Source organism: Urocitellus parryii, chromosome 5, assembly GCF_045843805.1.
Source record: "Urocitellus parryii isolate mUroPar1 chromosome 5, mUroPar1.hap1, whole genome shotgun sequence".
NCBI lineage: Eukaryota > Metazoa > Chordata > Mammalia > Rodentia > Sciuridae > Urocitellus > Urocitellus parryii.
The window spans coordinates 6,271,517-6,341,827 of NC_135535.1; the positions used below are offsets into that span (position 1 = coordinate 6,271,517).

At 54.5% G+C, this 70,311-nt stretch overlaps 1 protein-coding gene across 1 annotated transcript; it reads left to right on the forward strand.

Annotated features, from left to right (window-relative positions):
* Window positions 1–22,854: 22,854 nt before the first annotated feature.
* On the forward strand, window positions 22,855–44,970 carry A4galt (alpha 1,4-galactosyltransferase (P1PK blood group)). Its single transcript, XM_077798623.1, has 2 exons — window positions 22,855–22,928; window positions 42,415–44,970. The coding sequence occupies exon 2, from the start codon at window positions 43,745–43,747 to the stop codon at window positions 44,891–44,893; it is 1,149 nt and encodes a 382-aa protein (XP_077654749.1). The 5' UTR covers window positions 22,855–22,928; window positions 42,415–43,744; the 3' UTR covers window positions 44,894–44,970.
* Window positions 44,971–70,311: the final 25,341 nt, after the last annotated feature.

The following is a 70,311-nucleotide window of genomic DNA, read 5'->3' on the forward strand; positions in this document are numbered from 1 at the left end:
ACCCTGGCCCCTGTCTTCCCGCAGAGCGCTGGGGTCCTGGCCCCAAAGCCCCACCCCGTCCCCCACGCCTTGCACAGTCCTCTCCTCCCTCCCGGGAAGTGCCCGGGGCCTCCGTTCCTCCTCTGCAAATGGAGACGGCCACCTCAGGAGGCAGCAGCGAGGGCAAAGCCACCTGGTCACCGTGCCCGCTGCAGGCCACCTTCCAGGTCTCAGTTCCCGGAGACTCCGGTGTGCGCTGCACGGGCACAAAGGCTCTGGAAGGGGCCCGTCCCTGAGGGTGCTCAGGGCCCAGAGTATACACAAATGGCCTGAGCCGAGCGCCGCTGACAGAAGAGCAGGAGGGTCACGGTGCCTGGTGGCCACGGGCAGGCTCTCTGGGCACCAGGCTATTGGTCATCAGCCGTGGGCCTACACCCTCCATAGGCCTGGCTGGCCCATGTCCACCCCTGACAGAGACCATCAGGCCCCTGGAGAGTCAGCCCCATAAGACAAGCTGCACTGGGGACCCACTCATCTTCCCGAAGAGACCAGGAGCTGGACACCAGCAGGCAGAAGGGACAGTGCCCCCAGGGCTCCCCGTCAGTGCTGCCAGGATCCCAAGGAGGCCAAACCCACAGGGACCCGCCATCGTGGAGGGTGCTGGGGCAGCCCCTGAGCTCGGTGCCATCCCATCTTGCCTCAGGAGCACTGTGAAGGGCATAGCACGCAGCAGCAAAGAAGCAGCCCAGCCGCCCTGAGCGGGGGGCACCTGAGAACCAGCGCTGGGTTTGGCTGCCAATCGTGGGGGGACCATTGAACCTGGCAGCTGGCACCCAGAGCCCACTCTCTCAAGACTGGCGACCCGCTGAGGCTGGAGGCAGAGTCCTGAGCTCAGGGAAGGAGAGCAGGCCAGGTGTCCCTCCCACAGCCCTGCCCAGTCTGCCCAGGGACGGGGGCAGGGGGAGTCCAAGGGCAGATCTCCTCCCTCCCCTATTCCAGGGTGGGCAGCACCTGCAGCCCTCCAGGGCAGTCCTGTCTGGAAACCCTTCCCTTCAGGTAGAATTTGCCCCTCCTCGTTCCACATGGTGGGACAGCTATAAACACCGATTTTTGTTGTTGTTGTTGTTGTTTTGCTTGGTCCTGGGTCCTTTTTATTTTTATTCTGAGTTAGAGTTGCTGAGGCTGGTCTCCAACTTGCAATCCTCCTGCCTCAGCCTCCAGAGTACCTGGGATTACTAGCATGCACTGCTATGCTCGATAATATACAGAATCCACCGGGTGTTAAGTATCGTGAGTAGTCTAGAGATGATTTAAAGTATGTGAGAGAGGGCCGGGATGCACTTCAGTGGTAGAGCCCTAGCCCAGCATGTGCAAAGGTCCTTGGAAAAAAGTACACAGGAGGATGTGCAAAGGTTCTATGCAAATACTATACCTTTTCTATAAGGAACTTGAGTGCTTTGGATCTGGGTGACTTCAGAGGCCCTAGAATCAATCTCCAAGGATTAAGAGGGACAACTCTATAAGGTTCTCTACGATTTCAATGGTAATCTATGAATCTTACTATCAGTTATCTATAAAATTTTACTACGGAATCTTACTGAGGTCTAAGGTTCATCGATACCACCATCCTTCCCCAATATCTTTTAGTCCTTAGAAAACTCAATTTCAAATAGCTCTTCCTGACACCATGCTCCACACTAGTGTTTCCTTGGTTTTCGCTCTTCTTCTTTTGACTTTCATTTTATTTATTCACTGAGGTCTGGGGATTGAACCCAGGGCCTCACGCAGGCTGGGCAAGTGTTCTACCAGGGAGCTTCACCCCGGCCCTTTTTAAAAATCTTGATCTTAAGAAGGGTCTGGCTAAGTCGCCCCGGTTGGCCTTGAACTTGTGATCCTCCTGCCTTGCCTGCCCTCCTCAGTCATTAATCTCATCTTTCTCGTCCAGAGCATTTGAAACTGCTTGGTCCTGATGCTGGTCCTCGGTGGCTGCAGGAGAGCTCTGCCTACACCTCTGGGTCTTCTTTCAGCTGACTCTCACCACTGGGTCAGAGCCCTCTCTGGGCTCCCCGGCCCCTGGACACACCATGCTGCCCCTGCAGGACTGACTGTCACCTCGCTGCACCATGAGCTCTGGTGTGGCTGAGCAGCCAGCCGCTCCCAGGAGGCTCTTCGAGGTCGAGGTCGGCCTGGTCCCGGGGTCCAGCCCCGCCCTCAGCAGGCTCCAGTGTTCCCAGGGATGGTGCCTGGGGACTGGCTCGCTCCAGGAACACAGATCCGCAGGGAGCTCATGTGCCCCGTGAGTGGAGACCCCTGGGGACACGGTTCCCAGATCCATCCCAGCCAGGAGCCCTGCAGTCCCTGCTGCAACTCCACTCCCTTTGCTCAGGGCTCTGGGGACCAAAGGGGGCGCCCAGGGCTCTGCAGCTGACCAGGGGTGCCTGGGAGTGGGGAGGGCCAGGTCCAGGCTCCCTCCCTCCTCAGGGCCTGCTCTCCACCCTTGCCAGACAGCCTCGGCCTTCCCTGATCTGTTAAGTTAGCTTTCCCTCTGGCTCCTGGTTTCCCTCTTTGTCTCCAGAATGTTCCAGGCCCCGCCCCATCTCCAGGGAGGACCCAGGCCCCACCCGGCAGGCTGAGTGACTGCTGGACTCTGGTTCAGCTGAGACCAGCTGGAATTTTACCAAAGAAAATTTCCTAGGAACTGAGGACCCACAGTGGAAACAGCAAGGCCCCAGGAGACGGAGGCCAAAGAGCCACGTAGGGCTGTCCCCACGGTTCGGACAGGCGGTTCCCCAGTTCAGTGAGTGTCAGGGACGCTAGTGCTCACAGGTTTCCCATCTCCTGCCTTGTCACATGGCCACTTCAGGGCCTACAGGGTCCTGCCAGGACTCTGGGAGAGGAGCTCGCCACCAAGAGTGCCTGAGTCACCGGGGCGCTGGCCAGAGGGGGACCCAGGGAAACGGCATCAAGTTCCTGGTGTCAAGTTTCCTGCCTGTACAGGCCACCTGACCCAATCAGAGGTCCGGGATTTGGCACGCTGCAGCCTGTGAAGAGCCTGTCACCTTCCCCTGCTGTGGAGATGTCCCAGGTGACAGGGGAGCCTGTGGTGGTCCCATTTCATGCCACTGTTATGCTCGAATTCGGGACCCCCAAGACCACCAGAGACCCAAGATCCATGTAAGCAGCAAAGAGGTGTTTATTGGGAGCTAGCTGGGTCCTCCGCACACACAGCAACTGGTGATGCTGAGAGGCCCAAGCCCAGGGTTTGCAGCAGTTTTATACACTCTTTGGGGAAGGCAGGGACCTCACATACATCATAGCATCTCTTAGCAAATCATCACACACCGCGGCAAAATCAAACAACAACTCTAAAACATGATTAGCACATCCGCTGGCGGGAACAAGTTGGGTAGGGGTGATTGGTTAGTACAAGAGGGGGATTCATTTGAACTGACTGGTTTAAGCCAAGAGGGGTGTTCATGCCGAACTACATGGTTTCCCAACACCATAAACTACAGGGAGGGTCATCTGGCATCCCAGGTATTTCCCTGTCTCATGCTGATTGGTGGCTACTAGGGGATTGCTATGGGTCGCCACCTAGCCAGACTGAGTCAGGGACACCTGGCGCAGCAGATCTCTCCTGTTATTTGTAGATAAACAACTCAGCAGGGTGGGATTGTGCCTAGGAGTGCTCTGTGGGTCTTTCCAAGGACAAGCGTCATGTCCCTTCCTTGGACAGGCTTTGCTCTGAGGTAGAGGCTGGTTTTTCACCACATGGAGGAGGCCAGTCTCTAGACAGAGTGATTCCCTTGCAAGAAGATGACCAGATTGGGCAGAGACAGCGTGGGGACGTTGGAGGCCCAGGTTTGGTTTGGAAGCTTCCAGATTCCACAAGACAATCAGAGAATGCGAATTGGGTTTCTGAGGCTTGCCACCAATTCAGTGCTCAAGGACACTCCCGGGCCTGCTCTCGAGGTACATTACTAAAACTGGACCAGTACAGAGGGATCGTGGACCATTAAGTAAAAGACGTGACGTACTGACTTAGGACAGGCACCTAGTGCACGCCTGGAATCCCAAGAGGATCACAAGTTCACGGCCAGCCTCAGTAACTCAGTGAGACCCTAAGCAATTTAGCAAGACTGTTTTCAGAATCAAAAGTAAAAAGGATTGGCTCAGTAGAAAGCACCACTGGGTTCAGTCCCCAGGCTAAAAGGAAAAAAATGACTTAAAACGAACAACACTAGCAATTGCCTCCCCCCTCTGGCTCCTGGTCCTTCCCTCCCCCCTCTGGCCCCTTGTCCCTGCCCCCCCTCTTTCTCATGTGTGGCCTGTGCTGTCCCCAATCCTCATGGAGTCTCTCCTTGTTGCCCACTGAAACCCCCTCCAGGACACCCAGAGAGCAGGAGGGGATGGCGGTGAGTGATGGGGATGGAACCCAGGGGTGATCTAGCAGGGGGCCACATCCCAGCCCTTTATTTATTTTTTGAGGATATATAAATATACCTGTATAAATAAATAGTTGATCTGATTTAAACACTATTCAGCATACACATTTTATAAGACATCACATGGGACCCCCTGTACAATCTGTGTGTGTGTGTGAGTGTGAGTGTGTGTGTGTGTGAGTGTGTGTGTATGTGTGTGTGTGTGTGTGCTGCTGGGGGATGGGACCCAGGGCCTCGCACATGCTAGGCAAGTGCTCTATCACGGAGCCACATCCCCAGCCCCTACTATGTACAATTTTGATGTTTTTATGTATCAGTTAAAAATAAATTTAGGGCTGGGGATGTGGCTCAAGTGGTAGCGTGCTCACCTAGCATGTGTGAAGCACTGGGTTCGATTCTCAGCACCACATAAAAATAAAACAAAAGATATTGTGTCTACCTAAAGCTAAAAAATAAGTATTTAAAAATAAATAAATAAATTTAACTCAAAAAAAGTACTTGTAAAGGGTCAAACTGATTCTGTGGAGCAGATTTATTTTTTATTTAGAGACAGGATCTTGCTAAGTTGCTTAGGGCCTTGCTATTTTGCTGAGGTTGGCCTCAAGCTCCTGATCCTCCTGCCTCAGCCTCCGGAGTTGCTGAGATTTCGGCCTCCACCTTCCTCCACCTTGGCAGTATCTGAGGCTGTTTTCCCCACCCCACCCCCCTGCCCTGGCCTCTCCCCTCCTCCCTCCTAGGACAGTCACCTCCACCCAAGTCCTGGCCACTAGCCCAGCCTCCCCAAGGCCCTCTAGGTCCCCAGGAGTCACCCCACAGACCCTACACACTAAAACCAAGCTCACTGCCTCACTGAGCAGCAGCTTGTCCCCTCCGCCCCTCGTGCCCGTCATCCCCAGCAGGCCACAGACCAACACCTGCCCTGCAGAGCCGCCTCACCCTCCAGAACCTGATCCCATTTCAGCCCAGAGAGGGAGGCCCCAGGGGGAGGCGTGCCACCGGGAACCACTGCCCGTGTCCTCACCTGTGGAGCAGAGACTGTCCCCCAACTCACCTGTGTCTCCGGTTGACACAGTGGCCTAGGCAGGCTCCTCTTTCTTTGAGACCATGAAAGACCTAAGCAGCCTCATTCTACTTGGGACCTCATTTTGCTCTGAAACTTAACCTCCGACCTACTGTAGTCCCAAAGGAAAATACTACAGAAAAGCTCTGTGGAAACCGCAGATGGGGATCACCTAAGATCGGCCAAGATATCGGAATATCTGAAATTCCAGAGGGCCCCCGCCTAGGTGTGGTGACCAGTCTCTAAACTAGAAGCCTGCGGTTTGGCACGTCCCCCCCTTGCGACATCCTCACGATTTAAACCAATCGATTTTAAGTGCGTCAACTCCTTGAAGTCACCAATAATTCTTTCCAGATTCTTTCCCGCACTTGATACACTAATCATGTTTTAGAGTTGTTGTTTGATTTTCCCGCTAAGAGATGCTATGATGTATGTGAGGTCCCTGCCTTCCCCAAAGAGTGTATAAAACTGCTGCAAACCCTGGGCTCGGGCCTCTCAGCGTCACCAGTTGCTGTGTGCGCGGAGGACCCAGCTAGCTCCCAATAAACACCTCTTTGCTGCTTACATCTTGGTCTCGGGTGGTCTTTGGGGGTCCCGAATTCTAGCATAACCACCAGACAGGGATAAGATTCAGACAGGCACCTGTGAGGCCCTTCTGGGGACATCTCCTCCACCCTTCCTTCCCTCACACAGAGGACCTAGTGTCACTCCTGCCCCTCTGGTCACTGGGGCCAGAGGACAAAGCTGGCCGTGCCTGGATCATGTGACCAAGTCCTGTTGGAGGGTGGGAAGGGGGAGGCAGGGCAAAACCCAGACCAAACCCGAGTTTCAGCCTCCTACTCCAGCGCCCCCCTGGGCACAGGGGTCCCCTGGGACAGCCTCTGACTTCTGCTTACCTTCAGGGGACAGAAGGGTTCTTGGCTGAGAAGGCTCAGGAGCCTGGGGCCCCCGAGGACAGAATAGGCGTCAGGCCTGGGGTCTCCATTCTTGGGGTGGGATCCTCCACCAGGCAGCAGCCAGCATGGGGTGAGCCCTCTCCTGATCCCCACCTCACAATGAGCCAACAGGAAGCCAGAAGCGGCCCCGCCACGGATGGTTTTCCAGTTTTCCGGGAGGCGGCCTGGTCCAGGAGCCGAGGGTGGGGTAATGATGAGCTGAAGCCCAACTGTGCCCCGTGCCAGCTGCTGGCCCCGGGGCAAACCAGAAAGCCCTACCCACTGGCTCTCAAAGTGGGGTCCTGGACCAGCTGTACTGCCCCCCCACCCCGGGCCTGTGGGGAACGCAGGTTCCCAGGTCCCCCTGACCTGCTGAGCCAGAGCAGGTCCTCGGAAGATAGGACAGATGCCGCTGTGGGCTGGGCTGAGCTGTGGGAGCCCGGGGGGTGGGCCTTCAACCAAGGTGGGCTGGGGTGTGGCTCAGTGGCAGAGCACTTGCCTGGCACACGTGAGGCCTGGGTTCGATCCTCAGCCCCGCATACAAATAAATAAACAAAATAAAGGGATTGTGTCCATCTACAACTAAGAATAAATAAATACCAGGGCCCTCTGTCCCCAAGCCTGGGACCTAACCAAAGTCTCTGGCAGCCAGAACTGCCACCCCACCCCCACCCCCAACAGCAGTGCTTGGCCAGCGGCAAAGTCCCTCCTCCGACCTGCTGTGACTGCCTCCACCTCTCCCAGGGTGCTGCAGGGCCAGCAGCTTGAAGTTTTGCTGGGGGTCAACTACCGAGTCCTAACCAAGACCTGCTGAGAGAAGGGGCAGCAGGTGGACTTAGTGGTGTCCCACGTCTGCTGGGCTGACCTTGGGGAGGTCAGCAACCTCTCTGAGTTCCTATTCTTCTGTAAAGTGGGACCCAAATCCCTCTCACAGGGCTGGTGGGGAGATGGAGATTGTGTGTTGAACCACCTCCTCCTCTTTCCCCCTAAACCCTGCCAAAAGGACATGAGAGGGTGCTCCAAAAAGGACAGATCCTGAAAGAAAGAAAGAAAGAACAGGAGAGGAAGACACTTGAGAAGCTGGGCAGCAACTGGAAAAGAGGACACTCACCAAAGCCCATCCAGGGAGGATGACGCCCGGCCAACGCGGGCACAGCCCGACCAGCGTGGGCACAGCCTGACCAGCGTGGGCACAGCCCGACCAGCGTAGCCACAGCACGACCAACGCGGGCACAGCACGACCAACGCGGGCACAGCACGACCAACGCGGGCACAGCCCGACCAGCGTGGGCACAGCAAGACCAACGGGGGCACAGCCCGACCAGCGTGGGCACAGCCCGACCAGCGTGGGCACAGCCTGACCAGCGTGGGCACAGCCCGACCAGCGTAGCCACAGCACGACCAACGCGGGCACAGCACGACCAACGCGGGCACAGCACGACCAACGCGGGCACAGCCCGACCAGCGTGGGCACAGCAAGACCAACGGGGGCACAGCCCGACCAGCGTGGGCACAGCCTGACCAGCGTGGGCACAGCCCGACCAGCGTGGCCACAGCACGACCAACTCGGGCACAGCACGACCAACGGGGGCACAGCCCGACCAGCGTGGGCACAGCCCGACCAGCGCGGGCACAGCCCGGCCAGCGCAGGGATAGCCCGGGAGCTGCAGGCTCAGAGAGGCCCAGGCACCTCTGAAGTCTAGTCCATGGCCCGGCGTCGGCTGGAAGCGCACTGGACCCAGATGGAGGAGCTGGCAAAGCGTCCAGATCCCACGGCTGGAGCGGCCAGACTGGATGCCAAGGCAAAGCGGAGCAGACCCAAACCAGAGCCATCTGCCCGAAGCCATCCCAGGCCATCCCAGGCTGCCGCGGAAGTGCCCAACCAGGGGACATGATCTTGGAGGAGGGCCACCTCTGGAGCAGATTGTCCCTCAGGCCACTGCTCTCTTGAAACCAAGGCAAGAACCAGGCACAGGGACAAATGACCTGCCTGGGCAGAGGGCTGCCACTGAGAGGCAGAGCAGCCAGAGAAGCTTTGAGTCTGCAGAGGCTGGTGACCAAGACCTTGAGATGCCAGGGCGGGGTCCCAGCGGGAGGGGAGGGAACCCAGTGGGGCCCTGGCCTCAGTCCTCAGCACCACTGAAAACCAAAAAAGGAAAATAAAGGCCAAGTTCTTTTAAAGAACACTATGCATTAAAGAAAAAGGAAGGACCAAGAACTGAGCTGTCCCTGTTTCTTAAATGTTTGCAGAATTAAAAAAAATTCTTCAATATTTTTCTTTTCAAATAAGTTTTACCTTTTACTCGTTCTTTTTAATCATAAGTGACAGTGGCGTGTATTTTTTAATATTTATTTTTTAATTGTAGTTGGACACGATACCTTTATTTTACTTATCATTTTTATGTGGTGCTGAGGATGGAGGCGAGCGCCCTACCGCTGAGCCCCCGCCCCCGCCCAGCACCGTGGATTTTCACGTCTCATCCATACACCGAGTATGACCGTCCATTCTTGTGGTCACACACCAACACCGGAAAGTGACGTCCAGTTCATTCTACTGTCTTTCCCTCTCCCATCTCCCTCCCTTCTCTCCAGTCCCCCTGTCCAATCTGGTGAACCCCCACTCCTCCCTGCCCCCAGGTTTGCAGAATTCTGAAGACGCGTGGGATAAAAGGCGAGGAGACCAGCAGCACCTCTGAGGAGCAGAGAGGAGATCTGGGTCCTAGAGCAATGGAAACTGGGTGGTGGGGGGAGGGAGAGACCTCGACTTCCTGTTGGATGTGATGGTGCACACCTCTAGCCAACAGCTCTGCAGGAGGCTGAGGCGGGAGGACTGCAGATTCAAGGCCAGCCTGGGCAACTTAGCAAGACCCTGTCTCAAAATAAAAATAAAAAGGGCTGGGGATGTAGCTCAGGCCTATGCTAGGTAAAGTGTCCCTGAGTTCAATTCCCAGTGCCAAATAATAATGATAATGATAATAATAATAGCATTTATTTATTTATTTGTTTGTTTGTTTATTATATGCAGTGCTGAGGATGGAACCCAGTGCCTCACACATGCTAGGCAAGCACTCTACCACTGAGCCACAACCCCAGCCCCATTAAACTTAAAATTATGGAAGTTGTATGCATTAGCAAAGCCTTTGCCTACCCAAACAATGACAACAAAAATCACAAACCCCAATCTCAGAGGCTTAAACTTTCTTTTTCATTTTCTCTTTTTTTTTCTTTTCGCCTCACTTAACAAGAGTTGTGGAAGTGGGCAGTGGTGTGAGAGCCAACTACTTGAGGTTCTCTTGGCCTTTCTGAATGCTTAATACCTCATGGTTACAAAATGGCAGCCCAGTTCAGCCACCACATCCTTAGTCTTCCTACAGGATGAAGGGGGAGAGACAGCACTTGCGCTGGGAAGATAATCTTCTTAGAAGCCTCACAGAAGACTTCTACCTATGTCAGCTGGCCACATCACCTCCCCAGTTAGAAGATCGAGAAAGAAGAGAGAATTAGAAATGGGTGTTGAGCAAGCTGATCAACAGTATCCACCACAGAGGGTGAATATAAAGCTGGACATCTGGGAGTATTGGCCCCCCGGGGAGCAAGAAGCAAGAAGGTCCCAGCTGCAGAGGACTGACTGGTGTTTTAAATCATGCCACACAGGACTGAGTGACTTTAAACAATGTACATGTTTGACTTAGATAAGAATGAAAATTAAATTTCATAAAAGAACACGTACATTATGTCCTAGGGAAAAAATGACCAAACATTAACGTCTTAGTCAATGTACTGAACTTTTTTAAAAAAATTATGTGTACATCCAGGCGAAAAGAGAAAGTCATCCATAAAAGAATTTTCCACAGCAGCATTCAGTGTTGGACTGGGCTTACCCTGTCCTCAGGGAGAGAGAGCGGGACCCAGAGTTTTATTTGTTTATTTCTTTCTTTTGGGTACTAGGGATGGAACCCAGCAGTGCTTTACCACTGAGCAGCATCCCCGGCCCTTTTCAGTTTTGATTCTGAGGCAGGGTTCCGCTAAGTTGCTGAGGCTGACCTTGACCTTGGGAACCTCCTGCCTCAGCCTCCCAGGTTACTGGGATTATAGGCACAAGCTACTGTGCTTGGTTGACCCCAAAGTTTTATAACTACCCTGGTTTCCCAGGCTTGTCTGCAGACAAGGATTTCCAAGGACGCTGGAATGCAGGGAGGATGGCACCGGGGACCTTTCTCGAAGGCACAACTAGAGGATGAGCTTCAACAACCAAGACACAGATGGCGAACCTGTGTCCATGGAGGACTCTCGCGGAAAGAACGGTGGAAGCCACAGGTGAGAATGTAAGCGCTCTAACTGGGCCCAGGGGAGAAGAGGGGGCCACTCCCGCGTGGCCAGGCCAGAGCAGGAGTTCTGGGCCCGCAGCCAGCCATCTGGGCCTTCCCATCCCCCTGCCCTGCGCGAGGGCTTCCATCACGGGGATTCTGTTCTTCTCCAGCTCGTGCACTGGGAATGGGGGGGGGGGGTGAGCAGGAAGAGCAAAAATGGAAAGTGACACAATCCATGGCGCTGATTTAGTTGGGATCGAATCGTGAACACACCTTCCTTCCAGATGCCAGGAGACTTACGTACAGATGACAGGAAGGCTCAGAAGTGCTCCTACAGGACAGGACGAGGGACAGGTGACGTTCTCTGAGCAGGAAACTACCACCAGACAGAGGGTCGTTTGTCAGGGCTGCTGTGACCAAGTGCCACCCAGTGGCTTCACATCCAGACGTATGTCCTCCGTTCTGGAGGCTACGTCTAAGATGTGCCCATCAGCAGGGTCTGTGTCTCCCGAGGTCCCCTCCTGGGCTCCTGCATACTGTGTCCTCCATGGTCCCCCTCTCTGTGTGTCTGTGTCCTGATCTCTTCTTGCAGAAGGTCAGTGGCACTGGAGTGGGACCTGCCCATGTGACCTCATTTACTTTTATTTTTCTTTTCTTTTTTTTTTTAAATTAAAGGCAAACAGCTTTATTAGAGCTAATGGAGGAACTTTCATTGTGACATCAAGACTAACTCACTACCCAGATGTTATTCTGCTAGATTTATGAACCTAATAACATAGCTCCAAAATATAAGCTTTAAGTGACAACCCAGATGGGAAAACAACCTATCTACAAGCTCAGGGGTGTATTCATTTTCTACCGCTGCCGTATTAGTAGCTTAAAATAACTCACTTATTTATTGATTTGTTTGTTGGGTTTCTTGTTTGTTTGATACAAGGGATTGAACCCAGGGACACTTATACCTCTGAGCTACACCTCCAGCCTTTTTTATTTCAAGACAGGGTCTTGCTAAGTTGCTTAGGGTCTCACTAAGTTGCTGAGGCAGACCTCCAACTGGCAATCCTCCTGCCTCAGCCTCCCGAGTTGCTGGGATTACAGGTGTGTACCACCAGGCCTGGCTGATTTTTTTTTTTGGGGGGGGGTGGAATACCAGGGATTGAACCCAGGGATACTTGGCTGTTGAGATTCACTGGGTTCAAAGGAGCTGGCTGAAGCAATAACTGAGAAAACGGTGAAGAAACCACACAACACATGAACATGAGTTTCTAAGGTCGAGGGAGGGACTGCTCAATGACCCCAAGGGTCAGCTTCATGCTTGACAGTGCTGGGAAAGACAGCGCATGCGCCCGGATCCTTTTTATTTTATAAGGGACACACACAAGGGAGGCTCCACGGAATGTTCTTCACCCAATAAGGCAGGGAATAGGGTTTCGAAGGTGGAGTCTTGGTTCCTGATGTCTTGTGGTCAGCAGATTGATTGACATCTGGCAAGTCACACCCATCTCAGGTGTCCTGTGGGATCACAGGCAGAGCGAGAGGAGAGGCATATTTGAGTGGCACAGCCCAATCAGCACACAAGGCCAGACCAGTCCCCTCCTACGCTCAAATGCGCATAGCTCACACCCACAGCCATGGATGGCTCCAGACACTCTGCCACCCAGCCACATCCCAGCCCTATTTTGTGTTTATTAGAGACAGGGCCTCATTGAGTTGCTTGGTGCCTCATTGTTGCTGAGGCTGGCTTTGAACTCGGATCCTCCTGCCTGAGCCTCTGAAGCACTGGGATTACAGGCGTGGCCACCGCGCCCCGGCCCCGCCCCGCTGATTTGTTCCTCAAGTAACTGTGAAGCTAGGGCAGCCCAGAAGATGCTTCTCAAACAGCTGTCCCAGGCAGGACGCCTGGCCCCTCTCTCCAGCCCGGCCGAGGCTGTAGCAGGGGTTCACTGGATATCTGACTGTGTCCCTTGTGGCTTTGAAAGGTCCCTGTGTTTTCTGTCTCCTAACCTTCTCTTCCCTGCTCTTCCTGCCCCTGACCTTCTCCTTCCTGATCTCACCTCCCTGATCGCAGTTTCTCTGAATCTCCTCTATAAAAGCCCCCTGTTCCTGCTGATGGGCAGAATCATAGCCTTTTAAAATTTTTTTAGTTGTAGATGAACACAATCTTTATTTTTATTTATTATTTTTTATGTGGTGCTGAGGGTTGAACCCAGGGCCTCATGCGTGGGAGGCAAGCGCTCTGCCACTGAGCTACAACCCAGCCCCAGAATCATAGTATGCGACAGGAGTCCTCTGTGCTTCTCCTTTACTAACAAAGCAATAAACCTACTGTTATGCTCGAATTCGGGACCCCCAAAAGACCACCAGAGACCAAGATCGATGTAAGCAGCAAAGAGGTGTTTATTGCTAGCTAGCTCGGTCCTGCGTGCACACACAGCAACTGGTGACGCTGAGAGGCCCTGAGCCCAGGGTTTGCAGCAGTTTTATACACTCTTTGGGGAAGGCAGGGACCCCCACATACATCATAGCATCTCCTAGCAAATCATCACACACCGCGGGAAAATCAAATAACAACTCTAAAACATGATTAGCACATTCACTGGTGGGAACAAGTTGGATAGGGGTGATTGGTTACTACAAGAGGGGGATTCATTTGAACTGACTGGTTTAAGCCAAGGGGGGTGTACGTGCTGAACTACATGGTTTCCCAACACCATAAACTCCTGGGAGGGTCATCTGGCATCCCAGGTATTTCCCTGTCTCATGCTGATTGGTGGCTCTAGGGGATTGCTATGGGTCCTCACCTAGGCAGACTGAGTCAGGGACACCTGAGGCAGCAGATCTCTCCTGTTATTTGTAGATAAACAACTTAGAAGGGTGGGAATGTGCCTAGGAGTGCTCTGTGGGTCTTTCCAAGGACAAGGGTCATGTCCCTTCCTTGAACAGGCTTTGCTCTGAGGTAGAGGCTGGTTTTTCACTACTTTTTCCTTTTTCTCAAAACTGTGTCCTTGTTATTGGAGGGGCATGGGGACAAGGACAATCTTCTGGCAACAGATCCTCTATTCGGGTCCCCCAGGCTGAGACCCCGATGTCGGGGTCTTGTGCATCTCTGGCTTGGGATGCTCTTCCAAGCTTGCTGATTATTGGGAAAACTCGATTCTTTGAAGTTGCAGGGTGGAAGCCTGCGGTTCCTAGAGGTCACCTGCCATCCCCTCTGCACCACAGGCTAGTTTGCTTAGTCACAGGAGAGACACCCACGTTTTGAATCTCTCGTCCTGGGTCACCTCTTTAAAGGCAAATTCAGTTCCATGCGGAGGCACTGGAAGGCACACCTCCATCACAGGAGTTTTGGAAGGGCACAATTCAGATCACAAGAGAGTGACATAGAGCCAGGTGTGGGGGTGGTGCGTGTCTGTAATCGCAGCGACTGGGGAGACAGAGACAGGAGAACCCCAAGTTCTAGACTAGCCTCAGCAATTCAGCAAGACTCTGTCAAAATAAAAAATATTAAAAAGGTCTGGGGATGGAGCTCAGTGGTAAAGCACCCTGGGTTCAACCCCTAGTACTGGGGGGAAAGAGTGAAATAGAGGCTGGGGGTGCAACTCAGTTGTAGAGCACTTGTCGAGCAGGTGTGCAGCCCTGGATGCAATCTCTTTAGTCTGTTTAAAAAACGGGAGGGGGGGGGAGCCTGTGCAGTAGCCAACTGTAATCCCAGCAACTCGGGAGGCCAAGGCAGGAGGATTACAAGTTGGAGGCCAGCTAGTAACTTATTTAGCAAAGTCCTAAGCAATTTAATGAGACCCTGTCTCCAAGTAAAAAATAAAAAGGGGGCTAGGGGCAGGGCTGGGGTTATAGCTCAGTTGGTAGAGTGCTTGCCTTGCATGCACAAGGCCCTAAGTTCAATCCCCAGCACCACCAAAAAAAAAAAAAAAGGCAGAGGCTGGGAATGTGGCTGGGTGGTTAGGCGCCCTCTACCCTACCCCCCAACACACACATACAGCATTGGGTGGAGTTCACCTGTGAACCCGTCTGGGCTTGGTGCTTTCTGTCTTAGAAATCCCTGGGGATGTGTGTTCTACAATCTTGATTAAATCTCCAGCTGCTTTTGTGACTGCAGAGTCCCAGGGCTGTGACCTTCAGAGTTTCTGCCCCCCCCTTTCCCCTCCCCTTCTTGGAGACAGGAAGGCTGGAGGGGGCTGGAGCTGGCCGTCTCCCCTCCCCAGGCCAGACAAGGCTTTTGTAAAGTGCTCTCCCTCAAGGCCTGCCCTTTGTTACAGGGGCCAGGACAGGACACTCCAAACATTTCAGAATGCTGGCCTTTCCTTCCCCCTGTCCACGGCTCAAAGGTTTCTTTACAGTGAGAATGGGGGGCGGGGTCTTGAGGTCAGGTGCACAGGAGTGGGGGCCTGGGCCTTTAACCCTTCAGCATCCGCAAGTGCAGGTCAAGCGCCCCCCTCTCTGTCCCCTTTCTTGGCCAGGGGTCTTTCCTGCGGCCTCCGTCACTAGATGGTCTGGGAAGACTTGTTTCTCCGTGTGTTGGGTCTTTTCCTGGTTAGGAGGAGGCTGACGACTTCCCCGCTCCTGCATTGCAGCCTGGAGTTTTCAAGAGAGCCCCCCCCCCAACGGGGTTCACACCTGACAACTGCCCTGGTGCCCTAGGCTCTGTCCCTGTGTCCCTTACTATAAACCGATGACCTGCACTAGTGTGACGCCAGCCAGGTCTGACCTGAGAATTCCAGCCCCCGTGTGGCCTGCTTTGGGCCTCCACCTGCATGTCCCGTAAGTGCCTCAACAAACCCAAGTGTCCAACTGGAACACCTCGCGCCCCCTTCATTTAACTCACTGCCCAGCCCAGGCCCCTCTCTCCGGTGCCAGCCTCCAAGTGTCCAGGCCAGAATCTTCTGCTCCCTTCCAGACGCTTCCTCTCCCTGCCCTTAGCAATAGCCCCACCCAGTTTTTTGGAGCCTGAGCTGAGAGTCCACCCACAGCCACCCTGCTTCTTCCTCCCAGGTCCCTCAGCCACCCCCAGCCCGGGGCTCCCTTGCTCACCGGCTCGCAGACCTCCACCTCCCAGCCAGGCCAGGCGGCCTCTGCTCCGTCTTCTGCTGCCCCGAAGCGGCGGGCTCCCTTTCTAGCACAGACCTCTGCTCACTCCTGTGGGGCTCAGGCAGCCAGAACACCTTCCAGGTGAAGGCCCACCTGTCCACAGACGTCCCCCCGGGCAGGCCCAGCTGAGATCCATCTCCCCAGAGCCTGCCCTGGTCTCCCAGGCCAGTAAGATGCACAGAAGCTGGACTCACCCGGAAGAAGCATTTGCTGACCTCTGGGGTGTAATGTTCCCACCGTGGCCAGCTTCGTGCCACTAACACCACGTCACCACGCATGAGTTGCAAGAGGCGCAGGCCCGGCTCTTGTGGCACCTAACGGACAGATGGCCCAGCCTCCTGGGCTCAGCCTGTGTCTCTGCACCTTGTGTTCATCTGCACCATCATGGACTGAGGGGTTGGTTTGTCTTGTACCAGGGATTGAACTCAGGGGCGCTCGACTACTGAGCCCCATCCCCAGCCCTGTATAGCATTTTATTTAGAAACAGGGTCTCACTGAGTTACTAAGCACCTCGCTTTTGCTGCGGCTGGCTCTGAACTCCGGATCCTCCTGCCTCAGCCTCTGGAGCCACCAACCCTGGCTCCACAGCAGATTTGCTAGTGAATCTTGGTTGTCAATTGATTGGATGGAGACACCGAGGAAATTGGTAAAACACACTCTGGGTGTGTTATGAGGGTGTTTCCAGAGAACTTTGGCATCTGGGACAGTCACCTGGGCGGGGAGACCTGCCCTGAATGTGGTCAGCACCAGGCAATAGGTGTGGGGTGGGGGCCCAGGAAGCCACCAGCCATGCAGGTTGTGATCTTTTTGAGTGGGTGGGTCTTTGGCTGCGTGCGGCCTTTGCCGTAGGACTGCCGGTCAGACGCCAGCTCCTTCAGCCCTGCCAAGTGGACTGCCCAGGCCACTCTCCAGGGGCTCCCAGCCTTTCCGCCTCCAGCTGGGGCTGCAGCATCAATCCCTCTTGTTCTGAGGCTTCCAGGCTCTTGGACTGAGCAACTATTCCCTGGCTCTCCAGCCTGCAGATGGCCGTTGGGGGACCTCCCAGCCTCTGAAGGCATGAGTCATGGCAATCAATCCTCTTATAATTATGTCATGCTCCTGTGCCAGAGAACACTGGCCACTTCAACAGGGAATGTGAATGAAGTCAAAACCAACTCTGACCGCCCAAGGAAGGAGCCAGGGGAGGAAGGAGTGCCTCTAAGCCACCCTGTGCCCTCCTGCCTGCCCGGCCCTAGTGACCCACCCTTCAAGAGACTCAAATAGCCAGCAAGGTGGCCCCTGCCTGTCATTCCAGCAGCTTGGGAGGCTGAGATAGGAGAATCTCGAGTTCAAAACCAGCCTCAGCAACCGTGAGGTGCTAAGCACCTCCGTGAGACCCTGTCTCTAAATAAAATCCAAAACAGGGCTGGGGGTGTGGCTCAGTGGTCGAGTGCCCCTGAGTTCAATCCCTGGTACCAAAAAAAAAAAAAAAGGCACCCTCCATTTATGTGAGAATTACTTGGATATGAAAACTGTCTTACTGAGAAGTTAGGGGTCAGAGCAGGAGGCCAGGGTGGTCTAGGGCAGAGGACCAGCAGGCGGGGCAGGCTGGAAAGATTGCGTCCTCCTGGTTGGGATGAATCTGGGGTCCTTCACCTCCTTGATGGACTTCTGATGGACTTCCCTGTCCTCCTGTGTCTTCCAAGTTGACCCGAGGCCTCTGGTTGGATGTGGGACCCTTGGTCCGTGGCTGGAAACAGAGCTCGTCCCTTCTGGGGTAACACGTGGCTAGTTACTCATTTTTTTAACCTTCTCTTGAATTCTTGTCCTTCACAATCGGGGGTGACCATGCTCACACTGAGAGGCGCCTCTTCCTCTGGCCATCATGTGGCCAGCGGTGCCGTGAGCCTGCGCTGCTGTTCTGTGGTCCAGTTTCTGCTTCGAGTTCCAGCCACCAGCCCTGTCCATTCTCTTGGTTTACACAGAGAAAGCAAAACATCTGTTTGTTCCCCATCATAAAAAAAGAACGCACAGACCAACATGTCCTAGTCTGTTAAGCTCAATAAAAATTCAAATGTTTATCTCTTTGTATTACAACATTTTTAATGCTTCACATTAATTTCCCTTTATCATTAGAGATACAGCTTTTCACAGAATTAGTTCATTCCAATGAAAAGGAATTACTGTAATTAATCTTTTCTTTTGCAATGTTGGGGATCAACCCCAGGGCCTCCCACATGCTAGGCAAATGCTCTACCACTGAGCTACATCCCCAGCCCCCTATCTACTGTTTTAAACAAAACTCCTGTCCTTTTAAATGTTTACCATCGCAGGGCCTGGTGGCACACACCTGGAATCCAGCGACACAGGAGGCTAAGGCAGGAGGATTGCAAATTCAAGGCCAGCCTCAGCAACTTAGCAAGACCCTCAGCAAATGAATGAGACCCTATCTCAAAATAAGAAACATAAAATATCCTTTGGGGAAGGGAAGGGAAGGGAACCGAAGACAGAGGCTAGAGAGGGAGTCCCCTGCCCTGCCAACTGAGGTAAGGATGTTGCAATCTGCCTTCTGACCCCTGCTCAAGAGCCTAGGAAATACCCAGTGGAGATAGCCTGAATTTGATGGAAAGACACTTTTTTTTTTTTTTTTTTTTTTTTGGTCTGTTTGTTTTCAGACGAACCCAGGGCCTTACAATGTAAGGCAAGCGCTCTGCCCCTGGCAAGTGACCTCTCTGAGCTGCATCCAAGTGACTTCTGCCCATGTCAACGGTCAGGAGTTTCTTTCTCATGTGGGTCTTAAATCTGCTTTTGGAACTCAGATTCTGCAGAGAACGTGGCTCCCCCAGGACAGCCCCGAGATGCGAGTGTTGAGGGCCTAGCTGTGGGCCTTCAGGGGAGGCCATGCCTACCTCCCGAGCCTGGGGTGCTCCTGGGTTGGAGGTGCCCCCGGAAAGGGCTTGGCAGGTACGAGTATTGCCCGCTCCGGGTCACCGCCAGTACTTCCTCCATCCTTCACTGTGGGTGGACCGAGCACAGATGGCCCTGTGCTTTCCTGGCTCTGGTTTACCAACCAGGGAGGCACAGAGGGTTAGGGAATGTAAGCGTTCGCCCACCCACCACGCCACGGAGACAGACCACTTGAGCCCACGCAGACTCTCCTTCTTTCATGATGGACTCAGGGCCATTCTGAGATCCAGCCCTGAGGTTCACCTTCCCTTCCTCTCAAAGTCCTCCTGGGGACCAAGGGGACCTGCGTGGGCACTGGGATGGCAGCCGATGGGGCACATGGGGCAGTGGGCAGAAAGGGTGTTCAGGGTGTGAGGAGAGTCCAGGGCAGCCTGGGCCAGGCCGTGACCTGGGCAGCAGTTTACAGATGGGCACAGGAAGGCCGGAGCAAGGCAGCCCAGAGGTTCCCCTCCACCCTCCCTGCTCCCCAACTGTGAGGCCAGCTCAAACGGGAAGGGATCTGGCCCTAGGCTGTTGGGACCTTGGGGTCAAACTTCAATTCTGGCCTCTCACCTTTTACTTGCTCTCTGACTCTGGGCAGTTCCCCTCCTGGCTCCGGCTGTCAGGCTATAAAGTGGGAGTGCCCAGAGAGGAGAGGGCGGTGGGAAGGACTGGCTGCTGGGAGGTCGCTTGCCTGGGCATGACTCGGAGGCTCCAGAGGCCACTCCTTCCTAGGGCTCTTGCTCCTCACTGCTTGTGCCCAGGGCAGGTCTCTGCTGGGTGCTGGCTGGCCTGGATCTCCAAGGGAGGAGGCCTGCACCTGACACCTGGAGGCTGGTGAGCTTTGTACCGGGGTTTCACTTCCTGTGGCTCTTTCTTCTTAGTGACTACGGGGTTCCTTTTCAGGTAACAGGACACCGTTTCCTTTGAAAATAATTATTGGAGTAAAAAAGCCAATGTAAAGAAAAATCATTGAGGGGCTGGGCGGTGGCTCAGCGGCACAGCGCTAGCCTAGGTTCGATCCTCAGCACCACATAAAAATAAGTAAATAAAACCAAGGCATGCCGATCATCTACACCTAAAAAACGATATTAAAAAAAGAAAAATCATGAAGGACTTTACATGTGGCTGGGGATCTCCCACAGCAGTAGAGCACATGCCTAGCGTGAGTGAGGGCTTGGGTTCCATCCCAGGAGACAGAGAGAGAGAGATCTTCTTAGAAGAGATAAAAGGGTCCAAGATCGTTTATTCTGTTTGCAGAGTTAACTGCCCTGGCATCACACTGTTCCAGGAATAGTCATGAAGAAGACAAGGGCACCCTGTGCCCTAACAGCTCATGTTCTAGGGCAGGGGACCGGCAGGACAAAAGAGTGCGTAAGAGACACGGAAAGCGTGTTCAGTTTGCAAGAGGAAAACACGTGGAGATTGTCAGCAGTAGGTGATGTCTTTGTCCTCTCCAGCTACTGTAACAAGATAACACAGATTGGGTGGCTTAGAAATAACAGAGATTCATCCTCCACAGTTCTGGAAGCTTAGAAGTCTAAGGTCAACACATGGGAGATCCAGTCTGGGGAGGGCCTGCTGTCTCATAGATGGCATCTAGCTGTGTCCTCACAGAATGGAGGAGGAAGGGATCTCGGGCTTATTTATTTATTTTTAGTACCAGGGGCACTCTATCTTTACATCCCCAGCCCATTAAAAATTTTTATTTTGAGACAGAGTCTCGCTAAATTGCCCAGACTGGCCTTGAACTTGTGATCCTCCTGCCTCATCCGTCCAAGTGGAGTCTCTGGGGTTGCAGGCGAGTGCCACCGTGGCAGATCTCTTTTATAAGGGCTGTAATCCCATTCCTCAGGCCCCGTCCCCAACCACCTCCCAGTACTGCCATATGAATTCAGTGGGTGTGTGGGTGGTGGTAGGGGACAGTCATTCAGACAAGAGCAGATAGTCTTCAAAGCCACAGGACTGGTGACACTATCTGGGTAAAGAGCTCTATGGGGACAGAAGATCAAGAGCAGAGCATGGGCCCTCACAGCCTTTAGAGGTTGGGAGGGGAGCCAGCCACGAGGATGGGGAGGTGACCAGGAAGGATGAAGAAGTACTGGGCAGGTGAGGTGTCCAGGAAGCCAAGAGGAAGGAGCCCTAAAAGGAGGGAGTAGGCTGTGACAAACACGTCTGGAGGGCCCAGCAGGAAAAGGCCTGAGGCTCAGGCATTGGGTTCTTAACACAAACAACTGGGTAAAAGAATGCAGTTGAGGGCTGTGCCCTGGGTTCAATCCTTAGTACGGCATAAAAATGAATAAGTAAAATAAAGGCATGCTGTCCATCTACAACTACAAAAATAGAATTTTCATAATAATAAAACAGAATGCAGCTTTGTGGATGGGGAGGGGACCAGAGCCACTGGACGAGTTTTCAGGGAGAATGGGAGGAGAGAGTTGTGGTCAATTCTTTGAAGACCTTTTTTTTTTTTTTTTTTTTTTTTTAAGTACCAAGGATTAAACCTAGGGGTGCTCAATCACTGGGCCACATCTGCAGCCCCCTTTATTTTCTATTTTGAGACAGGATCTCCAGAAGCTGTTTAGGGCCTCACTAAATTACAGAGGCTAGCCTTGAACTCAGGATCCTCCTGCCTCACCCTTACCAGTCGCGGGGATGACAGGCATGCACCACCACACCCGGCCCTCCTTCCTGGCCCTTCTTGGTGGAAGTCAGCCACATGGGAAGGAGAAAAGGGAGGGGTAACAAGGGGAGATTAGTTTTCCTGTTTGACAACAGGATCAGTGTCAAATTGGGATTTGACACAATGGGATCAGCCTGACCTGACTTTCTAATCAGCCTAATCAACAGTTTCACCTGGGGTGGGGGTGATGGATCCTGGGTTGCCCCGGTGATGCTGCGGGTGGACTGCGGGACATTCGTCCGTGTTTCAGTCACAGCGCCTGGATGGGAAGGATTCAGGGAGAGGGGAGGGAGGCAGAAACGTTGACTTGAGGATTGGACCAACAATGCAAAGGGCCATCAGGGCCAGAGGCCTGGAGATGTCTGCCTGGTCTCAGGAGGGAGGGGGAGTGGGTGCCACTCAGCAGGTGGGGGTGAGAGCTGGTGGGATTTTCAAAGCGCATTTAGTGGGCACTTACTGTGTGCCAGCTCTCACAGCTGCAATGGGCCCCTGCTAGTCTGCTCGGGGAGAGGCTGGGGGGGGAGGAAGTAAAGACCACAGGATTGTGCATCCAACCCAGGAGGAAGCAAGTGGGGAGCGGAGCTTTCAAGAAAGTAGCTGAAAATCAGTACAACCCTGGGATGAAGTCCCTTCCCCCACCCCTACTCCCCATTTTGTTAAGGCCCAATCCTAAAATTCCAAATAAAACTCTGGGTCTTTTTGAAGAAAAGACAAAGGATTTCTTCTGGCCAGGGCCAGGGGAGCAGAAAGCAGTCAGTTCTGCAGCCCAAGACACTGAATGCTGGTGGAGGGGCCATTCAACACAGAAATCCAACCAAGAAGGGGTGGGAGAGGAACACGTACAACCGTAAGTCATAAAGCGGAAAGTACCACTAACAGAACATTTTTAGAATTCACACTTCTAGTATCTACTCAGACAGCTCCATGGTTTAAAGACATTGTGGTCAGGGTGCAAGTGGGTGGGGTGCCAGCTTTTGTGCGAGTGGGTTCCTACAGGAAGGGGGCCAACTCCCAGAGCAGGGTGAGCTGTCTGAGCACCATGGAATCAGCCTGACTTTCTAATCAGTTTCACCTGGGGTGGGGGGTGATGGATTCTGGGCGGTGGTGTCAGGCTGACAGACCTGGGTTCCCGCGGTGATGCTGCTGGTGGACTGCGGGACATTCAAGTTACTGAACGCTCTGAGCCTCAGGCCTCCCGTCTGTTAAATGGGGAAAGGGGTTATAAACCCTGAGGTTGGCTCCGTACCTGTCGGGCGCAGGCCCGACCCTAAGGAGCGGGAAAGAGGTGCTGGCCCGCAGCCGGCCGCGGGCGTGAACCGACCCTGCAGCTGGGCACGGGACTGCCGGGCGGGGCGGGGCGGGGCGGGGCGGCGCTGACCCCGCCCAGGGCCGGGGGGTGGGGCGGCGCTGGCGCCCGCGGGGTTCCCGGCACTGCCCCGAGCAGCCTCTGGGGCCGGTGTCGGCTGCTCGCCTCCGCCGGAGCCCGAGGTACGAGGGGCCAGCGGGCGGGGTCCCGGGCTTGGTCCCGGCCCGGGCGGCTGCGAGGCGCCGGAGGGCTCGGCCGCCGCCCTGGCCACCTGTTCTAGAGGCGATGTTTGTGCGCACAGACACCCCGCGTGGAGGTCCCTGGCCACCTCCTTCACCCAACTGCGCCCGAAGTTGAGCGCGGCGGCGGGACCCTGAGCCCTGGTGGCGAGCGGAGAAGGTAGCAGCCCCCGGGAGCCCTCGCCCAGCCAGTTCCGCCGTGGGATGGGGCGCCCGGGGCGCGGAGCCCCGTCCGGAGCCGCTCACCCCGCCCTGCGCTGCGACCTTGGGCGCGCCGGGTCCGGGGGTGCCGAGGGGTCCGGGGAGGCCGCGGCGGGGTGCGACCGCCGGAGGGCGAGGGAGCGGCCGGCTGGGGGGAGAGCTGCGGGGACGGCGGCGGCGCCCGCCCTGGGATGCGGAGGCTCGGGACGTGCGCGGGGAGGACCCTCCAGGTGGAGGAACCGCCTGGGTAAGGGCTGGGACCCCGGAAAGCAGCGGAACGCCCTCCTAGGCGGTGCGCTCGCCCCTCCAGTCTCCAGCTGGGAAACACCGAGGTCCCAGCGGAGCCCTGGTGGGCTGGAACGAGCTGCGCTGGAAGATCCGGTCCCCGGGTCCGCGCCGCCTCGCCGCTGGGCTGGACCTCCATGCCTCGGCTTCCTTTTCTGTCACTGGGGGGGGGGGGGAGTGGTGGTGGTGAAGTTTCCACCTCCTTGGCAGATTCAGCTGAGTCTTTGGCTCTGAAAGAGCGCGTCCCCTGCACCCACTGGCACGGCCCTTTTGCCCTCCCTTCCCCCCAGCTCTGAGTGGTTCACTGTTCCCTGCCCTCCCTTTGGGGTCACTGAGAACCATTTATCCTCTCATTCATCAAATGCCCCAGCACCTGGCCTGTACCTCAGGCCTTCCTGTTCTCTCCTCCAGCCGCTGAAGGGTTTCTGCTTTGCCACCTTCCAAAGAACGAGGAAGCCACCCTGCTCAGGGACACAGAGCAGGGCCAAGAGTGGGCCAGGACTTCTACCCACTGTGCTGCCCCCCACCTGGTCTCCGTAGTCCCACCCCCAGCTCTTCAAACCTGATGGGGGTCCCTACCCCTGGTTTCCACCCTGTGCTTTCACAGCTGAAATCCCCTAAAGGAAAGTCCTCAAAGCAAAGAACAAAACAACAGGAAACCAGGGGCGAGGGGAGCTGTCCTTCTCCCAGGTGTCCTCCTTGTGCCCCAGGTGTGTGTCTGCACGGCTGCTAGGACAGCCCAGCATTAGAAGACAACCTCTGAAGTGCAGATTCTTCTCTTAAAAAAATGTGTTTTGTTTCCTTGTACCAGTTGCTCTCTGCAGCTGTCTAGGCTAATAGGAGTTTTCCCCTTGTGGGTTGGGTCAGGGCTGGTGAGTGACAGGGTTCACAGAACCATTAGAGGTGGCTTGTTTGGTTCATCAGGAGATTATGATCCACCTCACCAGCCCCAGCCAGCAACTCCTAAACACCCCTGGCCATCCGGACCTCCAAGGTCCCAGCATGGAGGTTGGCAGCAGGTGGATAACGTCACGTCACCAGCAGCACACCTCCCAAGCTCTGGAACACACTCCACCCCAGGCTCCCCACTGCCTCCCTCTCAGGTACCTCCTAGATGTGCTCACAACTCCTGCTGATTACCCTGCATTTTGTTCCTCTCACTTGGGTCTTCCCCTCCTCACCTCCAAGGAGGAAGGAAACTTCTGGAGGGAAGGGACCTTGTCCAAATCCTGGTGTCCAAGTGCTCAGGCTGGTACCTAGTAGGTGCTCACTAAATGCTGCTTGAATGAATTAACTGAACAAAGTAGGGAGGAAAAATTCCACATTTGCATCTTTTGGAGCTGACTACTATTAAAATTGCTCCTTTTTTTGCCAGATTTTTTTTTATATTTGTTTTTTAGTTGTAGTTGGACTCAATATCTTTATTTTATTTATTTATTTTTAGGTGGTGCTGAGGATTGAACCCAGGGCCCCGCACTTGCTAGATGAGTGCTCTACTGCTGAGCCATAACCCCAACCTTTGCCAGAATTTTAAAAAACACCTTTTTCCATATTTAAATATCTTGTCTGTACAGTTGTTTTAATAGGATAATTTCATGAGCATTTCTCACCTGTCATTTTTGTATTTTTCAATTCTTACATCTTGTTACATCATATTTATTTGATGGATTGCCTTTGATATTTAGGTTTTTTCAATAAATATTTGGCTTTTTAAATACTTCATTGAATTTATGCATGTACTTTTCATGGAAAGGAATTCATCTGCTAGTCTGTGATCTGAATGAACTTCTACAAGGCTGTGCCTCCAGCCAGCTGGCTCCGTGTGCGATTCCTGGGGCTGCGGGTGAGCGTTTTCACCATTTCCTAGAAATGGCATTTGTAGGTCAGTGGTCTGAGAACCTGGGGTCTTCCTGTGTTGCTTATCGATTTGCTTGAGCTCATCTGTCTGGTCTCCTGTGGTGAAGGGCTTTTCGCAGTGTGTGCTGGGGTTTTGCTCTACTTGTGTGTGCGCGTTTGTGAGGCTGTCTTGGCTGCATTAGCAGCGAGTGGGAAAGAGAGCGAGCAGAAGCCCTGGAAAAGGATGGGCAGGTCTGTAAATGGAGGTCCAGGGGATGCCCCAGAGGGACCTAAGGACCAGAGGCCAGGAGGGGGCTGAGCGGGCACTTGATGAGCAGGCTTTGGTCTCCTTAGAGGTCTCAGTGCAGTCTCAGCCCCCTTGATGCCAGCTGCCAGCGCTGAGTGGGGCCTTCCAGGAGCCTCATCCCCTGAGCCCTCTTCCTTGGGAGGTAGCAGGTGTTAACATCCCTGTTGACAGGCTCCAGAGGGACGGGAAGTGCCCTGCACCCTGCCCGAGTCAGTCAATGAGTGGCAGGGCTGGGTTCAAAGTTCGTCCTGCGGACCGCAAGCCGTGCACTCTCAGCGCAGGGATTCCTCCGCGACCCTACACGTCTGGTGGGTTTTGGGGGAGTGGTGCCACTCTGCTGTTCTGGTATGTGGTGAGCAACCTCTCCTCTCCTCTCTGCCTCCTTTGTCTGCCTCTGGGCAGATGTCAGTGGGTCCAGGAGCTTCTCGCCGTGTGGAGTCGGCAGCAGGACCCAGGGAGCACCCTTCCTTTCCGTGCCAGTACCCGCATGCCCTCCCCTGTACCCACACTCACTCACCATGAGCCCATTCCAGCAGGAGCATCAAAGCAAATCTTAGCCCGCGGATGGAGCCGGACTTGAGTGGCAGAGCGCAGGCGTCGGACGCAGCCAACAGGCGCTCGCCCCGTGGGCAAAGCCTCTATTCGCTGCTTCTCGCAGATCTCTGGGGCTGCCCTCGGGTTGGGGGCATCCATGAACCCCCTGAGCCCCACTAAGGGCCAGGCACTGTTAGCCTCCGTGGTGCTAAACTCTTCCCTCCACTTGGCTCTTTATCCAATGACATGGAACCCTCTCCCCAGGAGAACCAAGCTGGGTGGACCCCTTTCACCTGGCAAAGGGCCTTCGAGCCCAGCTGCGGGGCTTCCCAGCTGTGCCTCGGCTTCTTCAGCTTTTTTTTTCTTTTCTTTTTTTTAATTTTTAAATTGTTTAATTGGGCCGGGCATGGTGGCACACACCTGCAACCCTAGCTACTGGGGAGGCTGGGGCAGAAGGATTGCAAGCTCAAGGACAGCCTGGGGAACTTAGTTAGACCCTGTCTGGAAATACAAATAAAAAGGGCTGGGGATGTGGCCCAGTTGTGTAGTGTCTTTAGGTTCCATCCGCAGCACTGAAGAAGAAATGTCTAATTGACTCACGGTGTCTGTACATATGATGGATGGTGACTTCATTCAGCACCTGTACACAGTGTGTAAGGATCAAATCGGAGCAATTAGCGCTGGCATTGCTTCAAACATTTATGCTTTCTGTGGGTTGGGAATCTTTGGACTCTTCTATTCCTTGTGAAATGTATCACAAACTGTTCTAGACCAGGGCTGTGCTATGTGCTGTGAACACCACGGGCATTCCCCTCTCTAACTTATTTTGGTCCTGGTTATCTACTTCCATCCCCTCCCCCTTCCCTTTCCTAGCCACGAGTGACCTCTGTTCTTCCCACTTGCATGAGATGGACTGTCAGCTTCCACAAACGAGTGAGCACTGACGGTATTTGTCTTTCTAAACCTGGCTTACGTCACTTCCCATCATGTCCTCCAGTTCGTCATGTGGCTGCAGACCTGGACCCTTGCCTGGCTGTCTGTTAGCAGACCATTGTGAAGAATGGGAGTATCCAGTCACCATGATGCTGGGTGGCAGTCTATTTAGATGCCTGTTATTTTATTTTATTTTTATTATTATTATTTGTTTTGGTACTGGGGATTGAGCCCAGGGGTGTTTAACCCTTGAGCCACATCCCACACCCTTTATGTTTTTTTTTTTTTTATTTTGAGACAGGGTCTTGGTAAACTGCTTAGGGCCTAAGTTGCCAAGGCTGGCTTTGATCTTGTGATCCTCCTGCCTCAGCCTCCTGAGCTGCTGGTGTTACAGGCATGTGCCACTGCACCTAGCTTCACACCTATTTTTAACCTTTAATACAGTAAGAAAAGGAGAAGGTGAAGCAATACATGAACTTTTTTTCAAGTAGAGCAAACTCGGGACTCTCCTAATTCAGGCTGAAAATTTTAGGTGCGCTTTGCATGGCGTTTCCCCACAGGTGTGCATTTGTCTGATGACGATCTTTGCCTGCTGCTTGCATCTCTACGATCTCTGGGCAGAGCAAGTGACAGAAGACTCATCTATGTGGCCACCAGAGCACTGTGTTATGCACCTGGCCATGTGCCTGGGTCCAGAGGGAATGGATAGGAGCCCAGATTCATGGTGACTATTTCTCCCTTATCTAGCATAAAGTCAGTGAGAGTGATTTCATCTTGCCCCTGGGAAGCCAACCACAGCCGCCTAATCTTTTTTGGTGGTACTGGGGATTGAACCCAGGAGCCCTCTACCTCTGAGCTACTTCCCCAGACCCTTTTATTTTTAATGTTTGTTTTAGATGTTGATGGACCTTTATTCATTTATTTATGTGTTGTGTTGGAGAATCGAACCCAGTGCGTCACGTTAGGCAAGCACCCGATCACTGAGCCACAACCCCACCCCTTCCCCCAGACCCTTTTTAAAAATATATTTTTTATTTTGAGACAGGGTCTTGCTAAGTTGCCCAGGCTGGCCTTGACGTTGCAATCCTCCTGCCTCAGCCTCCCTAGTAGCTGGGATTACAGGAATGCACAACCTCACTGCCTAAGCCTGATCTTAAATCCAGCCTCCCATGTAGATTCTGGGGAGACATGGGGAGGATGGGATAGCCTCAAGGAAACAAGAAAGGTACTCTTGAGACTGGTGAATACTCAGGTACTTCAAGAGAGAGAGAGAGTAAAAGGCATGTGACCTTATTTTGTACCCTTAGATGGTAAGGCAAGATATATTAATAACATTTTCTAGCAGCTAAAATTTGCATTTGGACATGATTTATAGTTTGCGAATAGCTTGCTCTGATTTAGTTATCATATTTGATCCTGGTTTTGTGGACAGGATAAGGATTATTTACTCATTTGTTCAAAGTATGTGCCTTAGCACATACTGTGTGCTAGGGTCAGGGTGGGAGGTGGGAGCAGGGACCTAACAGTGAGTCAAAGCAGCCTTGGGACCCTGACCTTACTCTCTATGGTATCAGCTTGTCATTGTTTATTGACTCAGCTTCTCAAGAAAGTCCTTGAGTTTTCTAATCTTTCACAATTGTAAACAAATTTGTGACCTTGTACAAATGTCACAGTTGTGTGGAGTAAGTTCCCAGCGTGGGAGGGCTCACTGCTGGAGGAAGTGCCTGTGTAATTTTGGTGGAGGGTCAGCTGCCCTCCTCTGCTGAGTGGCACCGTGTGGCCTGCCCACCACATGATGATGGCTTCTTGCCCTTGGCCTTGCCAGAAGAATGTGTTGGCAAGTGCTGGGGGTTTTGCCCATCAGATAGGCGAGAGATCCTATCTCAGCCTTTCCATTTGCATCTCTCTGACTTATAAAGATCCTTGGTCTTGCTCACTTGTTTAAGAGTCGCATGCATTTTGCATGTCTGTGATTTGTCCTTTGCCCATTGGGGGGGGGGGTTGGTCTTTTTCTCTTGGATTTCTGGGAACTCTTTGTACATTAGGAAAATCAGCCCTCTGTGCTCCAGGTGCACCTGTCCCTGAGTCCTGCCGGCGCTCTGGAGGCGTCTCACTGAACGGCAGTTGTTTGGGGTCTGGGGAGTGTAGAGAGACTTGGTTGTTTCCAGTGGTCATGTCCATTCATCTTTTCTTTTATGGCTTCTGAACTTATGGCCAAATTAACAAAACGTTCCCAACCCCAAAGTTATAAACAAGTTTCTCTCATGTTTTGTTCTACACTTTTATGGGTTTCATTGTTTACATTTGGAGTTGATCCTGGGGCAGGTTCTGAGGTGTGAGCCGGGCTATCCCAGTGTCCCAAGACCTCATGTTCAAAGGCCCATTTTAATCCTTCTGGTCCGAGGGCTGCTTCCTTTGTACCTGAAGGTGCCCTATCGCTTCTGAGAGTTCTCCTGCTTGGTTGGTCTGTGTTCTGATCATATGCCAAGGCTGTGTGGCTTAAGTCATTGAAACCTTATAGGGGTGTTTTCATATCACCAGGGCCGGCCGCTCCTTCCTCCTCAGAGTCTCTGTAGATTCTTGCCTGTTTATTTTTCTATATCAGCTTTATTCTCAATTGTCTAACTTCACAATCACATATGATTTATAAATTGGCTCAGAAAATTGGCTCAGAGCTGAGCCTTCTGTCCAGAAGTACAGTTTGTCTTTCCCTTTGTTCAAGTTTACTTTTTAAGAATTTTCTCACATAGATTTCAAACACCTTTTGTTGACTTTTTTCTTTCTTTCTTTTTTTTTTTTTTGGTACCTGGGATTGAACCCAGGGGCACTTAACTACTGAATCACATCCCCAGCCCTTTTAAATTTTTATTTTGAGACAAGGCCTCAGTAAGTTGCTGAGGCTGGCTTTGAACTTGTGATCCTCCTGCCTCAGCTTCCCAAGTCTCTGAGATTACAGGCACTGCGCCCCAGGCAAGAACAGAGCAGCCTTAACTATTTCTCTTCCAGCGTTTGCCTCTGATGTCTCCCTGTTGTCAAGTGGCTTTGGTGAGTGCATTCAGCACAGTGGTCAGGGGTGGAGTCTTGCTTTTTCCTGACCCCAGATTGATCTAAGCCCCTGAGTGTGAATCTGGCTTCTGACCTTTGTGTTGTTCTGTGTAACTTTGTTAAGGAAATGTTCATTAATTTCTAAGTTAACAAAAGCAAATGTTGTTGATTTTATTCAAAATATTTTTAAAGTCACTGGGGCTAGCCAGATGATTTTTCTACTTAGATCTATTAGGCTGATTAATTATATTAATGAGTTCCTAGTACCAAACCATCCTGGAATAAACCCCGTTTGGATTGGATTTTTTTTCCTCTCACATGTCATTCTGCTGAATCCTGCTTGCTTGGTTTTTGTTTGTTTAATCTTCAGTGCTAGGGATTGAACCCAAGGATCTCGTGCATGCTAGGCAAGTGCTCTACTCCTGAGCTGCATCCCCAGGCCAATTCACTTATATATATATATATTTTTTTTTTTTAAAGAGAGAATGAGAGACAGAGAGAGAGAGAGAGAGAGAGAGAGAGAGAGAGAGAGAGAGAGGAAGGAGAGAGAATTTTTTTTTTTTAAATCTTTATTTTTTAGTTTTCGGCAGGCACAACATCTTTGTTGGTATGTGGTGCTGAGGATCGAACCCGGGCCGCACACATGCCAGGCGAGCGCGCTACCACTGAGCCACATCCCCAGCCCTATTTTATTTAGGGTCTTTATAATAATATTCATTTCAAAAATTGAAAAATTGAGTATTCGGTACAGTCTTTGTCAGGTTTTGGTATCCCTACTGTACTTAGAATTTTTTAGAAAAAATTTCCTTCCTATATTTTGTTACAGAGCAGTTTAAATTTTCTGTGTTATTTAAGAGTCTGGAGAATTCCTCCTAAAAATGTCTTGCTCAAGGCTGGAGCTGGAGCTCGGTGGCAGAGCATTTGCTTTGCAAGTGTGAGGCCTGCCCGGGTTTGATCCTTGGCACCACATAAAATAAATAAATTAATTAAATAAAGGTATTTTATCCATCTACATCTACAAAAAAAAATTTTTTTTTTTAATGTCTTGCTCAGCTGGCCTGGTGGCAGGTGCCTACAATCCCAGGGATTCAGGAGGCAAAGGCAGAGGATCAGTGGTTCAAGACCAGTGTTTTGATGGGCAAAAGCAGGACGTCTACAGTGGAGGGGAAAGATAAAGCACGTCCACGAGCTTCTGCCCTTTTCAGTGCTTCATTTACTCAAATCACTCGACACGATTTCACTCTATAGGTTCTTAATCAAGGAATGATAATCCTTAATCCTGGGCACTGCAATAGACACAATTCAAAGCAAACAATTCTAAGTTAACGCTAAGCACTGCAAACACACTTCACCATGACAGACCTGGGCAGACATTCCCTCCGCGTGCTGAGCTCAAGTGCCAGGTCAAGTCCAGCAGATGCACCCACACTCAGACCGCAGCGAGACGGCAGCGACCAGGGTGGGAACTGACAGAGGGTTCTCCTGGGGTGGAGCTGACGGCTGGCTGAGGAGGTGGTCCTCAGGAGAAGTCCTTGTCTCACCAGAGTCGGAGGCTGCTGCAGAGTTTGAGGGTGGCGAGGACGATGCAGAGGATCAGGCAGATGACAAGAGCTGGGATGTCAGCCCAGGTCCTCACCAGGCTCTCAGGCTTGTGGGCATCAGTGTCGGCTGGCCGAATGTCTGTTCATTTGCTCCATCGTTTATGCTAAATTTGGGGGCTTCTGACCCCCCTTTCAATCCCTATCAGCTGTTACTGGGTTTCTCAGTGACGTCTTTTGTTCTGAGGTCAGGCCATCTGGTCTGGTGGTCTCTGCCCCGATCTCTCACCTTTAGCCTTTATCAGCGTGAAGGCAAATGGCAAGTGACTTATTTTATCAGGCTCCGATGATGACCCTATTGGAGGGCTCCATAGGCATGCCTGGTGGGGACTGCACTTTTATTTCAAAATGGAGTTACTTAAGCTAAAGCCCTTCTTAGGTCAAGGTCACCCTTACAGCCAGCCTCTAGCAATTTAGCAAGACCCTGTCTCAAAAAACTTAAAAGGGCTGGAGATGTGGCTCAGTGGTTGAGCAGCCCTGGGTTCAATCCCCAGTGCCCAAAAAACAAATAAATTAATTTAAAAAATGTTTTGCCCTGATGCTTTTCTTTAGAAATGGTGGCTCTTCTACAATTTATTATTTTTTTTGGGGGGGGGGTGGGACCAGGGATTGAAATCAGGGGCACTCGACCACTGAGCCACATCCTTAGCCCTGATTTGTACTTTATGTAGAGACAGAGTCTCACTGAATTGCTCAGCACCTCGACTTTGCTGACACTGTGATCCTCCTGCCTCAGCCTCCCCAGCTGCTGGCATTACGGGCTCGTGCCACCGCGCCCAGCCCAGTTGTATTTTTTTTCTTAACAATTTTATTTCTTAAATGGACCTCAGCCTGTGTAGACTCCCTTTGGAGATCAGTTTTGATGTATTTATTTCATTTGTCTAGAAATTATTTTATTCAGGTTTTACATTTTATTTGGAAAGTACTATTTTTTTTTAATTTAAATATCTTTTTTTTTAAGTTGGACACAATACCTTGATTTTATTTATTTATTTTTACATGGTGCTGAAGATCGAACCAGGGCCTCACATGTGCTAGGCAAGCACCGTACCATTGAGCCACAACCCCAGCCTTTAGAAAGTACTATTTTATTTTTTAAAAAATTCACTGCTCTTTGATTATTTTTTCATTTGGCATTTCTTTCTTTCTTTTTAAAAATATTTATTTATTGAAGTACTTGGGATTTAACACAGGGGGATTCCACCACTGAGCTACATTTCCACCCCTTTTTATTTTTTTATTTTGGAGCGGGGTGGTCTTGCTGTTGCCCAGGCTGGCTTTGAACTTGTGAACCTCTTGCCTCAGCCTCTAGAGTCACTGAGATTATAGGTGTGCACTACCACGCCCAGCTTATTTCTGCTTTAATCCTTATTAATTATTTCTGTTTATTTTATGGTTCTTTTTCTAACATTTTTAGGCTGTACTTCATTTGTTTATCTTTATCCTTTCTGTTTGGTTTACATGTATTGGATACAAAATATTCTTCTGATTATTGTTCTTGTAGTTGTAGCCTATAGATTTGGTTACATAGTTTGTACTGTTTCTTTTTTGCTACCATGAATTGAACTCAGGGGTGCTTAACCACTGAGCTTTGCCTTTTAATGTTTTGTTTTGTTGTTTTTGAGACAGGGTCTCACTAAGTTGCTTAGGGTCTTGCAAATTGCTGAGGCTGGCCTTGAACTTGCAATCCTCCTGTCTCAGTCTCCTGAATCGCTGGGATTACAGGTGTGCACCACTGTGCCTGGCTACATAGTATTTTGAATATTCTTATTTTATAGGCATACCACAAATTCAGTTTGTATTTTCTTTGTGATCTAAAAGTTACCCCAAGGTATTTAAAAAAAATTTTTTCCTGATTTTTAAACTAATTATACTCTTGTGATGATATGTTTTTTAAAACATATTTTTGGATGTTATTGAGATTTTTCTTTGTGGACTGGTATGTAGCCAATTGTCATGAATGATCCCTTATCTCAAATCTTGAAAAGAAAGTTACATTCTCTATTATTTGGATTGAGGGTTTGAAATATTGTGGTATCTCAATGATGGTTTTAAGGAGGTCTTCTGAATTCTCATTTAGGTGTGTTCTCTTTAATGTTCCTTGGAGTGTGAGAAGTGAGGTGAACATTCCCGTCGTGTGCTTTAATCTGTTTATCTTGGAGTCCCTGGACTTTCTTCTTCAAAATTGCTGCAGAAACCAGAGTGTGAGATGAGACTCACTCTGGGTTTGCCAGTTTCCCTCTGGGTTCTTGTCTGTACTTGAAGAATGAAATCCGTGAGTAATAACAGAAGGCAAGAGTGAACTGAGTGGGTTTTATTTAAGAGAGAGGGAATTCCCCGAGGGTGGGACACTGTCCCCTAAGCCGAAAACCCATTTTGGTGTGTTAACCTCGGGGAGCATTTGCATTTGAGCATTGATTCAAATCTATGTTAAACAGGTATTGGGAAAGTATCCGGACATTGGCTGTGTCCCAGAGACTTTGAGTTTCAGTCCTGCCTGTAACTCCCTTTGGGGTTCACCCCCACCTTCCATTTCCTAAAGGAGTTTCTAGAATGTTCCCACCCGTGAGCCTCATGATCTTTATTTTTATTTTCATCTTTATTTTTTTTGCCCTTTTTTTTTTTTTTTTTTAATCATGGTCTTCACATTTGAAAAAGGCCCGACCTTAATTGGGACCATTACCCTGACTGCCTGGCCCTTTGACTATGAATTATACCATCAGCATTATAGATTGTCTTCTATGGCTCATTAAATCATGTTTGTCTTGAACTGAGCTTGATGCCAGTTTGTTGGTTTGTTTTGGGATTGAAGGGGTTGGGGTGGCTTAACCACTGAGCCATGTCCCCAGCCCTTTTGTGTATTTTATTTTATTTTATTTTTTTAATTTTTCAGGATTTTATTTTTTAGTTTTCGGTGGGCACAACATCCTCGTTTGTATGTGGTGCTGAGGATCGAACCCGGGCTGCACGCATGCCAGGCGAGCGCGCTACCGCTTGAGCCACATCCCCAGCCCCCCTTTTGTGTATTTTAAAGACAGGGTTTCACGGAGTTGCTTAGGCCTCACTAAGTTGCTGAGGCTGGCTTTGAAGTCATGACCCTCCTGCCTCAGCCTCCCAAACTGCTGGGATTACAGCCGTGTGTCACTGACCCAACCCAGTTTGTGTTTGTCTACACACCTTTGCTCCTGCTCTTACTTTGAACCATTCTAAATCACTTCATTTGAATGCAGCATCAAATTGGGTTTTGCTTGGGATCTCATCTAAACATTTTGGAGGCTGAGGCAGGAGAGTTACAAGTTCATGGCCAACCTGGGTGATCTAGGGAGACCCTGTTTCAAAATATAAAAAGGGCTGGGGGTGTAGCTCAGTGATAACGGGCCCTAGGTTCGATTCCCAGCACCAGCCCCCCCAAAAAAACAAAACAAGAAACACACTTTTTCTTCTTAAATACAGGCAAGTTCATCCTCTTTATATTTATTGGCAGCTGTCTTTGGTCTCTCCAGCGTTTTGTTTTGGGGGTGACTGTTATGTTTGTATCTGGGTCTGTACTGATCCCAGCTCCCTCTTTCTTTCAGCATGTCCTGATTTTTCTTCTGTGACTAACACTTGTGTCTCTTGCTGCCCGCTGCCTTTCTCTTGTCGGGTCTCATTTTAGCTGCTCGGGTCTCATTTTAGCTGCTCTGTTGAGAAGTTCTGTACCGGTGGGTGTTTCCATCCTCACCCCTTTGAGAGCTGTGTCCAGCAGCCATCTGGACGGCACCCTTGCCCACGCATGCCATGCCGGGGGCAGGAGAGTATCTGCAGCTTGGGCAATAGTCCTGGGGCCGGGAGGGAGCCACTGCTGATTACCCAGGCACTTGCTGCTGTGGGAGGTGGCAGTGGATGCCCCCACCTGAGCCAAAGTCATTCAGAGGAATCAGGCTTCGCTTAGGGGACAGTATCCATCTAGCCTCCTGGAGGCCCAGCACTCTGGGGAAGAAAAAGAATATTTCTTTCTAAATAAAAATTCTAGGGGCTGGGGTTGTGGCTCAGCGGTAGAGCACTGGCCTCCCATATGCGAGGTCCTGGGTTCGATTCTCAGCACCACATAAAAATAAATAAATAAAACAAAGGAATTGTATCCAACTACCACTAAAAAATAAACATTTTAAAAAAAAATTCTACATGGGGCTGTAGCTCCGAGGTAGAGCACTCACCTAGCACGTGCGAGGTGCTGGGTTCGATCCTCAGCACCACATAAAATAAAATAAAGGTATTGTGCCCAACTACAACTAAAAAAAAAATTTTTTTTTTAAATTCTACATTGTAAACCGAAGCGTCCTGGTGTGATTGGCAGCATTTTCAACTTTTTAGTGTCACATATCCCATGAACAATGCTTGCCCTGGCCAAGAGGAAGGGAAATGTGGGTGGAGCCCGTCTAGAAGTGCAGCAGGGGAAGGTCCAGAGGGACAGGGAGCCCTGGGGAGAGAAGAACAGGAGGGCACTGGGGTGGAGTGAGGGCTGGTTGGCAGAGTCAGCAGAAGTTTCCATCATTTACTTTCTTGTTGTTGTTGTTACTGGGGATTGAACCCCGGGGCACTCTGCCACTGAGCCACGTCCCCAGCCCTTTTTATTTTTGAGACAGGGTCTCACAGAATTGCTTAGGGTCTTGCTAAGTTGCTGAGGCTGACCTTGAACTTGTGATCCTCCTGCCTCAGCCTCCCAAGTCACTGAGGGTACAGGTGTGCAGCTCCACACACGGCTCGATCGTTTGTTTTTTAATTTTTATTTATTTATTTATTTTTTGTTGTAGATGGACACAATACCTTTATTTATTTATTTTATCTGGTGCTGAGACTTTGAACCCTGCCTCACACATGCTAGGCAAGTGCTCTGCCACGGAGCTGCAGCCCCAGCCCTCCATCATTTATTTTTGAGCCTCCTCTCCCCTGGACTTGGGGAAGGTTCTGAGAAGGGCCCGTCTGTGCTGTCTCCCACCAGCTCCTGTGTGTGCTCGTGAGCATGTGTGCTCTCTCAGGGTCTCGCTCCACCCAGGGAGAGTGGAGTCCAGTCCCCACTCCCACGGGAGCAGGTAAAGGGGACACAGTGGTCAGGCAGAGCCGGTCTCTACTTGCACAGGTGAGGGATGGAGGCCATGAGCCAGTCCCCCACTGCCTCTGAGCTGGGTCCTGTGGGCAGAGTCGTGGCTGGAGGTGTGGGGTGTGCGCAGCTCCGACGGCTGGTCACTCAGTGCTGACCTGAGAGCCAGGTTCTAGGCCTGCCGCCACCAGTTCTCTGTGGAGGCCGACACTGCCGCTCCCGCCCGCAGCCTCCTCAGTGGCAGGTTAGACCAGGCCGTCTCTGGTTTGGTGTAGCCTTGGCTCCTAGATACAGCGAGCCCCCAAGAGCTTCCGCGCCACCCCCATCCAGTGCAGGCGCTGAACTAAGGTCGCTCGTGTGAATTTGGGGTGATGCAAAATAAACACAGACACAGATTACCTTTACACAGGCTTCAGGACGGCTTCCCCCGGCCTCGGCCTCAAGCTCCCTTGAGCAAGAGAAAGTCACTAGAGGCTGACAGAGAGGGAAGCACATTCGGAGGTGAGCTTTTATTTGGGGGGGGACACTGTTCTTAGAAAGTCCTGTCCATAAAGGACGACAAGGGACAGGTGAGTATGACTCAGCCCCAGGGGTAGCCTCCACTGAAGACCGCCTTGCTCTCCAGCTGGGACCTGAACTGATTGGCCAGCGCCTGTGCTTCAGGACAGGGAGGCGTGGTCCTCAGAGTGCCCCCGCCCTACTGCCTTGGGTTTGTGAAATCCCAGGTCCTCCCCGACCCACGTGTCCCCAGCAGCCCTGGCTCTTACTGAGCTCTGTAAGAGCAGAGGCCTGGCCTGGGCTTGTGCCCACCTGGGCACTGACACGCTCACCTGGGCACTGTCCACCAGGCAGCTCGTGAAGCCTCCTGGGGCTCTGCCAGGACACCGTGATTGTCCGCATTTGGCAGGGGGCGTTGGTCAGCACCCGCTAGCAGCTGGCTCTGCGGGACTCAAAACCAGGCTGAGTCCAAGCCCGGAGCCTGGGTTGCTGCCTGGCAGACAATGTTTTAAAGTGTCCTGGTAAAAAGAAATCACGCTTTATGGGCCAACTAAAGTGCCCCTTGACCACTCTTTTAACTCAAGTGTCCAATTCCTGGAAGGTGGCCCCTGGAGGAGACCCTGTCCTTGCCATTCCTGTGTGTGTAAAATTACGATTGTGAGAGTGGAAATCCAGTGCACATTGGCTCAAACTGAGGAGGAGAATGTTCTACTGACAGGACTAGCCCAGGAGCGATCTGGCTTCAGGTCCAGTGGGGCTCAGGTGCAAAGACCAGCCACCCGGTCTCTTTCTCTCCAGCTGTTGGCAACACTTGACGTGGGGCCAGCTTCATCCTGGCAGGTCCCTGCTTCTGGTTCACAGCTCAGTGACCCCAGGAGAAAGCGCGTGCCTCTGCCTGGCCTGGCTTGGGTGATGTCCCTTCCTGACCTCGTCACCGTGGCCAAGGGAATGCAGTCATCAGCCAGACCTGAACTGAGTGTCTACCCTGGAAGCCCGCCGTGGGGTCAGTGTCGGGGGTGGAACCGGGTGTTGTCAACAGAGAAGGAAGGAGGGACGTGGCGGGAAAACCCAGACCAGCCTGTCTCTGCTGGAGGACACGACACGTCCCCTCGGACCCTTTCTGCTGCCACAGAGGGCGCCCACCTTGCTGTGTCCTCAGAGAGCTGCCCGTCAGTGGAGGTCAAGGCCACATGGGCCCAAGGGGGTGGGGCCCTGGGAGCAAGGACGGCAGAGGAGGTGGTTAGGAGCCTGAGCCTCCCTTGCCCTCACCCGGCCCGGGTCCTCCCTGGACACCACACCTGAGCTCGGGGCCTGGCTGAGACCCTCCCCGGACTGAATCCCACAGCAGCCGGCGGCCTGGGCCTGGGTACACCCTCCCCACGGAGGAGGAGCGCGAGGCTCAGGGAGGTAACCTGTCCTGCTGGCATGTGGCAGGGCTGGGAGGGGAACCCAGGAGTGTCAGCAGGGTCCTTGTCCCCCAGGCTGCCCACACCAAGTCCTGATCTGAAGGGAAACTGTGAAGCATGTGGCCTGGGGACTCTGTGACTGTGGGGTCGGGATCTGTCCAATCTCGAGAGGTGGGGGTCCTGATAAAGAGGGAGGGGCCAGGCCCCAGGCTGCATCCTGGCCTCGCAGCCATGCTGCTGGCCTTGAGCGTAAGAGGGCCACAGGGTCATGCTCCCTGAATGTCCCTCCCTCCCGGCCCCTGGGTGGATCCTGCACAAAGAAACCCCCTGCTCATCCCGTCAGAGAAAGGCTCCCAATGCGTGGCCCTCACTGCCGCCTCACTGCTGCTGTGGGGCCCCTCGGCCCAGGGCTCCCTCTGCCTGTCCTGTGCCCTCACCCTCACAGTCCCCAGGACACTCCCAGTCCCCACACATGGCTCCCCTGGTCTCAGTCTGCTTTCCACCCCACGAAGTGACCAGAAGTAAGGCCAAGTGGCCGAGGAGGGCCCCTCTGAGAAGGGGCCCCGTGAAGCCATGGCTGCAGGACGTCGGTGCACGGAGAGGGACGCAGCCCTGGGCCCCAGGTCAGGCCCTGGGTCCTCATCCCCACTGTGCCTCTGATCCTCTGTGACGTGAGGAAGTCGCTCTGTGCCGCAGCCTCGGCTTCTCCACCTGGGACTTGCGGACAGACCGTCTCCCTTCTCGGGGTGGTTCCAGGGCGGAGCGTGGTGGGACCAACAGAGCAACAGTCCCGGGTGTCCTGACCCACCTGCGAGTGTGCCCGCGGTGGGAAGCCGTCTTTACGGAGGTGATTAAGGGTCCTGAGATGAGAGACTCGTCCCGATGACCCAGCTGGGCTGTGAATCTGATGGCTGGACAAGGGGGTGAGAAGGCGGCAGAGGGGCACAGGGCGGGCACAGGGCAGCCTCAGGCCCCGCCGTGCCCGGAGCCAACAGGGGCCAAAAGAGGCGGGAAGGGTCCTCCTGGGGCCTGAGAAGAGAACGCCGTCCTGCTGGGACCTGGACGCTGGACTCCTGCCTCTGCAACTGTGAGCGAAGGTCGGTGTTCGGCCACCGAGTCTGTGGCGGTCTGTTTGGCAGCCACAGGAGGTTGACACGAGCCTGGCTAAGAACTGGCCGCCCTCTCTCCTCTCCCTTTGCTGGAAGGAGACTGGGGGGGATTCGCGTCCCTCCAGAAGGTGACGAAAGTGCAGACGCTGCCCGCAGGGAGCAGAGGGAGCTGTGAGGCCCCCGACCGAGGCCCGAGGCCCTGCTCTTCCCTTGCCTGAGTCCCCTTCCCTCTCCCTGTCCCCATCAGGACCCCTGGCTCCCCAAGGGCCCAGCGCTGGCACTCGGGGAGCCACTCGGCGTGGAGGCCGGGTTCGTGGGGCTTGCTGTGGACCGGGTCTGACCACCCCCATGACTGCTTTTGGGCCACGGTCAGCCAGGGCTGGCCTGAGCGAGGCTGGACACGGCAGCCCAGAGAGGGCCAGAGGGGCTCTTCCTGGGGAAGCAGACGCGGATGCGGGCCCTGAGGGGTGCTGACCGCCAGCTTAGAAAGCTGCTCCCTGTGCTGGGGCCCGGCCCCGGTGTCCACACTCCCCGCGGTGGGTCCAGGCCGTGTCCACCGCCTCACCCTGCTCACCCTTGCCTCTTACCTGAGATGAATCATGGGAGTGGGGGTCCTCCCAACAGGGAACCGCGGAAGGGCCCAAAGTGACAATGGTTAACTCACTTGCTGGCCACGGGGCCGCAAGCCTGGAGGCAGGAGGAGGTGGCAGGGGTGTTCCAGGCCCGGTTGACAAGGACCAGGACTTGTGCCACAGCTGCCAAGCCCATTTAGGAGACCAGGAGCATGCTTGGAGCCTGAGGTCACTTGGGTATTGGGATGTGGCCAACTTGGCCCCATACACAGCTTCTATTCCTGGGTCATGGGCTCCGGCACCATATATGGTGCCACCCGAGCCTGGCACCCCCAGCCATGGTCAGGCGAGGGTGCGGGCAGCATTTCCTATCCCCATGTCAGACCTAGCCCCCGCCCACCCCGCGGTGGACTCAGATCCTTCTGGCACGAGGGTCCCAAGCAGCCAGGCCTTGCTTGAGGCTTCCCGGCTGTCCATCTACCTGTGTGTCCCACCCAGTAGTGTGGCCCACATTAGGTTAAAAATGCTCAGGACCAAACCAGCCTCCCTTCCCGCAGGAACAAGAGGGGAAGTGGGCACAGTCTTGGTGTACCACTCAGCTCTGTCACGAGGACCTGTGGGGTCCCAGCGGTTTTCTGGGCTCTGGCGCTGCTCTTCTCACGGCTCCCTGTTCACTCGCCCCCTGGTCCACCCTGTCCATCGACTCGCTCTCCATGGAACCTGGGCCTCGGCGTGCTCCGTGGGTGCTGCGCCCCGAGCTGCGCCCCAGCCTTCCCGCTCAGCCCTTGTGGAGTCTAGCTCGAGAGCCGGGCACAGTCCTGGACCCAACACACCTGCCCCCGTGGAGCCCGTCCCAAGCCCAGGGGCCAAACAAGGAAGAGAGGGGCCGTGAGTCAGGGTGAGAGCCCAGAGGGTCGGCTGCAGCAGGGCTCTCAGGTGGGGGCCTTGGAATTTTAGGGTGGGTCTTGGTGAGGAGATGCGTTGGGGGTGAAGGTCTGAGAAGAGCCATGAGAACACTTGTGGAGAGAGCCATCTGAGCAGGGAAGTGGCAGGTGCCAAGGCCCCGTGGTGGTGGCTGCGTGAGGCCTGAGTCAGAGCTGGAGGCCCCGTGGGGCTAGAGCAGAGGTGGGACTTGAGGTCAGGGGTGTGGGGCCTGACTCTGGCTTCTTTTCTTGTTTTTGGTACTGGGGATTGAACTCAGGGTCACTCAACCACTGAGCCACATCCCAGCCCTATTTTGTTACTTTTTTTTTTTTTTAATTTTTTTTAGTTGTAGTTGGACAAAATACTTTATTTATTTTTCTATGGTGCTGAGGATTGAACCCAGTGCCTCACACGTGCCAGGTGGGCGCTCTACCACTGAGCCACATCCCCGGCCCCATTTTGTGTTTTATTTAGAGACAGGGTCTCACTGAGTTGCTTAGCGCCTCACCATTGCTGAAGCTGGCTTTGAACTCTTGATCCTCCTACCTCAGCCTCCCAAGCCACTGGGATTACAGGCGTGCGCCACAGTGCCGGGCTGACTCTGGCTTCTTGAGATGAGCTCTGGCTGCCTTGCCCAGGCTGATCTTGAACTCTTGGCCCCTGCGCCCAGCTCTGACTTCTAAAGCATCTCTCTGGCTGCCAGGTGTGAGCCAGTCAATGAGAGCGCGAGATGATGAGCCAGTGAACTGACTTCCTTTGTGCATACTGTGTGCTGGCGCCCTGCTGGGCACTGGGGAGAGAGGGTTCCCCACACTCCACTCTTGTGCCGTGGGTCTTGTGGAGCTGCAGACCCTCCTCTGCCTCCTCCATCCAACACACTCTGCCTTCTCACCCTGGTGCTCCGTCATTGATCCTGTTGTCCCATCTGTTTCCAAATGTCCCCCACCAGGCCCAGAGCTTCTGCAGGGGAGCCTCTGTCTAATTCCTTCCTGCTCCCAGGCGCAGCACAGGGCCTGACCCTGCAAGCGTTCCCTGCGGGGCTGAGCAAGGGAACAGACAGCCTGCAGCCCTCCTCATTCTGTCTCTTGCCATCTTTTGCAGATGAACATGCAGGCGTCAAGAGTGTGTGGAAAGGCCACGGTCCCATTGTCGGAGAAGGCCAGCTGCTGAGCCGGGCATGTCTCCAGGAGGCCTGCAGACTGCGCAGATCCCCGCCTCTCTGAAGTGGGCTGCCCAGGCTGGTCAGTTGCAACCAGAGAAGTGGTCCAGCTTCCCTGCCCTCCACCCCAGGGAGTCCAGCCTATTGCTCAAGCCCCAGGCTCCCAGCACCACCCTCATGTGGTGGGGCAGCCACTTGAAGTTTCCAGTTGTCCTAGGAGGGAGCTGATTCCCAGCTCCTATTAGCACCCAGCCTGAGCCATCTCTCTACCCCTTGTGCCCATGTTTCTTAGCCCTTAAAGAAAAGTGATGCAGGTGTTCCTGGGACTTTCCAAGGGTTGTGAACGTGTGTGGAATAAGGAGGTCAGTTGCTGTCAGTAGTGACTATGGAACAGGGCACTGTGGCCAAGTGCCTCTGACACTGGGCACCTTCCCGTGCCCTCTCCAGGCAGGTGGTGCAGCTGTGAGCTCCTGGTCCCCAGCCTTGCCACTTGTGGCTCTGGGACTCCAGGTGAGGTTTGGAGAGTCTCGTGCCTCCCTTTCCTCATCTGGAAGATGGAGATGAGCATGGCCCCCACATGGAAGAAGTCGCTTGGCCTGTAGGGGAAGATTCGTGTCTACTGAATGTATAAAAGAATGGGACTCTCCAGTGGCCTCCAGTGCTCCTGTCCTGCAGATGGGAGACCGAGGCTCCGAGTTCAGTGACTTGCCCAGGTCTCACTGCCAGCTCAGGCAGGGTTGGGCGCCCTGTGCCTCCCAGGTGCTCACTCGGCCCTGCCCTGGGGAACAGGGCTCAAGCCTGTCTTGTTCTCCCAGCCACTTGTTTCAGCAACTGGCCATATGAAGGTCACCAGGGAAGAGTGAGGGTCCAGAGGCAGCAGTACCAGTAAAGGTTACAGGCTGTGGCCTGAGCTGCCATCTTCACGCTCAGCATCCGCGAGGCCTGTGGGGATCTGCCCTGGTCATGCATCTAAGGGCAGCCTGAGCTGGCTCTCACAGGACAGGCTGCCCACCCCAGCAGGCCCAGGGAGGCAGACCTCACCAGGCAGAGGCCTGGGTGTCGGGTAGCAAGGCCATCACTTCCGAGAGTCCTGGCATGGCTACACACCATAGGTGACACTGGCCCCATCCTCCGGGGTCTCGGGTTTGTTACAGAGAGCAAGTCTGTGGCCCACTGCTCCCAACCCAGGTGAGCAGCCGGTGGCTGGGATCCGCCTAGACGCTGGGCTTGGAAACTGACGGCCGCAGGAAGCCCTTCTCTAGCAGGTCGGGGATGCGCGTGGCCTGCCTGAATGATGGTGCTCATCTCTTGCAGACCAGCCGGTTCCCACGGGAGGCTCCTTGTGTGATCGGGGAGACCATGCCCAAGCCCTCCGACTGCCTGCTGCGGCTCCTCCGGGGCACCCCCAGGCAGCGGGTCTGCACCCTGTTCATCATCGGCTTCAAGTTCACGTTTTTTGTCTCTGTCATGATCTACTGGCATGTTGTGGGAGAGCCCAAGGACCAAGGACAGCTCTATAGGCTGCCTGTGGACATCCCCTGCCCCCGACTCACGCCCCCAGCCCCGTCCTCCAGCACCCCCCCTCCAGGCAACATCTTCTTCCTGGAGACCTCAGACCGGACCAACCCCAACTTCCTGTTCATGTGCTCCGTGGAGTCGGCCGCCAGGACCCACCCCGAGTCCCAGGTGGTGGTCCTGATGAAGGGGCTGCCTGGTGGCCATGCGCCCCTGCCCCGGCACCTGGGCCTCTCGCTTCTGGGCTGCTTCCCCAACGTGCAGCTGCTCCCGCTGGACCTGGAGGAGCTGTTCCGGGACACTCCGCTGGCAGCCTGGTACCGGGCCGTGCGGCGGCGCTGGGAGCCCTACCTACTGCCCGTGCTCTCCGATGCCTCCAGGATCGCGCTGCTCTGGAAGTTCGGCGGCATCTACCTGGACACGGACTTCATCGTCCTCAAGAACCTAAGGAACCTGACCAACGTGCTGGGCACCCAGTCCCGCTATGTCCTCAACGGGGCCTTCCTGGCCTTCGAGCGGCAGCACGAGTTCCTGGCTCTGTGCATGCGGGACTTCGTGGCCCACTACAACGGCTGGATATGGGGCCACCAGGGGCCCCAGCTGCTCACGCGGGTCTTCAAGAAGTGGTGCTCCATCCGTAGCCTGGGGGAGAGCCACACCTGCCGCGGGGTCACCGCCCTGCCCCGGGAGGCCTTCTACCCCGTCCCCTGGCAGAGCTGGAAGAGGTACTTTGAGGAGATCAGGCCCGAGGAGCTGACCCGGCTGCTCAATGCCACCTACGCTGTCCACGTGTGGAACAAGAAGAGCCAGGGCACGCGCTTCGAGGCCACGTCCAGGGCACTGCTGGCCCAGCTCCACGCCCGCTACTGCCCCACGACACACGAGATCATGAAGATGTACTTGTGAGGAGCTGGCCTGGCGCCTCTCCTGGAGGTGGGCGGGCAGGAGAGGGAGGTCCGAGCAGCCACAGCCGGGCGTGGGGCAGGCTGAGGCCTGAGCACGTTCCACAGGCCCCGCAGCTGCTCCAGGCCGGGGTAAGCCTGGTGGGAACCCCCTCGGCCGGCGCCCTGGCTCGGGTCAGAGGCCCACAGAGGATTCCAGAACCGTCGGGAGTGCCCGGTGAGCCCGGCAGGCTGTCCAGACATGTGGCAGAAGAGCTCACCTCCCACCTGGAACGGCAGAGCAACTTCCTGGGTGACACCCGGAGCCCAGCCAGTGGGGGCTGAGGGCCCCTGAGGGGAGCTCCGGGAAACCTGAGCCGAGGGGACAAGGAAGGAGGGACGGGCTCCCGGGCAGAGCAGAGGCGGCCACACAGAGAGCGCAGGTGCAGATCCAGGCATGGGGGGTTTCTTTGGGGAGGACTGAGGGGGCAGCGCTGGACTGGGGGCTCCATCCTCTCTCACCCAGGGATGTTGCTCAGGTGACCTGTGCCAGCTGCCCGCTTCATGGGCACCGGGCTGAGGAAGTCTTTTGATTCAGGGGAAGAATTTGAAAGACCCTCCTATAAACTCAGGAGAATAATTATAATAAACGTGGCTCGTTGTCCAGTGCCTCGTGGTCCTTGTGCCTTCATGCATGCAGCCCGGGAAGCCGCGGGGGTCATGCAGCCGCCGACAGTGGCCTCCAGGTCAGCCCCCGGGTGATGGGGGGTCACTGAGCTTCGGGTGGGAGGAGTCCATGTCCCCCTTTATTTTCCCAGACACAAACAGTCTAGGTTGAGTCCCCGAGCCCCTCCCATTTCCACCCCATAATAAGCCTGAATCTGTTTTAAGTTAAATGGGGCTAAATGAGGATACCAGACCCCCTGGTGGGAGTCACAGCGGGGGGGAAACTATGAGGGTCTACGGGGGTCCACAGGACTCTCCGTGGAGCCTGGGTGAGGTCCAGGGAGCGCTGTAGTGTCCTGCTGGGTGGCCTAGGTCTGAGCCAGAGGAGGACTCTCTGCAGGGCCGGGCCCCAGCTGGCTCACATTGTGGGCTTGGCCTCTGAGGGCTGGGCATTCCTTCCAGGCAGGAGAAGCACCCCCAGGAGGCCTGGGGTGCTGCCAGCAGCCCTGGGACAGTGGGCTGCTCTTCAGTGGTGGGAGGAGAGGCGTTCTGGGGCCTCTGGACTCCACCTGCCCACTGGGGGGTGACACCTTGAGGAGCCAGCTGCCAGCTCTAGGGGGTTCAGGAGCAGGAGATTTATCTATCTATCTTACGAAGACAATGGATTCTAAGCCAATTATTTCTCCAACTACAATATCATTTTATCTAAATTTTAATAATGTTTTAGAATTACCAGTTTTACTTTAATACGACAGGTCATTCGTGTGACCATATCTTGGACAAGTGAGACGGTCTCTTAGGGTCTGGCATTGCTCTTTCACGACTCCCCGTGGGCCACGGAGCAGGGGTAGCTCCCGAGCCCAGCATCGAAGGCCCCAAGACGAGGCCCCACCTCCCTCTCAGGCCACACCCAACTTAATTTTGCTACCTTCACTTCACCCTAGGAGTGTGTGGGTGCTCGATGCTTGAGCCATGTGGCTGGCGATGCCCCCTCAGCCATCTTCACCAACCAATGCCTGTTCCTCCCCACAGTGCCGGGGTCTCCTCCAGGAAGCCTCCCGAGTACCCCTCCTCCCGCCCCACAGCTCATCGTCCATGACTGTTGGGTTCTTGGCCTGTCCCCACCAAGATCTTGAAGGGGAGAGTCGGCTGGGGTCATTCCTGGAGGTGGGCTCAGGATCCTACTGTGGGGGCCAGGCATTCATGCAGCTATGTGGGCGCCTGTCTGTCCCTGCAGAGCTGAGGACCCAGAAGGGACAGCCCTGGCCTGTCTCTACCCAGAGAGTGCCAGGAAGAGATCCTTGGCCCCTGACCCAGAGAGGCAGCCAGAGCAGGCAGCCGCAACCCCATCTGTGCGACTGCAGGCGGCCAAGAGTGTGCAGGCCTTCCCAGAGGACCGTGACCTGGAAATAGGATCCAGGAGTCAGCCTTGGCCCCAGACCCTCCTCGCATCCTGCCAGGCAGGGCCCCGTCCAAGACCAGGAGGGAGAACTCTCGATGCTCCTGGCAGCCACCTCTGAGAAACGGGGCAGCACGGGGGCAGGGGAGGAGGCTGCCTTTCTCCCTTCCAAGTTCTGGTGAGGCTGTTCCATCCAGCAGCCTGGATGGTGAGGGTGCCACCCTGCCCTGCCTGCCCCATGCAGGCCTCTGGATGCAGCTGCTGTAAGGATTGAGGTGGGAGACTGAGCGGAGGGGAGGGTGGGGCTGAGGAACAGGAGAAAGGCTGGTTGCCCTCCAGGCTGGGGGGAGCCCAGCATCCTCACCCCAGCCCGCCCGAGGCCCCCACCCAACATTATGCTATATTCTTGCACCTCATCTGGGCTGGGAGAAACTCCGGGCTGGTGTCCAAAGGAGGGCAGGGGACCCAGAGATCCTCTTTGCCTCTCTCCTTGTCTCTGAGCCCTGGCCAGGGCTCTGCCTGGCTTCTCTTTTGCACGGAACAGGGTTGTGACTATCAAATGAACCAAGTGTCGTGGAACCAAGTGAATGGCCTGTGAAGACAATGGATTCTAAGCCAGTCATTTCTCCAACTACAATGTCATTTTACCTCTTTTTTTTTTTAAAGAGAGAGAGAGAGAGAGAATTTTAATATTTATTTTTTAGTTCTCGGCGGACACAACATCTTTGTATGTGGTGCTGAGGATCGAACCCAGGCCTCACGCATGCCAAGCGAGTGTGCTATGGCTTAAGCCACATCCTCAGCCCCATTTTACCTCTTTTAATAACTTTTTAGTTATTAAAAGTGTTATCTTTGCCCCTCACTTACCATGTGGGGAAACTGAGACTTCTAAACTAGGTGGTAGTGTCAGGATTCGAACCCAGGCCTTGGCTTTCTGAGCTCAGGGCAGCAAGAAGGCTGGCTGGGATGAGTCCAGAGCCAGCCTGGGGTAGGGGCATAACTCCTCACCACCTCCCCGCGCCAAGTCCCACGGCCCAGAGTCCCATGTCCTCCCTGAGCCCCCACAGCAGCCGAGGGGTCTGACCCCTGTCCTTCCTGGGCCTGACTCCTCCAGCCCCATCCCAGCTCGCCTTGCCTGACCCTGGCAGCCTCGGCCGCTGCCTCTGGGGAAGGAGCTGGAACATTGGCTCCACACTGAGTTCTGGGAGAGGAGAGGGGGACGGGCTCAGGGGGACGGCCCTGAGACGGCCTCAGACCCTTTGCTAGTTTCTCGGCTTGTTTCCGGGGACTGTGTTCAGAGGTCTTTGTCCAAGACTGAGGAGGACGGTGCGGACCTTCCCTCTTTGGGGGCGCTGAGCGGCCGGCAGGGGCTCCAGCCGCCAGGCTGTCAGCGAGCCGTCCAGGCTGGCCGAGCTGGGGAGGACAGAAGTCGGCTTCCCGGCAGGATGGGGACAGGGAGATCATTTCCTCCCACGGCGAATCCATATTCAACTTCTTGATTAAATATTAAATTGGAAGGTCCCCTCTCTGAGCACCCAAGAGAGGCTGAGACTGGGCGAGCGTGGGCCCTGTCCCTGAAAGTCCGGCTTCGTGGTTCGCTTGTCCGGACCCGGGCCAGCCCGACACAAGGCATGCTGGGAATTCTGCTGTGAGGTTGAAGGTCGGAAGGGGCCAGGCTGGGGGCCCTGACTCAGGAGTGAGCTGAGCTTCTGCAGGGGGGTGGGTAGGGGTAGAGTGCTCACCTCCAGGGAAGCCATGACAGGAGGAAGCCAGGGAGGTCGTATGGAGTGGAGGCAAACGGTCCTGAAGTCTGTCCTCACGGTCCTGGCCCACCTGCCCAAATCAGCTCCTCCCAGCCCCCGCCAACGTCCAAGGAGAGACTCAAGATCAGACAGGAGACCTGCCGCTGAGTGGCGGAAGTCACTTATGTAGGTTAAAGTACAGCAAAAAGACCCCGAATCAAAAGGCTTAAATAATGGAGAATAATGCCTCATAGCCCAGTCCCAGGGGCAGCGCTCCAGGGCAGTGGGGCCCTGGCCACCCCCACATGTGGTTTGCAAAGTGCTCTGGTGGCTGCTGCTTCCCAGCTAATGGGGAGGAGGGGCGAGTGTCCAAGGCTAATGGGCAAATGTCTATTTTGAGATGGACTCACTACGGTGCCCAGGCTGCTATCAAACCCCTGCTCTCAGGGATCTTCCTCCCGCACCTTCTGAGTAGCTGGGATCCCAGGCCTGGGCCGCCATGCCTGGCTTCAAGACAAACGTCTTTAGTGAGATACTCTGGAGGCTTTACTTGTCACTTCTATTAACGTCCTACAGGCAGCAGGTACTGGGGATGGTGCCCAGCACCGCACACACGCTGGGCAAGCACTCTGCCACTGGGCCACGGCTGGGCAAGCACTCTGCCACTGGGCCACGGCCCCAGTCCTTTTTATCTTTTGACTCAGGGCCTCATGATCCTCCTGCCTCAGCCTCCCTAGTAGCTGGGATCCCAGGCCTGGGCCACCAGGCCCAGCTGGTTGTCATTTCTTGATCTGATGCTGGTGATGCGTGTCTCTTGGTGGGAATTCACTGCTCTCGCACGCAGGGTCTGTACATTTCCATCACATACATGACAACAGCACAGTGGCACACACCTGTCATCCTAGGTACTCAAGAGGCTGGGGCAGGAGGATCGCAAGTTCAAGGCGACCAAGTGAGAAAACCTGTCTCAAAAAGAAAAGATAGAAAGAGCCGTAGCTCAGAGGTAGAGTAGCCCTGGGCTTGATTCCCAGTCCTGCAAAAATAAACGAGCGAATAGATAAACAAATAACATAAACATGGAACAAGAAGGTAGTGAGGTGGGAGGTGGCTGCCAGGGGCCGTGGTCTGGGCCTGAATGTGGGGACGCTGGGCGCAGCCTGGCTCCCGGCCAAGGGCCTGGAGGGGAAGATGGGTATCAGCTGAGATTAAATGCCAGGGCCTCCCTGGAGCTTGGGCCAGCAGGGTCGGGACTGCAGAGTCAGGTGACGCCGCAGAGAGGCCCTGGCTGGGTGAGGAGGCGGAGGCCAGGGGCCCCTTTTAGGGGGCTGCCTGCCCCAGGAGTGGTCCTGGGGAAGGGGCAGCAGGCGTGGAGAGTCCGGAAGCCTGCAGGCCCGGACTCGACCAGGGCGGGATGGAGGAGCTCTGGAGCCGCGGCAGAGTGAAAGCTGAGCCTCTCAGAGCGCCAGATGGCAGTGGCAGCTCCTCCTCCCCGGGGCCACACCACCAGTTGATGACAGTGGAGACTTGGCTGGTCACCGTACCCTCAGAGCAGGAGGGCCTGGGCCCAAGAGGTGCACACAGACCGAGGGCCACCTGCACAGTGGGCAGAGCTGGGCCTCAGAGCAGCAGCTTTGTGCAGCTGGGGCCCAGGAAGCTCTTCTCCTCCCTCAGTGACCCCAAGGGACAGAAGACCCCACTGCCTCTGCCATCAGAACGTCACTCCTTGTAGAGCCTCGGGTGGGTCCCCTCTTGGCCCCAGCCTGGCCCAGGTTGGATGGGATGTGGTTGCCTGCTGAGGGGAGAATCCAGGAACTGAGTCCCCGCGGGCCCGGGGACCTACCCGCCTTCTTTCCCGTGAACCTCAGGCCTTCTGGGCCACTCAGGACCCTCCAGTGTTGCCCTGCGGCCTCCGTGTGCTGGGGCCGGGGACGGATGGAGGGGACAGGAAATAAAAAACAACAGTGTGGAGAGGGACCGGGCAGGCCTCCGGGACATTCTCCTCAAAACTTCCCTGAGACGCTCAGAGTTGGTTGGGGGTGTGCGATCCATAGAGACCCCAAGAAGGGGTCCTGGGGTCCCTGCAGCGTCGCAGGCAGAACAGAGTTCCAGGGCCCAGAAGCCTGGTCACAAACTCCCGGTGGGACTTGAACAAGTTACATCTAATATGAGTCTCAGCTGCTTCCTCGACAAAGTGGGAGCGGGGAACCCTGCAGTCTCCGGTCCCGAGGTCCCCACAGAGATGAGGCTTTTCAGGGGCTAGTACTGGAGAGTGACCACAGAGTTTTGTTTTTGTATCAGGGATTGAACCAGGGGCACTTAACCACTGAGTCACATCCCCAGGCCATTTTATTATTTATTTTGAGACAAGGTCTCGCTAAGTTGCTGAGGCTGGCTTTGAACTTGCAATCCTCCTTCCTCAGCCTCCTGAGCTGCTGGGATTGTAGGCCCAGGCCCAGCACAAGGGCTCTACCTAGCCGCCTTGTCGGGGAGCCTGTTTCAGTGCCTGGGAGGAAAGTTCCAGGTGCAGCCTGGGCTCCACAGCAGGGCATCCACATCAGGAGGCCTCGTCTCAAAGTCTGAAAGCAACAGAGGCCCACATGGTGTCCCCATGTGGCAAGTGCCATCCAAGGGCAGGTGTTTGCCATGTGCCGACCCCCCCAACCCTCTGAGTGGGTGGCACGATTGTCACTTTGCCAAGAGGAAATGAGTGCTCAAAGAGGGCAAGGGGGTCCCTTCATACAGCCTCGCTCACGTGCTCCTGCCCCTGCTGCCCGGCACAGCTCCGTCCAGAGCACAGAAACGGCAGCCACCGGCCTGACACGGTGGTCCTTTTCCAGTCTCAGCCCAGGGTCCTTCAGGCACAGAAAGTCAGTGTCCCCCACAGGCTGTAAGAGTCCCGAGGACGAGGCCAGGCTCTGGAATAGCCAGGATCCGTGTTTCCCGAAGCTCCCCCCACCCTCACCTGCAGGAGAACTCAAGGGCGACGGGGTGCCCGCCTCACCGAGGAGAACACAGGGTCCTGGGGACTAGTTAGTGGCCACCTCACAAATGGGAGGGGTGCAGGCAGGGCGGGCACAGGGCCAGCGTCCTTCCACCTGCAAACACATCCGCCGTCCAAGGGTTATAGTTGAAGCTGGTCCCGGGGTTTCATCAACTGACTCCCAGGCCACTCACGTGTCATCGAATCAAGCCTCTACTGAAGCACCCCGGTGGCGGCTGACCAGAACACACAGCTGTTCCCCTGATCAGCCCTGAACACTTGCAAGGGCGCTCCTCATAAGCCTGAAAACTGCAAGAGGGACGTTCGGGGGTCCAGCCAGTGCAAGCCAGCCAGGTACAGACGCGGGAGAGGGCAGTCAGGTGGCGGGAAGCCTGACCCATCACAGCCCCGTCACCCCTGTTACAGAAGCAGAGCCCCGTCACCCCGTTACAGAAGCAGAGCCCCGTCAGGTAGTTCCGGTTCTTAAAGGTTTCTAAAGGAAGAGGGACAGGGCATCTGGCCCCCGTCATGACCCTTCCGCCTGGCCTGGTTGTTCTACGGATGGAGTCATAAAACAGAATGGGGTCACCTTTGCTCCTGCTGTCACACCAGCCGCCAGCCCCAGGTGTCGCTGCCGGGAGATGGGCCCCAAGTGTGGGGATGGAGGCCCGTGGAGCCTGGGGTGGAGGCCCTGGCGGTTCCCCTGCTCCGGCCATGCCCACGCCTGGCCCACCCCGTGGCTCTAGGCCTCCACCCAGACTCTGATGGCCCTCGAGCAGTGGAGGCTTCCGGATCCCAGAAGCTGGCTCCACGGGAAGCCTCAGTGGACCCCAGGGAAACTCCTCCCCATGGGCACCCACCCCCACAGCGGCTCCCAGGGGTGGAGGGTGTGGGCCACCAGGACAGCCCTCCCGCGTGCCCTGGGGCTGGGCAGGGAAGGGGAGGGGCGAGGATGGATCTGGCCGCTGTGCTTGCTGCTCACGCCCGAGGAGCAGACGCTGCCGACCTGGGTGCTGCTGCCTCGGGAGCCTGGGGGGGCCTCGGTGGAGGGGGGGCCTCGGTGGAGGGGGGCCGGCCAGCCAGGGCCAGTCTCTGAAGAGACACGCTGCAGCTGGTACCTGCCAGGGGGAGAGGGATTTGAAGCTGGGACTCAGTCCACTGCCCACTGGAGAGCCGTGGCCAGGGCGATGGTTCTGGCAGGGCCCTGAGCAGATGAGGGGTCCTCCCTCCTCCTCCAGCCCGGGGTCTCCTTCTAGGATGTGCCATCAGCAGAGCAGGACAGGCTTCCCGTGGGCAAAGGAGCAATGTGGTTTGCAGCACCCGCAGCAGGGTGGCCTTGGAGCTGAGGGACAGTGCCAGGTCCCGAGCTCAGTCCACCCCTCCACTTCTCCAGCAGCTGCTCCGTGAGGCGCGCGGCACACGCCAGGGCTCCCACCAGCAGCAGCTGCCCTCCCAGGCTTCGATTCACAAGATGTACACTTCCTTAGCGCAGTCACCCTTGTCCCGGAAAAGGGACACAAAGTCCCAGTGATCACTGTACCCATCTCTGAGAGGGCTCATCACCCTCCAAGATTGTCACCTCCCCATGTGACTCCGCAACCTAAAGACCCTGTTTTAAAGTCAACCACCGCCATCAGTGCTTGTCGGAGAGTTGATCTGGACACATCAGCAGGTCGACCCAAAAAGCTGAATGGAAACGCAAGGCTTCGAAAGAGAGGGACGCCGCGAACAAGGGCCTCACCCTGCTGGCTTCAGAACTGACGAGGGTCATTGAGACAGCGCGGTGCGGGCTTAAGGACTGACGGCCCCCCATGGAACAGAGCACAGCCCAGAAATAAGCCCTTCCAGTCACCGTCAGATGAGTTTTGACAAAGTGACAAGACAGTCCGATGGGGCAAAGGGGCTTCTCCACCAGAGGCGTGGGAAGCTGCGGCCACCCCGAAAGAAGGCGGTTGGGTCCCCTCGTCACACCTCGTCCAAAAATTAACTCCAAATGGATCAAGGATTTAAACATAAGAGCTACAGCTATAAAACTCTAAGAAGAAAACAGGAATTACTCTTCGTGATTTTGGATTAGTCAATGACATCAAAAGCACAAAGGGAATTGGGGGTGGGGAGTGGCACACACCTGTGATCCCAGGTACTCCGGAGGCTGAGGAAGGAGGATCACAAATTCAAGGCCAGCCTGGGCAACTTAGTGAGACCCTGTCTCAAAATAAAAAATAAAAAAGGCTGGGGATGTGGAGCTCAGTGGTTAAGTGCCCCTGGGTTCAACCCCTACCACCATAAATAAATAAATATGACCCGATTTTAAAATGGGAAATGGTTTTGAAAAGCCTTTCTCCAAAGATATGAGCAATAAACATGTGGAAAGATTTTTTTTTTTTCTGTACCAGTGATTGAACCCAGAGGGACTTAACCACTGAGCCACATCCTCAGACCTTTTTATTTTTTGAGACAGGGTCTTGCTAAGTTGCTTAGGGCCTTGCTAAGTTGCTTAGGCTGGCCTCAAACTTTTGATCCTCCTTCCTCAGCCTCCCAAGTAACTGGAATTACAGCGTGCCACCAAGCCCAGCCGGAAGGATGTTTGGCATCAGTAATCATTAAGGATATGCAACTCGAAGGGTGCAGTGCATAGGATGCCGAGGCAGGAGGATCACGAGTTCACAGCCAGCCTCAGCAAATGCAAGGCACTAAGCAACTCAGTGAGACCCTGTTTCTAAATAAAATGCAAAAAAAAATGGAGCTGAGGATATAATGTAGCTCAGTGAGTGAGTTCCCCTGAGTTCAATCCATGGTACCCACCTCCCCCCCACCAAAAAAAAAAAGGATATGTGACTCAAAGCCACGAGTGGTGGCGTTTCACACCCTCTGGGACGGCTGTCACCAGAAAGCCAGACCAGTGACTTTGAGGATGTGAAGAAACTGGAACTCAGGGCATTGCTGGGGAAGGCGAGACCAGTGACAACTTCAGAAGAACACCCTGACACTTCCTCAAAAAGTTCAGCCGAGTCACCACCTGACCAGCACTTCCCCCCTCAGGTACGTCTGCAGAGAAATGAACGTGCAAAGTCATGAGGGAGCGTGCAAGGTGGCAGGAGGTGGCAGCCCAAAGGTGGAACCCACATGAGAATCCGCCTGGGGAGTGTGTCTGTGAGGGCTTCGCGGCGAGGGTGAGCAGGGGGTCCGAGTGGGCCAGGTGGGCGGACACCTCAGTGTGGGCGGCATCTCAATGCTGGGGGCCCAGAGAGCCAGTACAGGAGGTGACTGGTGTCTTCCAAGCCCCGATGGACTCTTCCTGCTCCTTGGACATTGGAATCCTAGGCTCTGTGGCCTGTGGGCTCCGGGACCTGTCCCAGCAGCCCCTTCCTTCTCAGGCTTTTGGCTTCAGACTGGGAATGACAGCTTCGGCTTCCCTGTTTGGAGGCTCTGAGGCCTTTGGACTTGGACTGAGCGACCCGACCCAGATCCAGGGTCCCCAGTGGAGAGAAGGCCTCTGGAATCCCAGGAGCCAATGCCTCTCATAACCCCCTCTCGCATCACTCCACACACCCAGTGCTGGCTCCCTGGGGAGCCCTGAGACAGATGGGCGCAGCCGCACAAGGAGCCATCATTTCAGCAATATGGAATTTTTGAGATGGGGGTCTCACGTTGTGACCCGTGCTGCCCTCCGACCCTCGGACTCAGGCGACCCCCTCCTCAGCCACACAAGCCGTGTGATTCCGCCTCCAGGGAAAAGTCTGCGGCAGCAAAACCAGAGTCAGAGAGCAGACCAGCGGGCTGGGAGGAGGTATGGGGCTCCTCTGGTGGGCACAGAGCTTCTTTGGGGGGCACCAAAAACGTAATAAAATCAGCATGCTGCAGCAGAACTGCACAACCTACCACCATGATAGATAAATAGATAGATAGATAGATAAATAAATAAATAAATCGACCCGGTTTAAAAATGGGAAATGGTTTTGAAAAGCCTTTCTCCAAAGATGTGTGCAATAAACATGTGGAAAGATTTTTTTTTTTTTTTCTGTACCAGTGATTGAACCCAGAGGGACTTAACCACACGGCAAACTTTAGGGCAGGTGAATTATGTCTCAGTCATGTTGTTATTGAAAACATACATACATGTGTGTGGATATGTATTTACGTGTTGTTTTCTTTCCTTTTCTTGGTGCCATGGATAGGGAGTCCCATGTGGCCAGTGGCAGTCCCGGTTCCCAGCTAAGTGGAACCCAAGTTTGGTCCCTGGTAGAAACACCCGGACGGACACCGCTAGGCCAGCAGAACATCGAGGTCTGGGAACAGGAAACAGCTGTCTGCAGGATGCCCCCCAGGGTGGTCACGCGTCCTGGTGCGGGTCTGTTAGGGGATCCGCCGCTCTCTGCTTGCAGTGCGCTCTCTGTACCCCGTAAGCCAGAGCCCCACCTTGTCGTGTTGCCCTCCACTGGGGTCACAGCTGAATGGCCAGCTGTTCCCGTTGGAGGGACATCTCAGAGACAATAGCGTTCTAAAGGCCACTCTACCCTTGAGGACCCACACCGGGTGGTGATGGCCACACAGTTGTTCTCTGGAGGTCTGGGGGCGAGGGTGGGGACCAGCTCTACCTGCAGCCTGGTCAAGAGCCTGGGGTGCAACCTCCAGCCAGGCTGAAATGGAAAGTGGGGGCTCAGAGATTGGCCCCAGGGAGGCTTAGGCAGACACCCCTCGCATCTCCAAGCCCTGCAAGATCATGGTCAAGATGATAGCGAGCGTGCCCCACAGCGGGGAGGATGTTACTGAACTTCTAAATAGTGGGGGAGCCTGGGGTGCAGCTCAGGGCTGAAGCCGGCCTGGTGCCGGGCCCTGGGCGCCGCCTCAGCCCTGCAGAAGCTGGAGGGGGGTACCTTCAGGTTGTGCGTATTTTGCCACAATTAAAGAATCACTAGAGTCACGCTGGGGACGTGCAGGCCACAGATGCCTGTCGGTGCCGACTGTACTCAGAGACAGAAAACCCAGAGAGCGAGGGAAGGGCCTGCCCTGTTGCCTTCGTCATCCGTGTTTTAATAGCAGTCTGGAACTTTCTCACGGCCAGACCTTTCCTGGTCAAGAGAAACCCATGACCACAGGGCGGGGCCGTGTGGAAAACAAGGATGATGTGGGTCCCCGGGCTCCCTACCAGCTGAGTCACTTAGGATAACAGAGCGTCCTCCCAGGGCTGGGGGCGGCTCCCAAGGTCACGGCACTGGCAGACCTGGTACCTGCTGGGCTCGGCCTCTGCTTCCCAGATGGCACCTTCTGCCAGGGTCCCCACGGGCAGAAGGCACAAATGGGCTCCCTCGGCCTCTCTCGGAAGGGCACCAATCCCACTCATGAGGGTGTTGGCTTTTAGCCATCTCCCCAAAGTCCCCCCTTACGACGGCATGCCAGATCATGTTCCCACACACAAGCTGAGGGGACATTCAAGCCACAGAACACGCTGGCCTCACATATGACCCGGACAGTGATGGCCGCAGCACTGACAGCTCTGAGCTCGCTCTCAGCCAGGCACGAGGGGGACACTTGACAGGTGCTCCACTCCCCTCTGAGGAAGGCACCCCCTGACTTGATTTTACTGTTTTTACCAGGGACTGAACCCAGGGGTGCTTAACCGCTGAGCCACATCCCCAGACCTACTTTATATTTTACTTAGAGACAGGGTCTCGCTGAGTGGCTTAGGGCCTCACTAAGCTGCTGAGGCTGGCTTTGAACTTGCAGTCCTCCTGCCTCAGCCTCCAGAGCCACTGGGATTGGAGGCATGTGCCACCACACCGGGCTTATATTTTTATTTTGAGACAGAGTCTCGCCAAGTTGCTTAGGTGCTTGCTCACTAAGCTACTTGAATCCCCAAGTCCCTCGAACTAGGGATCCTCCTGCCTCAGCCTCCAGAGTTGCTGGGATGGCAGGCATGCGCCACCGCGCCCGGCCTGTTTTGTCAGGCCCCGAGGTGTCTTCTAAGCCAAGAGGCTTCACTTGCTCAGTGTCTGCTGCTTTCCCGTTTGGCCAGTCTGCCTCCTCTAGAGAGGCCTAAGAGGATCGCCCCACCCAGGAGGGGCTGAGCCTGGGGGTGTGCCCCTGAACCCCACCAAGCCTCCCTGTGCTCAGGCCTCTGTGCTGGGCCAGGGCTGGCCTGTCACCCTCCTCCGTGTCTGCCTTTGTCGGACCTTGTCCAGGGCCTGGCCTCCAGCCCTGACCCTGCCTTCTCTTCTGTCACATGACCCCTGAGCCTCCCTATCCCATCTCCTGTCCCAGGAAAGTCCCCCACTTCCCTTCAGACCTCAGAGAAGTCAAATGAACCTCAATATTTCTTCACCAGGGAAAGCTACATCCTAACCAAGCTGACTGGGAAAAACAGTCAATAAAAATCCCCTAAATGATTATATTTTGGCAAGGGAACCAAAAAAAAAAAAAAAAAAAAACCAGCAGTATTTCACAACCTGGATGTCTGGCCATTGCAAGATCGTCCTCAACCCTCCCAACTTCCACATACGCCATGACTGGAGAAGAGCCCTGGCGCCCAGAGCCCAGGGACTGGGCCACGCCTTATTTCCATTTGGGTCTTCAGTGCAGGCCCAGATTGGTTTCAGAAGAACAGAAATGAGGTGGAGGGAAACAGCTCACATGTGAAATAAAGGAGAGAAAACATCTGCATCTAGTCCAGCATCCAAATCCTTCAGGGTCCTGCAACCCATCTCTGTCCCTTGACACTCAGCCTTCATCTCATGGTCCAAAGCTGCTGCTCCAGCTCCTGCCCTTGCACCCTGACTCAGCCAGCAGATCTGACCCAGAGATCATCTGTGTTTTTATCCAATTGGCTAGGCCTTGCTTACCTTAGTCAGGGGCTACCATGCACCCGTCTCTGGCCTGGAGAGGCAGTCTGTGAAACCAGACCACCCAGGTCTGGATCACGTTCAGCTCTGTGACCATGAGTCCTTGAGTCTCTGGCCGCCATTTTCTCTTCTGTGAAATAGGAGTAATATAGACTTCTACCTCCCAGCGTGGGCAGGGGAATGGGCAGGGGATTGGATGAGCAAGGCGTATACAGGGTGCCAGGCAAATATCAAGTTCTCACATTCTTTATTACTATTCTTTGATGAGTCGATGAATGAACTTAATCGTCAAATTGTAAGGTAGACAGAAAAGTATAAGATGAACCCCACTCCCCAGGAGTGAAATGGAGTCATTAAAAAGGTTGCTGAGGACACATTAGGTACAATTGTTTCCATTTTACCGACAAGAAAACTGAGGTTCAGGGAGTTAAGTAACCAGCTCAAGGTCAAGGTCACCAGTGCCAAAGCAAAAGCCCAGGCCCCAACTCCACACAGCACAGCTCCCTCTTTAGAATTCTGTGCTCAGTGAGGTGGTATTTCTGAGGGTACAGGTGGCTCTCACCAGGGAGGAGGTCCTGGTCCCTGCTGTGCAGGACAGTGGGCATGAGACCACCCAGGCTTCCAGTAGCTGGGCTTCTCTGGCAGGATCTGCCTGGGTCTCACCTGCTCAGGTGCCTGGCCGGCCCAGGCCCTGCAGGAAGTCCCCTGGGAAAAGTTGGCCCACCCCACCCCTGCTCGCTGGTCAACTCTGGGCAGGCTGGCTCTCTGCGGGCCAGGAGGGGCCTGGCACTGGGCCTGAGACAAGCAGCTCCTCCCTGCTGGAGGAGCCAAGGAGCCAGAACTTTCTCATAAAGTAGGAGGTTGCCCCCAGGGGAGCCAGGGTCAAGTGGAAAGGGGGGGGTGTCGTGAAAGGATTTAGAAATGTCCAGGGTGGGCCACCTTCTTTGTGCCAGGTCCTATTCTCGGCGCTGACTCCCACGACCTCATCCACCCCAGCAGGTGGGGCCTGTTGTCCTCCGGGTCGCTCAAGGAAGGGCCCTCCAGGCCCTGGCATCCCCTGCCCTGCAGACGCCTGCTGAGCCCTCCGCGGCGCTCCGGCCACCAGCGGGAGGACATGAACCGGGAAAGGCGATGTGTCCCCGCCCGCGCGGGCCCACAGCCTCCCGGACCGATGCCCGCTCTCCCCGGGCCCGGAGCCCGCTGCCGAGGGGTCATCTGGGGTCGCGGCGCCAACGTCCCCCGCAGCCCCCCAGACACACCCTCCCGCGGGGCCACGGCGGGCCCGTGCTGGGCGCCAGGAAGGGGCCGAGGGTGCGCAACGCGGGGCTCAGGGCTGGGGCCGGGCCGAGGCTGCGGGTCGCCGGTGGCCGAGGAGGTTTGGGACGGAGCCACCGCAGAACCCGGAGCCCTTTTCTGGCTCGGGGGCGCCCCCTGGAGGGCAGAGCCTTCATCGGGTGGGGCGACCGCCCAGGACCCCAAGGTCCCGGCTCCCCCGCTCTGTCCCCTTCCACCCTCCCCCCCACCCAACTGGGGGTCTATGAAGACTGTGCGTTGCCACCTCAAGAACCAGGGACAAAGGCAGAGAGCAGAGGGTGTCCACACCCGGCGGACCGTGGCTTTGCATCCCAGCCCCACCCGCCGCCATCCGTGAGCACTTCTGCGCTGCAGGGAGCACACTCCGGGCACCCGCCTGCCCCGTTACACACTGCAGACACGGACAGGCATGCACCCCAGGCACACGCACACGCACACGCACACAGCGGCACATAGCCGCAGACACTCTGCCCTCTCTGGGTGGGGGCCAGCATTGCTCCTCATCTTGCCTCCCCTGATTCATCATCAGACCCCTGGGCACGCCGCAGGGTGCCATGTCCCCCAGGCCCTCGGCCTTCCATCCCCTTGGCAACTCAGTTCAGCAGAACCGGGTCTTTATAAGTAGTATTCGGCTCCCTGGGATCCCCAGGTGGTGCCCGCCTTCCAAACCAGGCCAATCACACATCACCCCTGGAGGGCCAGGGCCTGGGGGGCAGTAGATGGGGTGGACTAGCCCAGCTGGGTGAATGGGGGTGACAGTGGGCTGCTGTGACCACTCGCTGACCAAAGCGAGTTGGTTCTGATGGTGGGCTTTTAGGTGAAGTGACAGTCTGGGGGAAGCTGTCCCCAACGTTGTTTTTGAGTCATTAATCTTCCCCCTCCCTGAGTTGAAATGCCGCTCCCATCTGTCTCTGTGTCCACTGTTCTGTGAGGCCTATTCTGCACTGGACAGACCTGTCCTCTACTCACAGGGCAGCAGGGAACCTCCCACCAGGACTTCAGCCTGAGCCTCCTCCCGCCTCACTCCCACTGGAAGGGATTGTCCTCAACACTCAGACCTAGAGCCCCAGTGGGAGGAGAGCATCTCACCCCATTGGTGAGCTGGAGAGAGAAACTGGACCCCGGGCCTGTCCCCTACCCATCACTCCGACCTGGGGAGCTGGCGACATATGCAGGGCCAGCAGAGCTCCGCCTCCATCCTCTCAGGGTCCCCTCAGGGCAGAGAGTGAAGCTGACGGTTTGTGAGCAGGAGAAAGGTCCACATTTAACTAATGCAAGTTTTACAGGGCGCAGGAGCCCTCCTGCAGGGGCAGCGGGAGCCAGCTGTGTGCCGGGTGGACGGAACAGTGGGCTGGGGAGAAGCCACAGAAGGACGCGGGCACTTGGACAATGAGAGCTGCTTTAACAAGTCCCTTGCAGACTTCTTCCAGTCTTGGTTTCTTGTCTTTGGGGACAGCAAGTTCTGCTCACGTGGTGTTATAGACAGATGTGAGGTGTCCCCTAAAAGCTCATGTGTGAAGAATGCAAGGTTCACCAAGATCGGGCCATGGGCGCCTAATCCAATCAGTGAATTGGTTCTGTGATGGGTTAACTGCGCAGGGGACTGGAGGTGGGAGGGGGTGGGCATTGGGGACGTGGCTTTGGGATACTGTGTCTGGTGAGTGGAGTCTCCCTCTCTGCTCCCTGATCATCATGTGAGCTGCTTCTCTTCAGCCTCACCTCAAGCCCCGAGGAAGGGAGCCTGCTGTCGATGGATTGAGAACTCTTGAAATAGTGAGCCCCCAAATAAACTTTTTCTCCTCTAAAATTGTTCTTGTTCGGGTCTTTGAGTCACAGCAGTGAAAAACCTGACAAAAACCCATGGGAATTTCAGCTTCTGCTTCTAAGAAGCAGCATGAAGATCTGAGCTATTTGTCATTGCTATTTTAAGCTGTTTTTCAAGCGCCTTTAATTTAAATAGTCAATACGACAGGCTGGGGCGGCAGCTCAGTGGCAGGGCGCTGCCTAGCACATGTGAGGCACTGGGTTCAATCATGAGCACCACATAAAAGAAAACAAATAAAATAAAGACACACTGTCCATCTACAATTACAAAAAGTAATTAAGAGTCAAGGCAACAGAGAGGTGTATTCTAGCTCCTTCCCATATTCGTGGCAGGATGGGGAAAGTCAGCCCGTCTCTTGGAATTTGTTTGTTTGTTAATAATACTTTTTTGTTATTACAATTGCAGTATTGGGGATTGCACTCAGGGTCTCATGCATGCTAGGCAAATTCTCTACCACTGAGCTACATCACCAGCCATTTTTAAAGTTTTTATTTTTTGAGACAGGGTCTGGCTAAGTTGCCCAGGCTGGCCTTGAACTTTCCATCCTCCTGCCTCAGCCTCTGGGGTAGCTAGGATTACGGGTGGGCCCAGCTTGATAGCACATTCCTTTTTAGTGTTGAATAATATCCCATCATACAAATGGACATTTCGTTATCCATCCACCTATTGAAGGACAAGTTGGTGGCTTTCAGTTTGGGGCAATTATGTTAATAAAACTGCTGAAAACATCAACATGTGGGGTTTTGTGTGGACCTAAGTTTTCAAGTCAGTGGGGTCAGTACCAGGGGGTGGGATGCTTCACTTTGTTGGAAACGGCCACACAGATGTCCTGTTTGTGTCCCCACCAGCAACAGGTAAGAGCTTCCATTGCCCCGTATCTTCAGCAGCTTTTGATAGTGCCAGCTTTTTCTTTCCTTTTTTTAATGGTGGTGCTGGGAATTGAACCCGGGGCCTAGTGCCTAGGAGGCAGACACTCTACTACCTGAGCTATATCTCCAACCCCCTCTTAGGGCTTTGAATTTGGACCAGGGAGAAGGGTATCGAGAGCCCCTTGAACACTGGTGTCCACTACTTCAGGTGTTGCTGTAAAGATCAAGTGACTTGGTTCTTATAAAGTCCAAACAGAACTTGGAGCATATGAGGTGCCTCGGATGGTGGTGGCGGTGACGTGGTGGGTCCCGCGCTGCCTGTTTCAACAGCTGGTGGAGTTAGCCTGGCTCATTGCTCGCCCTCTACAGGAATTCTCAAACTTCTAGATGAATCACTTCATTAGTTTTTAAATATACCATTGGGGTTTTATTAAATCATACCTGATTCAGAAAAAAAAAATGGGTGTTTTTATGACTAGGGTTTCTAATATAAAAATAAAAGCTTTTATTTTTAAAATCCAAGTCTTCCTTGACACCCCTATTCTTCACCTAGAATTCACACAATCTGGGCTGGGGCGTAGCTCGGTGGCAGAGCACTTGCTTAGCACGCACAAGGCCCTGGGTCCAACCCCAGCAGAGCAGAAAAAGAAAAAAGAATTTATGTGATCCTTGCTAACTTCCTGACATTTTACACTTTTTAAAATAATGCTACTGTGAATGAGACCTGTTCTTCGCAGACATAGTCTAATCAGTTGCTGTGTATCTGTGCCTTCATATCGGCCGTTGATTTTCAAACATTATTTTTCTCGACTCCTAAGTTTTTCTAACGATCTCTCTTTGCTTTTACAGGTAATAATCCAAAGGTAGAATTTTGCAGATGCATGTCCAACCTTTTTCCCCCATATTCAGCTGTCTTGCCTAATGGCATGGGCTGTCCCCAGCCTAGCGATCAGCAGCAGCTGCGGCAGGAGAGTCCTACCTTGGTCCTGCAGTTGGTGCGAATACCTCTAGGTTTCCCCATGGTGGGTGACACTGGGTTCCTGAGACACGTAGATGATGCTGGGTTCTGGTGACACATGTGTATCTCTCCATCTGTATCTTTTTCTGATTCTGTATCTATATTGAGGTCCTGGGGATTGAACCCAGGGGTGCTACCTCCCCAGTCCTTTTTTTTTCTTAAGTTATCAGTGGACTTTAATTATTTATACATGGTGCTGAGAATCAAACCCAATGCCTCACACATGCTAAGCAAGCGCCTGCCACTGAGCCCCAGCCCCAGCCCCCTAGTTCTTTTTATTTTGATTTTGAGATAGGTTCTTACTAAATTGCCAAGGCTGGGCTCAATCTTGTGACTCTTCCTGAGTCACTGGGATTATGGGCGTGTGCCACCAGGCCTGGCTCATGTTTATGTTTTTATCATCACATTAAAACATAAAATGTATTTCTATTTTAGCTACTTTTTTTCCCCCAGTGCTGGGGATGGTCCCAGGATCTTCTGCATGCTAGACAAGCACTCTATAGTTAAGATATATCCCCAATCCCGAATTGATTCTTAGTTTAATGGAGTCTTTTTCAAAATTAAGAATGGTTGTTAAGTTTTGTTTTGTTTGGGAACCAGGGCTTGAACTCGGGGTACTCTACCACTGAGCCACATCCCCAGCCCTGTTTTGTATTTTATTTAGAGACAGGGTCTCCCTGAGCTGCTTAGCTCCTTGCTTTTGCTGAGGCTCCCTTTGAACTCCCAATCCTCCTGCCTCAGCCTCCAGAGCCCCTGGGATTACAGGTTGTTAAGTTTTATTAAATTCTTCCTTAGCATCCATCAAAATAATCACTTGCTGTTTCTCCCATAATCAACACATTTGGTCAAATTATTAATTTTCCCAATTTAGAAAACAAGGATCAAAGAGGTCAAATGACTTGCCCAAAGTCACACAGTAGACAGACAGGTAGCAAAGTTTGACTCCTTTGACTTCATACCCTTTTTCTTTTTTCTCTTCTTCTTCCCCCTTTCTTTAGGTCCTGAGGATCGGACTCAGGGCCTCTCTGGTACTAGACAAGGGCTCTACCACTGAGCGACCTGCGAGGCCTATTTTTAAATTTTATTTTGAACAGGGCCTTCATCTGCTGAGACTGGCCTTAAACCTGTGATCTCCGGCTTGGTCTCCGAGCTCTGGAGTCACAGGCATGCACTGCTGCACCTGGCCGAGCCTATGTTCTTTTTCCTGTCCCCTTATACTCCTGGGACATCCCCAAACCCTTGGTCCCCTTCAAGCCCTCTTCAACCCTTGCCCAAAGACCTAGGAGCAGCTTAAAGCCACAGGAGACAAGCCCAGAGCCAGTGGGGGGCACTGGGCAGGCCAGGTGGTCACATGCCCCCCCCCATTGGAGCAGCCGGATGGGTCAGGTGGGCCCAGCTCTGCCCACGACACACCCAGATCCGGCAGGTTGTGTAGCACCTCCATAAAACCCAACGGACAGAGTTCAGTGAGCCTCTGGATCATTGGTCACAGGCTGGGCCCAACAGGTGTGCACCAGGACAGCTGGGAGTCTTGCTCTGCTCCACAATGCGGAGATCTCAGCCCACCGGGGGCTGCCGGGGTTCAGCGGCAGCCTGATGGTCACCCCAAACCCCCCAGAGTGCTGATCTCACAGGGCCATCGGGAGTTAACCTTGACTCCCTGGCCTGTGGGGACGTTCTGTCAGGACTGAGTTCCTCCTGACGTCTCTCAACAGACCAGACCAGTCCAGAGTGGGGTCTCGCAGGCCAAGGGCCTCCTAATAAACTGAGCCTTGAAGGAGTCGGTTTTCCAGAAACCAGAAGATTCACAGCAGCCGAACAGAAGGGCCCAGATCACCTGCGCTGGTGACCGGAAGTCCCTTCTGTTTTCACTCTATGAGGAAAGGAACTTGGAAATGGCCAGTCCACCCTTTGATTCCTTCTCCCTGCTTGCTTCAGCCCGTCCTGCCCACAGAGCCCCCTCCCTGCTCAGCGCCGGGTCTGTTTTGCAACAGGAGAAGCTACCCCCACTTACAAGTCGCTCATAAAGGCCATTTAGATCTTTCGACGAATCGTGTGGAGAATTTGTCCTTGGCGCCATTGACCCACCTGTGGCCTGCAATTGAGATTCCTCTGGGGCACCGTCCAGTTCATTCAAGGAGCCTCAACAGAAACCCCATGGCCCCCAAAGCCCGCGATACTCACCCAACTGCTCCAGCAGCTGCCTTCTGCACTTCTGTTGTCACCAGGAGCCCTGGACCCCCCGACACACTCAGGGGGACATCTGCTTGCCTCCCAGCCCTACCTCATGCCTTGGGACTGAATGGTTCCAGAGGGACAGGGAGGGACAACAGGATACAGAAGGCTGGGAGAGATCCCCTGGCCGCCCCTTGGTCCTTCTGTGGGGTCTCCAGCTGGATCTAGGAACCCAGCGGACGGATGTTGGTGCCAATTAACAAAAGCATCCAAGTGTGTGTGTGTGTGAGTGTGTGTGTGTGTGTGTGTGTGTGTGTGTGTGGTACTGGGGATGTAACCCAGAAGCATGGAGCCACATCCAGCTCTCTTTTTATGTTTTATTTAGAGACAGGATCTGGATAAATTGCTTGGGGCCTTGCTAAGTTGCTGAGGCTGGCTTTGAACTTGCGATGCTCCTGCCTCAGCCTCCTCAGCCACTGGGATCACAGGCTGGTAGCATTGAAGTTTTATCAATTCTACATGCACATGGAGATCTTCACATGAGCGTGAAGCCCAAAGAAATGATGAAAACATGATGCTTTTTAAATTTTTGGACAAAAACTAATCAAATCATGAAGGAATGATAGGGCAGATGGATACCTGGACTTGAGTAGTAAATTTCAGGGGTGGCACTAAGATGTGCAGGAGCGGGTGGGGGGGTGGCTTGTGGGGGGTAAAGGGTTGCTCCAGAGCCTCTTTTTTTTTTTTTTTAGTGTTAAGGAACCTTATTTATTTATTTATATGTGGTGCTGGAATCAAGCCCAGTGCCTCACACGTGCCAGGCAGGTGCTCTACCACGGAGCCACCACCCCAGTCTGCTCCAGGAGAGCCTCTCTGTGCAGGGTCAGTGCCTCCCAGTCCCTGGACTCTGGGCGCCAGGGCTCTTCTCCAGTCGTGGTATATGAGGGACAGAGCTCCAGAGAGAATCCTGTGCCCTCTGCAGCTAGGAAATGATGGGCCAGGGGCTCTTTCTGAAGTTACAGTGGCTCAGAGCGGTTCCATCAATACACCACCCTGGCCCACGTTGAAGTGGCAGGACCCCTAAGTGCATAGCCCTCAGAGTGCTGGGATTCCTTCACCCTGCAAATATGTCACTCCCCAACCCCAAAAACAAATGAAAAAAAAAATAAAACAAACAAACAAACCACCTGTGACCTGTTTGAAAGTGTTTCAAGTGGAGGGATCAGAGCAGGGCCTGGAGCAGCCAAGTGAAGTCGGCCCTGCAGGTGGCCTGGCAAGGGATGGGGATAGTGACGTCATTAGGAGCTAGGGTCCCCTGCCCTTGACCATGATTAGAATTTGAATCTTCTGGATTTCTGAGACCTCTGAAGTCACCGTGTGGCTATGTCCTCCTGTCACCTATTGGCCATGCCAGTGAAAATAAATGGTGTGGGGAGGGAGCCCAGCTATCTGAAGGATAGAATCCCAGTTTGCACATAACAAAACCAGCAAGTCCAGTGAGCTTTCTGGGGCCCCAGATCAGGTGGGGGGGTGGAGGAGGATTCAGACGGGTTGATGGAGGCTGTCCCTTGAGGTGCTCGGTCATTCTCAAATCATCCACCTGGAGGCGCTGGTGGCCTTGGGCTGCAGAGGGATCAGGGCTGGAGCTGGCTCTGAAGCTGCGGCAGGAGCTTGGCCGAGAACTCCCACCCAGGCCGACTGGACGTCTTCCTGCAGGGCCCACGACCCCTCCTGCTGCCTGGAGACAAACTCATGCCATCCCCCAGGCTCACTCCTCCTCCACATCCATGCAGGAACCTGGGCAGACGCCCTCTTTGGCTCCCTCACCCCCATCCAGCTGCCGGCCCTGAGTCGTGGAGGGTGGAAGGAGGGCAAGGCCTGGGAGATGGAGGCTCATGCCTCACAGGCCCAGAACGGGGCTGAGCAGCCTGCACCAGCCATGCTGGCCCCCCTGCCAGCCAGGCCCCAGCCACATTCCCCTCAAGCCTTCCAGAACTCCGCTTGTGTTCTCTCTGCTCTGAACCTGACCATGGCCTCACGGGGCGGCCAGTCCACCCCTCCTCCCTGGTGCCCCAGCCTCCTCTCACCCCTCTCTGAAGTCACCTGTCTGGGCCTGATTCCCTGGGCTCTTCGGCTCTCCTTGATTGACCATCCACGGTGGGCCCCAGGAGGCCTCCATGCAGCGCGTGGAGGGAATAGCGCAGGCTCCCCTGGGAGGGGGGCGTCCGGAGAGGACAGAGGAGGGGCAGGACCTGGCCCTGGGGCCTATGGTTGGGTCTCTCCTCCCAGCATCCCCAGCATGGCTGAACCCTGGGACTTGCCTTTCTACTAACCAGACTCAGGAAACTGAGCAGGGGCACGGAGCACAAGTCCCCAGTATCGGCAGATGGGCACGCCTGGGGGTCCCCTGCCCAGGAGAGCTGACCGAGTGGTGGAGGCCTTGAGCTGCAGGCCCGGTGCATCTGATTTGGATGCAGGTTCACCAAGCAAGCCCTTCCTTGTCACTGGTGTGGCCATGTCCCCCGGGGTGTCCATTTGGTGCTATGTGGACCTGGCATTAACTAGTGCAGACTTCCATTGAGGGAAAGAGTCTCTCTCCACTCTTGTGGTTAGGCAGGGAGGAAACCTCCGTTGGGTGCCCCAGCACCTCATGGGGTGCCCTAGAGGGTGACCCTCTGTGACATGGGCTGTGTACCCTTATGTCCAGGGGAGAAGAGGTGTGGGCTGAGTCTAGCCGCCTCGTGACAGTGGGACAGTGTCGACCTGGGATTTCATTACATTATTGGCCTCGTGGGGCTTACCTATGGTTATGTTTTATTTCTGGCAAGTGACATTACTTTTCTACTGGTGGCATTTCTTAACACAGGCCTGCACAGCCCCCTCCGTGGCAAAGGAGCCGAGCCCCCAGAGACTGGGGTGTCATCTGCAGATCTACGCTGCCCATCGGGGCCTCAGAGAGCCTCACTTGCAACATCTGGGGAGGGGGGCTGTTACCCCAGCTCTGCCTCCCGCACAGGGCTGGTGCCTGGGTCCAGCGGGGCAGAAAGCCATCGGCCTGGAGTCTGGCGCCTCCCTCAGTGTCCCTCCTCCTTCTGACCCTGGGTCTACTCCCTCTGTCCCCCGCGCTGGAGGCTGTCATGAAGCAGAGTTCTTTGGTCTCACTGCGGGGGTGGGGGGACCAGCAGGTGCCAGTTACAGAAGGCGTTAGGTTGAATGAGAGCCGCGGCGCTGAGTGGTCCGTGATGCCTTGAACCGATGGCTTCAACTCGCGAAGGTGACAGATTCTCATGATTCTATTGGTGGGGACCTCAGACCTCTCCTTGGAGCCTGGCAGCGACCTAAGACCGCACGACACCTCTTGCCTACCCCACCCCACAGGACAGTGCCGTCGCCCTCTGGGCTTGACTCTCCAAAGCGGAGCTAGAAGACCTCTGGGCACTGAGCCCTCTGGGGCGTGGGTTCAGGGTCAGCTCACTCACGACATGGACTCTGCAGCCGCCTTTGAGGCATCTGGCCTATGCTGAGCTTGTCCACGGGATTCAAGTTTATTTTCACAGAAGCCACGGCACTTTTTCTATGTGTTCTCGAGTTTCGGCAGCTTAGGTAACAGTTCATTATAGTCAGGGGCACAATGGAGAGACGGGACAGGTGCAAACCGGTTTGGGGACAAACACCCTGGATATCAGCAAGCATAGGTGGGAGGGGTGGCCTGGAAAGGGACAAGCAGGAGCCCAGCTCCCTGTGGGCACAGAGGGTGGTGCCAAGCAGCAGAGCAGAGCCTGCCTCTGTCCCCTGCAGGAACCCTGGAAATTCCCTCTTGTTCCCGGGCAGAGCAGCTGTCCCCGCCAGGCCAGTTCCCAGCAGACTGGGTGGACAGTGCACCCCCTGGTCCCCTCCCTCCTCCCTCCAGGATGTCCACCCTCCCAGATCCAGGGCCCTCCTTCCTTACGGCCACATCTTCCTGCCACACCTGGCCCTGAAAGCCTTTGGGAACCGATGAGCTGCCCTGAGGCTCGGGGCCCTGCTCTTCCCCTGCAGCTCAGAGTTGGGACTGGGGCCAACAGAGAGGGGCCCTCGGGGGCAAAACTGAAGGGACACAAGAGCGGTGATCCAATCCAATTAAAGATGGCAGGGATTTTTTTAAGATAAAAAATTTTAAAGGGGATGGAGGAGTTGGTCAGTGGTAGATCCCCTGCCCAGCACGTGGGAGGCCCTGGGTTCAAGTAATAGGCAGCAAGTTGGCGAGGCCGAGTGGGGTCAGAATCCTGTCTGTTGCTGAGGGACTGTGGAGTGGCGTGGCTGCTTCTTTTTTTGTGGGAGGTACCAGGGATTGGACGCAGGGGCACTCCATCACTGAGCCACACCCCCAGCCCTGTTTTGTATTTTATTTAGAGACAGGGTCTCCCTGAGCTGCTTAGCTCCTTGCTTTTGCTGAGGCTGGCTTTGAACTCATATTCTCTTGCCTCAGCCTTCTGAGCTGCTGGGATCACAGGCGTGTACCACCACACCCGGCTCTTTTTTTCTTTTTTTTTTGTCAGTATTGAGGATTGAATCCAGAGGCACTTTGACACTGAGCTTCATCCCCAGTCATTCTTTCTTTATTTTGCATTTTGAGA

Bases quoted from the DNA above. Each gene is read 5' to 3' on its own strand.
- A4galt (XM_077798623.1), top strand. From the start codon at position 43,745: ATGCGCGTGGCCTGCCTGAATGATGGTGCTCATCTCTTGCAGACCAGC.